This window comes from Erigeron canadensis, chromosome 4 (genome assembly GCF_010389155.1).
Source record: "Erigeron canadensis isolate Cc75 chromosome 4, C_canadensis_v1, whole genome shotgun sequence".
Classification (NCBI taxonomy): Eukaryota; Viridiplantae; Streptophyta; class Magnoliopsida; order Asterales; family Asteraceae; genus Erigeron; species Erigeron canadensis.
In genome coordinates, this window is record NC_057764.1 from 33045799 (window position 1) to 33106804 (window position 61006).

At 32.5% G+C, this 61006-nt stretch overlaps 6 protein-coding genes, 1 long non-coding RNA gene and 1 other non-coding gene across 8 annotated transcripts; 3 read left to right on the forward strand and 5 right to left on the reverse strand.

Moving 5' to 3' along the window:
* Positions 1-17287: 17287 nt before the first annotated feature.
* Positions 17288-18778, forward strand: LOC122594944. The gene is made up of 3 exons (XR_006323159.1): positions 17288-17491; positions 17846-17904; positions 18418-18778. It is a non-coding gene; the product is annotated as an uncharacterized LOC122594944 (long non-coding RNA).
* Positions 18779-21982: 3204 nt separating this feature from the next.
* TRNAI-AAU lies at positions 21983-22056 on the reverse strand. The gene has a single exon. It is a non-coding gene; the product is annotated as a tRNA-Ile (tRNA).
* Positions 22057-23099: 1043 nt separating this feature from the next.
* On the reverse strand, positions 23100-27469 carry LOC122596039 (ankyrin repeat domain-containing protein 2B-like). Its single transcript, XM_043768541.1, has 9 exons — positions 27335-27469; positions 27126-27180; positions 25841-25983; positions 25298-25504; positions 25059-25207; positions 24705-24879; positions 24128-24220; positions 23657-23796; positions 23100-23321 (listed from the first exon to the last, which is right to left on the reverse strand). The coding sequence occupies exons 1-9, from the start codon at positions 27341-27343 to the stop codon at positions 23222-23224; spliced, it is 1071 nt and encodes a 356-aa protein (XP_043624476.1). The 5' UTR covers positions 27344-27469; the 3' UTR covers positions 23100-23221.
* Positions 27470-29427: 1958 nt separating this feature from the next.
* LOC122597833 lies at positions 29428-30255 on the reverse strand. The gene has a single exon (XM_043770406.1). It carries the CDS (start codon positions 30160-30162, stop codon positions 29713-29715), a length of 450 nt encoding a protein of 149 aa, XP_043626341.1. The 5' UTR covers positions 30163-30255; the 3' UTR covers positions 29428-29712.
* Positions 30256-31540: 1285 nt separating this feature from the next.
* LOC122598561 (transmembrane emp24 domain-containing protein p24delta3-like) lies at positions 31541-33794 on the forward strand. The gene is made up of 4 exons (XM_043771154.1): positions 31541-31750; positions 32373-32582; positions 33328-33404; positions 33593-33794. Exons 1-4 carry the CDS (start codon positions 31541-31543, stop codon positions 33735-33737), a joined length of 642 nt encoding a protein of 213 aa, XP_043627089.1. The 3' UTR covers positions 33738-33794.
* A 711-nt stretch (positions 33795-34505) lies between these two features.
* LOC122596456 (RHOMBOID-like protein 10, chloroplastic) lies at positions 34506-42107 on the reverse strand. Its single transcript, XM_043769036.1, has 9 exons — positions 41833-42107; positions 36767-37017; positions 36213-36267; positions 36044-36124; positions 35857-35953; positions 35692-35759; positions 35473-35571; positions 35063-35104; positions 34506-34943 (listed from the first exon to the last, which is right to left on the reverse strand). The coding sequence occupies exons 1-9, from the start codon at positions 42001-42003 to the stop codon at positions 34797-34799; spliced, it is 1011 nt and encodes a 336-aa protein (XP_043624971.1). The 5' UTR covers positions 42004-42107; the 3' UTR covers positions 34506-34796.
* A 3172-nt stretch (positions 42108-45279) lies between these two features.
* LOC122595714 (elongation of fatty acids protein 3-like) lies at positions 45280-46509 on the forward strand. The gene has a single exon (XM_043768140.1). The coding sequence runs from the start codon at positions 45430-45432 to the stop codon at positions 46231-46233; it is 804 nt and encodes a 267-aa protein (XP_043624075.1). The 5' UTR covers positions 45280-45429; the 3' UTR covers positions 46234-46509.
* A 38-nt stretch (positions 46510-46547) lies between these two features.
* LOC122595713 lies at positions 46548-55006 on the reverse strand. Its single transcript, XM_043768139.1, has 11 exons — positions 54805-55006; positions 53020-53248; positions 52529-52676; positions 52031-52138; positions 51329-51486; positions 50613-50778; positions 49701-49837; positions 48920-49592; positions 48103-48215; positions 47178-47433; positions 46548-47004 (listed from the first exon to the last, which is right to left on the reverse strand). The coding sequence occupies exons 1-11, from the start codon at positions 54989-54991 to the stop codon at positions 46717-46719; spliced, it is 2463 nt and encodes an 820-aa protein (XP_043624074.1). The 5' UTR covers positions 54992-55006; the 3' UTR covers positions 46548-46716.
* Positions 55007-61006: the final 6000 nt, after the last annotated feature.

Consider the following 61006-nt stretch of genomic DNA (forward strand, 5'->3'; position numbering starts at 1 on the left):
AAACTTTCATACTTTTTGATAATCTTTTATTTTAATCACAACATTTTAGCCTCTTACACTTTAGCAACAAACTATTTAACATATATATTAAAAAGAAATGTACGAAAAAACGTGTAAAGAATAATAAACTTTTTATTCATTTTATTTTCACCACAATATTTGAACTATTTACACTTTTAACACTAAAATTTTGTACTTTTTGATTTTTTTTTATAATTTAACCACAACATTTTAGCCTCTTATACTTTTAACACTAAACTTTTATGTGAACTACTTTCTTTAACACAAAAAATTTACTGTTTGTTTTTTAACTGTCGCGTGCAAAGAATAATACTTTTTTTATTCTTTTTATTTTGACAACAACATTTTAATCCCTTACACTTTTAGCACTAAACTTTTATACTTTTTTATTTTGTTTTATATTCACCAGAACATTTTAGCCTCTTACGCTTTTAGCACTCAACTTTTATGCGAATTACTTTTACTTTCACACAAAACTTTTACTGTTTTTTTAACTGTAAGTGCAAAGAAGGGTAACCTTTTTATTCTTTTTTTTTCACCACAACATTTTAACCCCTTACACTTTTAGCACTGAATTTTTATACTTTTTGATTTTCTTTTAATTTTACCACAACATTTAAGCCTCTTACACTTTTAGACTAAACTTTTATGTGTACTACTTTTACTCGCACAAAACTTTTACTGATCATTTTCTAACTAACAAATGTCCATTTTTTTTTATTTTTAATTATTTGAATAATACATGTTTTCTTCAAAAAGTTTGTGGTTTTTTAACCTCGGTCCATGAACGCATACCTATTTGTAACGCATTATCTTTTGAATAATTCTTTTCTATTACGAGTAAATCGTTAACAAATGTAATGTCTTCCGAGACAACGCCCAGGTGACATATCTCGTTATAATATAATTTAATGCCGTTCAAAAATTATTATTTTTTTAACAGTCTATGTTTCAACTAGTTTTTTAATAGTAATTTTCAACTTTTATACAATATAACTTAATGAGTTAATGCAGTTCAAAAATAAATTTTTTTTGTCATTTTTTTTTATGGTAAGCTGAATCAATAACACTCACACAAAGATTGAAATCTAAGAAAACGTTTTGATCCAACATAGATTATATCACATGTAACTATGCTAATACGTTGCGGTTCCAGAAAAGAAAAGAAAAAAAACAAACAAACAAAAACTATGTAAGTATCTCTTTATTATATAGGTTTTAGGTAAAATAAAACAAGTATTAAAGTAAAACAAATAAAACGATAGGTTTTTGTTCACTGAAAATCATCATGCATCATGAAAATCATCGTGCATCAATTGGTTCATGTATCTTTGTACATCAATTTAACCATGATTTAAAGGGTCAAGATTTTATATTACTTGTTTTACTTTAATACTTGTTTTATAATACCCAAACCCTATATATAAACCATAGTATACTATTTAGGAGTTTTTTTCCAAATAGGTGTAATGGGAAAACTTATTTACCAAATTAGTATGGTTTTGAAAATATTTACCATTTTAGTATAAAACCTAATTATTAAACATTATATCTCCCAATAACTATTAAACAACCGCTCAAATTTATTTCTAAAAAAGTTACAACCTTTGGATGAAAAGGAAAATTAAATTGTGATCATTGGATCACTTTGCTGACCTATATTTTCTTTTTAGATAACATTTACGTTCCTTTTTTCAATTTAATATTTAAAACTTAATAAAACTTCTCATATCCATCATATGATTTCAAGTACGGAGTATATTGAAACACATCAGATCAAAGTACTAATATATCTCAACATTGAATGAGGACTATCATTTTTAATCAAATAAAAAATATTTTTAAACTAACTTCCCTAAGCTGTCATAGTTTTGATTCTTGGTATGTATTGTTATTACAAATTAATTATTTTTCTCTATATATTTATATGGAATTTATTTTTTCTTAATTTTCATCTTGAATCTGCTCAATATAATCAAACTAACCTTTAATACTTTTTGCATGATCAGATTTTTTCATCACTTTGTGGTACAAGTACTATGCTTAGCAAGTACATTTATTATTTAAATTCATCCTTATATGACATTATATAAACGAAAAACGAGTTAATATGCTTAAGTTGAAAATCCATAAATTTGATTTGATTTTTCTGCTATATTTTAGGTTTATGTGTCATCAACCCATCATCATATTTAACGTCTTATATTAGATTTAGAGATTAACTATATCGTTATCATTGTCCGCTCAATACAGGAACATGATAATGGTAAAACACATGATAACTAATTTTTTTCTTGTTTTTATATATTATAAATATAATGTTTAATTAGGTTTTATACTAAAATGGTAAATATTTTTAAAACCATACCAATTTGGTAAATAAGTTTTTTTACTACACCAATTTGAAAAAAACCTCTACTATTTAGCTTTAAAAATCGTGTTGTGGTCTAATTCAGGGCTCATAAATGCCATTCTCATTCCCACCATTTATGTTTTCACAGTGAAAACGAAAAAACACTGAATTTGTAACCATTATTTTCTCTTTTGCATTAACTATTTACTTTTCAATTTCTTTTATTAGTTTCATATAACATTCTCTCTTTTTGAATGGTAATTAAAATACTTCTATGTTCTATGTCAAGGACTGAAGACATGAAACCGTGAACTTTTGTCAAGTGATCGAGCTAACCTGATATTGAATTCCATATAATATTCATATACATTTTTAAGCTAGCTAATTAAAACTGATTAATAATGTAGATGTAGATGTATTTACGAGAAGGTACGTTGATGAATAAGGTTTATATATGTATTGTTTGTACAATGGATTGGGTTAAGAGATTTGGGGGTGTTTGGTGGATTGGACGGCGATTCCCTGCTGGTAAGGTGTAAGAACCTTATGTACGCCGGTTTAGATGTGTTTTAGATCTCTTAGGGTTTTGCCCATGGATCTTGTATGTGTTTTAGGGTTTTGGCCGTAGTAGGCATAATGATAATGATTAGGGTTGTCCCCCTTTTATAGCTGCTTTTTCGTGGAGAATAAGTCTCTCACGCGTTTGTATCTTTGGTAACGATCTCCTTTATTTAAGGAAGTGATATGATCGTATCTTTTCATGTTTATCTTCTTTTTCCCAGGCTATGTGATACTCTGAGTGATCTTTTTAGCCTACCTAGGGTGAGGCTTTATCCTGGTTGACGGTGGGTACACCATCAAGCCCCCCAGACTAATAATATGATATGCCAAGATCGTGTTGTTAGTCTTAGCCGAATAGTTAATTCTAGCCATCCTTCCCCCTGTGTGCAGGGGGTTCGTGACTTATTCCCTAAGTAGGGTTTTTCGGGCCGTGTATATCACTTCTAAGGATAAGGGATTTGATTTGATCTTTTTTCCCTAGATATGAGATTCTTGATAAATGCAAATTTGTTCCTTGTTTATCGAGAGTGAAACGTACCCTTTGATCGTACCCTACGTGATTGCGTCTGGGTGGGTACGTCATCTTCTCGGATTCTTCATCCGATTTTTAGGTTTTGTACTCGGATTCTTCATCCGGTTTTTGGTTTGGTTTTTTTTGTACCCGGATTCTTCATCCGATGTTTAGTGGTATACTCGAATTCTTCATCCGGTTTTTATCGGGTGTTTTATTACCCGTTTCGTAATATTACCTGTTGGAGCTGTCATCTTTTGCCTTTATTGCTTCTGGTAATTGCAGGAAGCAATGTTCATAAATAATGTCGCATTCGCTTCCATTATTGATATATACTCTTCGTACTGAGATACCGAATATTTGTGCTTGTATTATTAACGGATCTTTGCTGGCTTTTTTGTCTCCCAAAGCTGGAAAACATAGATCTCTTGACTGGATTTGCGAGTCTTCTGGATCTTTTCGTTTCATGCTTGCTTTATTAGGATCATTGCCGGCATACATTATTTGGATCTGAGCGTTAAATCAGGGAATCTGACCGTTTTTGTGAGAAAAATTTTCCGAATTTTAACCTTTTTTGGTGTAAAATTTTTCGGATTTGAACCTTTTTTTTTATGAAGGTTGTGAGTAGCGATTGTCTCGAGGATGGCGCCAATTGTTTGTACAATGGATTGGGTTAAGAGATTTTGGGGTGTTTGGTGGATTGGACGGCGATTCCCTGTTGGTAAGGTGTGAGAACCTTTTGTACGCCGGTTTAGATGTGTTTTAGATCTCTTAGGGTTTTGCCCGTGGATCTTGTATGTGTTTTAGGGTTTTGGCCGTAGTAGGCATAATGATAATGATTAGGGTTTTCCCCCTTTTATAGCTGCTTTTTCGTGAAGAGTAAGTCTCTCACGCGTTTTGTATCTTTGGTAACGATCTCCTTTATTTAAGGAAGTGATATGATCGTATCTTTTTATGTTTATCTTCTTTTCCCCAGGCTATGTGATACCCTGGGTGATCTTTTTAGCCTACCTAGGGTGAGGCTTTATCCTGGGTGACGGTGGATACACCATCATGTATCACTAAAACTTTGAATGTTAAAATAAAATAATAATAAAAATGAAATGGGTTGGAAATGAATATATGAAGAAATTATGTTGTTGACCGTAACAAATAATAATAATAATAATCATAATAATAATAATAATAATAATAATAATAATAGGGCAATGATCAATCCTGCTAATTAAGTTATTAGCTTAAAAATCCTCTTAATTAATATGATTGTGACATGTAAAAAATTAGGGGGTGAGATTAGAAAAGTGAATTAATGGTATCCATATGTCACCATCTAAAGTTATTAGGAGGATTTTTAAACTAATCAGTTTCGATAATAATATGGGTTGATAATGAGTCAAGTTACATAATGAATTAATCTTGTAATATGTTGTGGCAACTAGTACATGAACTAAATTTATGTTCGTGTAAAATATACGAATCTTTTATAATATTTTTTAAATAAAATAAAGTATTAGATATAAAATAAATTTGAATGTATAAAATGTAAGAAAAAATATATTTAATAGTATATACTTTTTGAACATTAAAGACATATATATTGTATTTAATCTTTTGAAAAAAAATTTTTATACAATATTTCATATGTTAAATTTTTTTTAATTAATTAAATGATAAAAAATCAAAAAAATTTTATCAAGTTGATGGCTAAAAATTAATTGTAATAAATATAAATTAAATATTTAGGGTTATAAAACTTAAGTTATCAATGAAAAATAAAAAAAAAATGAAAACTAGTGAGACTCTTTTTACAAAAATTAATATAAATATGAAAATAATAATATTTGGATATTGATTATTAGTAATTTTAATTTATAAATAAACTAAATGATGACATAAGCAAGAGTTAATTTAATGAAATTGAGCGATGCCATTGATCAATAAAATATTTGTTCAGCTGTCTTTTTGTATATAATAAAATAATGTTTATTATCAATCTCCCATTTAATAACAAATATATTTTGACGCTACCTTTGAAACATAATTAATTCAAATCGTTCCAAGAAAAAACCCTTAAGTTGGAATTGAAATCGATAAATATACCTTTTCGATATATTTCTCCATTTTTAAATAAGTTCATCTCCAATGATATTACTAGTTGCCCAAACAAACTGGTCACTTCAAGTCCTGAACAACATGTCAGCAAACTGTTCAAGCACGCTGAACCAACATAATAAACTCATTTCTCTTTCAACCCATTATACCGGAACATCATCAATATAAAATTATGAAAATACACTATATTTTATACATAAATATGCTTAAGAAAAAAAAAAATAATCCATCAATCTCAATTTCCCTTTAATTTGTTTCAGAGCAAATTAACAAGGGAAACAAACTCACTACCAAAGTGAGATTGCAATAGAAACAAACTCATATTTATCCATTGGAGATGATCTTATATTCATCAATTTCGATATAATCAAGAGTGTTCTTCTGGAACTATAATAGTTTATCTCAACTAGGGCTATAAATGAACTGAACAATTCATGAACCGTTCGGCGGGAAGTTCGTTCGTTTAGTTAAACGAACATGAACACAACTCTCGTTCATTCACTTATGTTCGTGAACATCCGTTCATTTATGTTCATGAACATCCATTCGTTATATATATATATATATATATATATATTAATGTTAATTAATATTAACTTTAATATCTACTTATCTATATACTTTAAAAGAAAATTAAATATAAGATGTAAAGATAAATACTCATTTTATATCAAACCGTAAGATATTTTCATTTTCTAAAGTTTGAAAGTTTCGTAAAACTTTTAGCCGATCAACTATCTATAATTGATCTATAATCTATTCTCCTTTATAAAACAGACTCAATCCCTCCCTTAAATCTAAGAACATGATATGTCTAATTTACCCTCCAATTTAATACATTTTTATTTCTATTTTATAGACTGTGACTAAAATGCCCTTTTAAAAAATTCAACCCCTATCTCACCCTCACGTAGAAAGAAATAAAAAAGTATTCTAATTCACAATTCGTCCCTCCCCCTTCATATCTCACGCAAAAATTAATCACATCGCCCACCGCAATGAAATTGTTTTTACGTAACTAACCACACTGTAACCGTCTCACCACCGCTGCATTGCGAGGACACTAATCTAAGTTGTTTATAAAACAAATTGGCTTTTTTTTTAACTTAAAATTCAAGATTGGAAATGATTTATATATCCAAGAAAAACCAACTTTTTAAATTGTTCAGATATCGCATTAGAATACTCAAAATTATCAAAAGTTTGATAACCATGTTTGAAAAATACTATTTAGCTCATAACATGTATTTGAAAGTCGTTCATCAATAGCAATAAATAAATAAAAAGGTATAAAATACATACGTGAACAAGTTCGATTAGCTTCTTGATCGATAAATAAAGATTACGTTGTGCAACTACATACATTTATAACGTACGTATATGACATTATAAAGCTAATCCTTTTTAAATATTACTAGAATAAAAGTTAATTTTATGTTGGTAGACGTTTTATATATATATATATAGCACATCCATTTTTGGAGTGTATATGCCATAAAAAAATATGTATTTAAGTCATCAAATTGGTTAAATTTTCAATTTTTTGAATTTAACTGCCACTCGAGTTATCATTTATTTAACATGTTACACGAAAATATCTACAAATTATTACTTTTTTGAAAGAAAAAATTTAAGATTGTTTGATGTTTTTTCTTTTGACCAGGTTTTATGCAGACACTTCTTTTCAAGCAATCAAAAAACTGAAGCGCCTGTGACGTTGGTGGTAATTATTACTAATCTATATGCAGTCAGAGAAATAATTAAGAATGTAAGTCTCATTGATTGATTTATCATTTTAATAAATTAAAATAAACAAAATTTATTATAGAATTGAACGAATGATAAATAAAATATATATTTTTTTATTATACAATAATAATGATAAGTGACATATCGTCAAGAGTCATCATATGCATGCGTAAAGATTATACATTTATACAATGGTAATGATCATATGTAGTTGGAAAAAAATGAATATATATATATATACAATGTTAATGATTAGTTAATGACATATATACGGGTATGCATATATAACACACATACACATTAAACATATTTTAAGTTTCAATAATAATAATCATATATATTTGTAATTAGATTGTACTAATTAAATGCTTTTCCAATTTGTAGTAAATAAAACTTTATGCAATTGTCAAACACAAATCCTTACAAAAGTCAACACATCTTTGCAAGTTTCATAAAAGACACCAAAAAGTGTTTGACTTGGCTTCTTATGTCTCCATATGAGATAGAAAATCAAGGCTGTTTTCTGTTCATATCCACCTAAAAGTTTGATTATATATTTCTGTAAAGAATTAAATATAAATACAATTAAATCTTGATCGAAAACCCATGATAAAAGTCTTTAAATTTGTTCAAAATTCACTGACATTACATGATGATAATTTAACTTGAAGTTGTTTGGAAAGAAATCTTGAAACTCCTAAGAAAAATCAATATTGCCACATGCCAAATTGGTATAAATGCAGTTGTGATAAAATAATTTCCAGTTGAGTAAAAGATCGATGTTGATTTTTGGATGATGAAAAGTAAGCATTATTAATTAAGCCATTTGTAGATAACTTAATATTAAAAACCCTCATTCTCTGGATACTAGCTAGTTATAAACACTCAAATATATATAACAAGAAAGGGGGGTTTGAGAGGAATGAAGCCTGGTCCGATATCGTCATCTTTAAACGAAGAAAGCGTACGTAATGAGAGAATTAGACCGGATTTGTGTTTATGTACAGTCTATGTAGCTCTCAAAACAGCTTAACTCCATTATTCGATGGATCGAAAAAGATGAATGCATCGAGCCAGCCAACATCCCCCACAAACCACCACTTATTTCTTCTTCTTGTTCTTCTAACTAACTTATCTAAGGATTATGATTTACACAATGTGTGTGTGTGTATACATATATATATAGAGAGAGAGAGAGGGAGAGAGAGGGTACATGTGTGTGGTGTGGTGTGATGTGATGAGAGATCGAAGAGAGTATGAAAACCCTAAGGCATTGTGAAAGAGGAATATATAGAAGAGGGAGAGGGGTGGGTATCGATCCCTTGACTTAATTTGTTTCAACTTCATACCTATATTTTGACGACATCCACCTTTTTAATTAATTAATTATTTTCAGTTTTCTCTCCCTATCCCTCCAACCTGTATCCTCGAGGCCCATATTTCTACAAACAAACCTTCTCTCATATTTTTTACTTTTTTGCTTCTTTTTTTTTTATTATTGAAAATGATTCCGAGAAACGAACCTTTAAGAGATAAAAAACATTAATAGGTCTGAAAAACATATTGACCATTTCACATCATATCTTAAATATGTAACCTTTTAATATTGGGTATATATATAACTTTTATACAATAATTAGCACGGTACCCGTGCAATGCGGCGACGGTATGGTGAGAGAGACGACTGTAGGTGGTGGAGGCGGTGTCGAGTGATATAGAGAAGTAATATAAAAGTAATTGATGTAAATTAAAAGTTAACGGGGATATATTTTAAAAAATAAATGATTAATATTATAATTTAAGCATTAAGGATATTTTAAACAATTCCCTTCCCGCGCAGTTAAGAGAGAAATTGTTCCCAAATTGTGTCTTTCTTGGATATGCTCAGCCGGGGTATAGACGTTATGACGTGAAATCCAAGAGACTCGATGTATCCTTGAATGTTCTCCTTCATATTCTCCTTAACCTAACTAATAAGCCCCGGGGGAGAAGGATGATGCAGATGTATTGCGACTTTCTCCTGTGATCATCAACTCTAACCGCATTCTTCTGTTGTTTGGATCATAAGTGTTCTTTTTTTATATAATATAGTATAAATATACTTCTTATTGATAACATATACGGTATATAAGAAACTAGATTATATAATCATATATATATGATCTAGATATGTTTCGATACATTATTAATCTTATTACCTTATAAAGTATTTGACCTTTCTATTTTCTCAACAACAAAAAACTTGCATCTATCCAAACTACTCATCTCATTTATTTACTAATTTAAATATCTTCAGCTAATATACCTATAATACCCTTAATTGAATTATTTACAACGCATCCCTTAACTCTTAAAATAATTACGCCACTACCGCCACTACTTTTAACTCTTGTGTATCAATTATTTTTATATAAATAACTACGCCACTACCGCCGCCGCTGCCAGAACTCGTCCCCGCCCCACCACCACCGCACCGCCGCATCACGTAAACATATGACTATTTATTTGATAGTTCTTCTCGTTATATATTAATCTGTCATTACTTAGCAAAACCGGTACCCTTTAACAAACCATGCTTATTAAAATTTGGATATTGAGAAACATACCATTCTTCAGATATCGATCACAACCTTACGACTAACTGACTAAGATTGATTTTTATTTTTAACAATTTGCTGCTTTATGAAGCCTGATTTATGTAGCAAGATTTGTTTTACAACTAAATTGATGAAATATAGGTATTGGGTTTTTCATTAATCAATAACTTTTGTAAGTTTCCTGGATATTGATTTTATGGAAAATTGTCTCTTTCAATTGATATGTATTTGAGGTGATTGAAACATCTTTATGTATTTTCTGATTTTCAGTTTCTGTTGCTTGTTGTATGTTTAATTTGCATTCTATGGGGGGTCAGATGTAACATCAGAACTCAGCTAATGACGTCTTTCAATTTACAATTATTACTTTTCTCTTTTTGGAATATTGAAGATACACCCTTCACTTTGCTTGGCTTCTCATCTTGATCCATAAACTGGCACATCAGAGAAAATATATATACAAAGCTGATTATAGTACTTTTTGAATTTAATCAACTTCAAATTTATGCCCACTTTTCTATTTTTGTTGGATATCATTCAAATACATGCCCATTTTGTTAAGATATCTTGTTGATGTTGAGCATTTACAAGTTAACCTTCATCTCTTTTTCATTTATATCATACAATATACCACATATATATAACAGGATATATGAATATAAGAGCTATATATTGTTCATCATAAAAACCCAAAAATCAATTATATTATTTCTTGCATTCATAACTACTTAATAGCTAAGCGGAAGTTCTTTTGTGAGGACTTGGATTTGGCCATTTGGGTATACTCGAGTTCGAATCTAAAAGTGCAAAGTTTTTTTTTCTAATATACAATGGCGGTACCACATGGAGGATTAGCTCCCTCAAAATTTAGATTTTGTCATGTATTTTTAAATTTTTCATTGTTTTTTAATTATTTTTATAGGTTTTTAACATATTTTTAAACCTTAAGGGGGGGGGGGGGGGGGGAATAAACTAATACCCATTAAGGTTGTATTAAAGCTTTGTATCGCTCGTGAATAAATTTAGTTTATGCTCTTGTCCATTTAATGTTGTATTTGCTTGTACGTAGTAAACTCGGAGTTAGTTGTTCTAAAACTTTTTGATCCACGAGGTATACTTTATTTCGTTCGTTCTCATTAAAAGTAGCAATACTTTCTACACGAATCTATCTCAGGTTAAACAATATGCTTTCTAACCTTTAAACTTTAATTAATGTACTCTTTTTATTCTGGCTAAGTTATAAATTATATGACCATACATAACATGCCAATGTAAAATAAGGTATTTGAACTAGTAGCATGCATATATTATAAACCAGTAGAAGTTGCGGATGAGTAATCATTTGAAAGGAAAAATGAACCAGTCGGAGAATTTGAGGTGTACGTAACGTATAAATCTATACTATATATATTATAAAATGAATAGCATTTTTATTTTTGAAAATATATAATACTTTCATTATTTTTTTTTTAATAGTCAGTCGGTATTCGACATCAAGGGACACATCACTGTATAATGGTGAAGCCTTACACATACTCTAGACTACAAGATGTAGACCATAAGCCGTTACAGGTGATTCAAAGTAAAAACCCCCAGGACATGTCACTCTAGAGAGTCGAACTCATGACCTGAGGTAAAACCAGGGATGACTCCAGCCAGTTGATCTAGCCTTCATTGTCTAATACTTTCATTTAGCACTCTTAAAATATTTTTACCTACACTACCCCTTAACATTAATTATTAAGTTACACTATCAATCTTTTATCCTTTAAAATATCTCAACTAACGATTTATATCAATTACTTTTACATCAGTTATCAACACCATTCGACATCTTATCTACCACCAACAGTCATCCCACCACCACATCGTCGCCGCTATAACCACCGCCGCATTGTGCGGGTAACATGCTATTCTATCTTTATTGAGTATTATATATAAACAATTTTCACCCTTCCAATGTTATAATTAATTTATAAATAGTTTTTAAAAAAATTGTGAATTGACTAATATACTTGTATTGAACATTTACCCTCTTTAGACAAAAAGGAGTGACATTGCTCCAGGTGATATCATGTGTCATTTTTGGGTTACCTTCGATAGCCTGTAAACTAAAAAAAACAAAAAATAGAATTGGATAACCTCATGATGGGTTAGTTCTAACTAGATTTTAGACCCGTGTTCAAGACTGGACACGAGACTTACGACATTATTAATATTAGATATTAATACATGTAAATCATAAAAACTTATAAGTTCAAAGTTGAAGATATAAGTGGATATCAAGTGTTCAATTCAAATGCCAAGAATGTTAAGCTAATAGAAAGAAAACTAATGTAATACGAGTAAAAGAACATTGGAAGGATATACCCTCCTTCATCATTTGAAAGACTTCTTTATGGACGAAATTTGTTGTAGTGTTTTTTTTTTGTCTTTTCATCTTTGTCACATATTAACACCTTAAGGCCCCTTCTCGACTTAACTTGAGATAACGCAATGTACAATTGTTCGTGTGTGAAAACCGGACTTTGTAGATAGAACCTAATTTTAATAAAATTGTAAAATTAATTATTTTAGTTTTTTGTTTTTTATTAATTAAATAAAACTATGTAATTAACTAAATGATGACATCAGCGAGAGTCAATTTGATAAAATCGAGCGATATGATTGGTTAATAATTCATTAGTTCAACTGTTATTTAGTATATATTAAAATAAAATTAAAATAGTACAATTACTATTAAAATCTTAATATATTACATTAAATTTAATTTATTTTTAATTAGTTAATTATATATATATGATAGAACATATTATATATTGGATATATATTAGTTATTATTATATTTGTTTATTATATTAAAATTATCGGGTAAAAATAATAAATTGGATATATATTAGTTATTATTTTATTAGATAAATATTACCTATTATTTTATCAGATATATATTAGCTATTATTATATTTGTTTATTATATTAAAATTATCGGGTAAAAAGTGTAAATTTGTGATGGAAAACAAAAAAGTGTAAATTAAAGTCAAAATTGAAAACAAAAGTCAACATTAAGAAATCGAGAGATGTGATTGGTCGATAAGTTATTAGAGCAACTGTGCTTTAGTATAATAAAAGATGATTGAATTATTTTTATTTTTTATACATTAATGTTAAATAAATATAAAATACATTTTAATCATAAAACATAATATTATATAAATACATTTCAATCAATAGCGGAGCAAGGATTTCCATTTAAATAAATATAAAATTTATCACTTTCTTTTCACAAGTGGTTAGATTACAACTTCGTAAAGGGATACAAAGAGTTCCATTGATTTCTTTTCTTTAATCCTTCACATACATATATCTTTATATCATATTTCTATATATTTAGTAGAAAAAATAAAAGAAAGAAAAGAAAAATATCTTGATTTTAAAAACTGGGCAAGTCAAAGACTGAGCCGGTGAGCATATTTATCGGCTAAAAGGGGAATCACCGGTGTAACCGGCAATCTGGCAGCAATCAAGGCGTGGATCGCTGGGTTAACCACCCTTCTCTTAACCTTAAAAAGAAGTTGATGCAAAATGACTATTCTATCTTTAATGAATAAATTTACATTACAATTTCTAATCTTCTAACATATCTCCACTACCCAGTTTACATCAATTACTTTTACATTGATTGTCACCACAATACTAGCACTGCATTGCATGAGTACTATGTTATATATCTTTATTACATTATAAAAATAATTTGTTCCTTCTGTTTTTTTAAACTAAGTCATTAGTAACCTTAAAATTTCTCTCCTTTTTATTTATTATTTTAAACAACTCTAATTGAAATACATGCAACCTTAATGAAATAAATTTACAATATATATTCCTCAACTTTCAAAATAACTATATTATTATTATTATTAAAATGAATTGCTTTTAGATTAATAACCACACTGCTAATGCCTTCAGCGTCGTTATTACCACCTGTACCGTCACTACCACCACCACACACGAATATATGACTAGATTTATATCTATCAATGTTAACATAGTACCAACTAGATTAAACTCACACGTTGTGTGGAACTAACTGATAACATAAGTAAAAAAATACAATTACAGATAGTTACATTATTATTCATAATATTAAAATATGTGCGATTACGACTGATTCAAATAATAAAATTATAGTTTATGAATATATGATATACGTCAAATATGTTTATTTTTTTTGAACGACAAATATAATACACTACTAAATTACATCATTGTCAAACATTGAACCTTGATCTATATTCCAAGAGTCAAGACTCTCTACCACCCCACCTAAATGGTAATAACTACGTCAAATATGTAGTATAACTACATCAACAAACAAATTACAAACAAAACTATACAAACTTAGGTGTCACTAATAAAACATGAAGAGAGAAACATAAAAAAGAAAAAAAAATTAATTTAATTGGTGCATCTCATATGACAAGTAAGTTTGTATAATTTTGTTTGTAATTTGTTTGTCAATTTAGAATTTCCCATTTATAAATCATAAAATGTATATCTTTGTGAAAAAGAAATCTATCCATAATTAAGTTTTAAGAGATATACGTGAAATAAAATTAAAATTAAAATTAAATTAGGAAAACAATGTTTAGCCAATTCTGAATATATATACTTAGTATAACTTTAATATAATATAATCATTATAAACATAAATAAAAAATCTAGAAGAATTCCATTCATGACTTTAGCCGATATACATTAATATAACATAAGAAATCTATCCATCCATTCCATTTAGATATACTTTGCTTTTATTAAGATATAATTTGCTGTCTTATTTTATTTTTAACTTTTTTTTATTATTACTTAATTAATGATGATGATTAGGCTAAAGTATAATTTTTAAATTGTGCTTTAATGATGATTAAGCTAAAGTGTAATTTTTTTAAAGTATGTTTAAAATTAGGAATTTAATGTAAGTATGACACCTAGAAAAAAATCCTACATGACATAATTTCATAATTGTCACATAATCAAAAACCTATCCTCTTTTAATTATATAGAGAGATGGGCTACAAAGTTAGAGAAATTACATATTTATAGTTAATTATTAGATATTAGATAGACAAGTTAATGAGTTATAAAAGAACTCGTGGAGTCAAGCTAATGTTTTTATTTTATTTTAAAATTAATAAAACACAGCAGTAGCATTAACTGTCACTGTTATCACGAAAAACAAGTACAAAAATTTTTAAAAACAAACCATATACATATGTGTAGTGTTTTGAAAATTGAGAGGAATTTATTTAAGAAAAGGGTAGAGAAAAACAAGAAAAAAGGAGGTTATTGGACAGAGTAAGTTTTGACCCGATTAAACCGGGTAATGTCAGCGGAACAAAAGGATCCGGGAATCGTGTCTTCCCATTTTATTTTAGTATTTTACTACTAATAATTTTGCCCGCTTAACAAGAATAGCAAATCCCCGTTTTAATCGCCGACCTTTTGGACTCTTCCTTTCATCCTTTTATTCTTATTATTCATATCATACCCACGCCTACCTTAAGCTCAACCTCCTTGAAAACTTTATTCTATGTTTTCGGTTTTAATTTTATCTTTAATTAATCGGGTAGAGTAACATTTTTGAATCCAATCTAGAGTTACTTTCGCAAATGGCATCTCGCTCGTAGTCACATAAAACACGGTACGCTTTGGTACGGGTACGCGGTTCGGATACATAATTCGATAGGCGTGATGAATTTGGTACATAGGGGATAGACTTATTTCAGTACGAGGCGGTACGGTGTACCATGTATTCGGTACAATGTACCAAAAACATAAGTAAACAAAACCTATAAATGTCATAAGATAAAGATAAGATATATAACATGATAAAATCCGACAAAATAACAAAACAACCATAAAGTTTCTATTCTACTCGTTTCCTTTTTCCTTTGTCATTGAGGATAATTGATAGTGAATGGAGAAATCGTAGTAGAAGATTAGAAGTTGGTGTCTTGCTGATATAAAACTCTGTAAAGGTTAGTATATATAGAAGAAACATATACATGTAAATTTAATTTTATAATTAATATTAAATAAGTTATGAGTATTTTGTTAGCAACATACGTATTAATTACAAAATATATTGGAAACTTAAAAGATACACTCTTTTTGCCGCTCAAATAATTAAATTCTTGAATCTTACTTTGAAAGTTGGGAAGTCAAAACGGTAATAGTACGTGCACCATTATGTTTAAATTTATGGTTTTTTACATATAAGATACATAAATTATTACTTCTATAAATAAGTGATTTAATTTGAATTTTTCCCAATTTCTCAATAAACCTAGCTTTTTATCTCGATAATTCGATCTCGAGTTTGGAGTTCCAAAACCATGCATGGTAAAGAATTTTGGGGTTCGTTTTAAAAATTTACGAGTATGGTAGGGCCGTGGTGGAATAGAGAACACGTGATGGGAAGTAAATGCTGCGAGAGAGAGAGGATATACGAAGGGGAGCATTTATGATGTCGTGTACGTGTAAAGATGTCAGTGGTTGAAATGACAGTGGGACCCACGACATAGAAAGGGCAATGATGCGTTAATGATAGATTATCAGTGAAAAGCATTTGTCAGCAACACCCCCCACCCCCCACATTTAATTCCACCCTTATACCAATCCTACTACCACTACTACACCAGTGTGTTCTTTTGTAGAAAAAGAAAAAAACAAAAAAAGATTAAATGTAAAAAAAAAAATTTGGCTCACTCCCTCGAACACTAACCAACAATCAATAACTAGATTAATATTTCATTCACTTTTAAGATTTTGAGTTTAACTATATGTGTGAACAAAACGTATTTCACTTTCAAAACTATAATTTTCTTAAAAATACCTTACATTTTTTAAAAATTGTACTTAATTATATTAAAAGATAATGCTGTTGATATCAGAATTTGCAGTTAAAAAAAAAACTTACTCCCTTTAAGCAAATTTAACTATTTACTTTAAGGAGAATATTTGATGCTACTCGGTACGGAGCACGAAACCCTCGAGTTACAATACCAAAATGAAAATACAAACTAAACCTCAATATATTATGGCTAAGGTTTCTATAATAAACTCGTTGTAATATGTAACACTCCAATATTTTAAGGTAATATAAAATTTATCTTTATCATAGTTTTGACATTAAATTAGTTTCCTGGTATTTTGTTTTGAGAAAAAGGGGTTAAATTAGTTGGAATTTTAGTGACTAACGGGTATTAAACACACTAAAAATGACTATGGGACGTGGCCACCTAAGAAGAAAGCCAGCCACATAGAGTTTGTGACTCATGTTTTCCCACTTCAAGTTCCACTTCACTTCTAACTAACTCATCTCTCAAATTCTTCTTAATATCATGCAATTGAATCTTCAAATCATAAATTAAAGAATCTCAAACCTTGAACAATACATATAATCATCACCATTTATCTTAGAAATTGAAATTGAAGGTTTGATTGGAGGTGGTGGGGGCTGAAAAATTCTAGGAAGTAAAAAGGATGAATTGTGATTTTGAGAACCCTAAATTGTTGTCTTTCACTCTTGAGGTATTTATCTCTTTAACCTTAGTTTTAATTGTTAAATTAAGAAATTAGGGTTCTTGATGATTGAAATTGGGGTTTTTGTTATTTTTGGATTTTTAGAAAAGAACCCTAATGGAATTAAAAGGGAGAAATTTGGGGTAAATGCAAATGAGCTTTATGATGAAACCCCAAAGTGATAAACCTTATGTTTTTAGGGTGTTTGGCTAGAATTGTGATATGAAAGTTTTTATGAAAATTGTGTTGAAATGTTTAGTTTAGCCAAACACCATAAGAAATGAATTCATGGGGAATTAATTTAGTTGATTATGAAAGAGTTGAGTTTATAGAACTCATAGATATATATTACATAATGTGTAGGTGATGAAGATCTTCTTGTTGAGCCTAGCAGCCATATAGTGCCAAATAGCCAAGTTAAGGTGAGTGTATATGCATATGATCATGTTCTTGTTAATAGAGGTCATAGGTGGGTAAATTCCTATGACCCATATGTTTGTTGAATGAATAAGCTAGTAGGTGGGTAAATTCCTACTAGCAAAATTTTGATTGTTGAATGAATAAGCTAGTAGGTGGGTAAATTCCTACTAGCAAGACTTGAATTATGAATATGTGAGCTAGTAGGTGGGTAAATTCATACTAGCCAAATTATATGTATAAGAAATAGCAGGTGGGTAAATTCCTACTAGTCATGTTGTATGTAAGAGCTAGTAGGTGGGTAAATTTCTACTAGCTACTAGCCAAAATATCCATGGCCATGTTGAAAATGATTTGTGATGATTTTTGTGTTTATGATTGATATGAATGAAATGGCTATCAAAAGATAGGCTATGAATGATGCTTGATGCACTAATGTTTTGGTAACTTGATTATGATCATATGTATATGCATTCACTAAGCGTTGCTTACGTTTTAGTTGTTTAATCCTTATATAGGAATTGGTAGTAGCAAGGGAAAGGATTTGGCCAAGTGATGGATTTGAAGTGAAAGTTGTTATTGAAGGTATTTTGCCATCTTGTAAGGTTGGCAACTTGGATAAAGGCATAGTAGAGAATCCCTTGGTATATTATGACTCTTGATACAAACCTTTCTCTTGGATTGAACAAGTCTAATTTTGGTATAAAAACTGTGGTTATGTCAAGATATTGGTCATTTGGTTTGTATGTGTCACAACATTGTTAATTAGGTCGTTCATTAGGTTAAATGACCCGTAAAGTTGTAGAACTTTCTCTTCAACATTTGAAACCTTTTGTAATGTTAAGTAATGTGTTTATGATTTATTTGTATCAGGGAATGATAAGGAAAAGTTTGATTGTGAGTCGAAATGTTGAAAAACGTCAAAAATAGGGTTTTTGGTGTACAACAGAGAGCACGGCCTCTGTGTCACAGAGCACGGCTCTTGCCCTGTGCAAAGGCCGTGCTCCACTGTCCTCGAACCTTATTTTTTTTTCCGAGCCTTCGTTTGACCTTTTTGGGTCCTGAAACTTGTATAGTAGTCTATTTACATCATTTTAAGAACACTACAATTGTCTTTTCTTGAATTGCAATATTTTGATTTTTCGCGAAAAATGACCGTATTTTTCTAAGTATAAAGTCTAAAGTTTTGGCTTCTAATAATTAAGCTTTCATTTGGGTTGAGACGTTACATAATACTTATACGATGTACGAATTGACTATATATACTCTGTGATTATAATTACATCGTAGACAACAATTTTTTGACTTGATAATAACTTTAATCTAATAATAACAGTTAAGTTAGTAATTTATAAATTGTATCTTTATACGTACTTGTAGTAAACTTACTTAGAATAACGGAGCTTAATTGATAAAGAAATTAATGAATCAACCTAAAATATATCCAAGCTTCATAATAAAAGCTTCATAATAAAAGGGAAAAGATCAAGTGAAGATTAGTAAATTACAATTATCATGTATCAAAAACTTTAAATTGATTTTTAACCTATTGTTTTAAGTTGATTTATCATTAATCTCTAGATAATATAACATCTCAAAGTGTGTCATAGCTTTTAGAACCTATTTCAAGACTTTCAATGAATTAGGGGAAAAAAAATCATATCTATACTACTTAAATAAATTGCATAACCCGTATTGAGAATAAGATATTTTGAGGTATGCGATTTTATTAAAGTATACTTAATGATTAAATTACACCATCAATCTTTCATCTATACTATATTAATAAATAAATTACTCTCTTCTTTTTTCAGCTTTATACCTTTAAAATACCCAAAACACCCTTAATTTTTAACACATTTATAACTCACACATTAAATCTACCCAATGTATCCCTAAAATATTTTTCACCCATATTTATCCAAACTATCTATCTTCTTTATTAATTAATTTAAATATTTCCACCTAATATCTCTATAATATTCTTAATAAAGTTATTTACAAAAAATTTATCCCTTAACCATAAAATAACTACACTACCATTTACGTCAATTTATTTTAGATTAATAACCACATCGTTATCACCGCCGCCATTATCACAACGCGTTGCCACCACATTGCGCGGGTACCCATCTCGTTATATAATATCTTGACCACCACCATTTTTATATCATTTTTATAAATCTCTCATTTTTATATCATTTATCTTTACAATAATAATCTACACGGTTACATTACTCGATGCCGCGACCACCACCAACGTCACCAATTGTCGTCACCACTAAACCGTTGTCGTCACATTATGCAGACAATGTGTTAGTATATATTTATACTTTTATACTATATAATAAAAGAATAACACTTTATTTTTGCAAGTGTTGAAATAATATAATGTTTTCATCTAATACCCCTTAAAATATTTTTATATACACTTTTTTTTTAACATTAATGATTAAATTAAACTATCAATCTTTTTTCTTTTAAAATTTATTCATTAACTCTTTACATCAATTACTTTTATATTAACTATTTACACCACTCGATGCATCTACCACCAATAATTGCTACAACCACCACACCGTTACTGCTACAACCACCATTGCATTTGCACGAGTACCGTGCTATTTATATTAAATATATATATATATATATATATTGAAAAGTTATTTTGAGAACCTTTTGTTTTTTATAAGAACCTTTGAGAACTTTTCAAATCAAGCCCAACCGATGATTATTCTTTACATGAAAATTGTTTTTTGATTGTTTTTGAATAACTTATGTATAATTTTGAAGTTTATAATTGTGTGGATGCATGAACTATCATCAGTTATACAATTATGTGGAGATTTAGATTCTTGATTACATGTGCACGAATATTGCTATGATTACATGTGATCTACTTGCATACATGTGATTATAGCAATATTCGTGCACATGTGATCAAGAATCCAAATCTCCACATAATTGTATAACGGATGATAATCCATGCTCCACACAATTATAACTCTAAAATTACACATAAGTTATTCAGAAAACAATCAAAAAATAATTTTCATGTAAAGAACAATCATCGGTTGGATTTGATTTGAAAAATTTTTAAAGACTTTTGCAAAAAAATTTCTTAAAATAACTTTATATATGAGATGAGATGCTAGAGTACAGCTAAGAAGGGCATGTCGACTTACATCACTGCATTGACTGGAAACACCAGTCAGGCCCAATTCACCACACCTACCCTACCTATCCCAATTATTATCATCCAAACTATTTTTTGATTAGGAATACCATGCCATTCACATCCTACGATACACTTTACAAAATTGTGGTTAATTTAGCTATTATCCAAGGTTATCTCTAATTTACATTTGACTTTGATTAAGGTATCGTAATATAATTTTCTAAAGTCTACATAAAGTTACGAACTTTATATACTACTATTGAATAAAAGAAAGTGTAAATTGTGATTCACAATATGTGCAAGAATCCAAAATTGCTAGTATTTTATATACATTTGAGAAAACTAGATTATTGTACAAATGTAACAAAAAATATTTTCTTATATCGATTTTAACTTAATTAGAAAACATATTATTGTCTCATACTAAAAGTTTAGAACAATCCTTTAAGCGATATTTTTTTATGTAAATATGTTAATCTCTTTTTTTTTCCCCTGTAATTTTTCCTTGAAAATAAAAGAACGTGTTATTCATATTCACTTGCATAAATTCTATTATCATTTATACGTTTATCTCATTTATAGTTTTTCATATATCATTTATAGCTGTACGTACCAAAAGCATTTTTAGGGTGATCAATGAATATAAAACTTGCAGATTCAACATTCAAGTCTCACTTTAGAAGTGAATAATTTGAAGATATATAATACGTAAGAATTAAAAGTAACATCAATTTTATGCAAACTAGCATTATAACATTGATATGAAAACAAACAAACTTAAGCTACTACATAACTATAGAAAGAGTAAGAATAATACAAATTATTACTATATTATTAAAAAAATACCAAAGTCCACAGATGTACGTGAATAAGTTTGATAATGATAAAAAAAAAAAACAATCTTCTGGCCCATGCAGGTCTCGAACCTGCGACCTTCGCGTTATTAGCACGACGCTCTAACCAGCTGAGCTAATAGGCCTTGATATGTTATTTTGTTTGTAATAGCAATTGAAATACTTCTTTTATAGTTACAAATGAAAATCATATACCTTACAAGCACGACTCCATCTTCCATTTTACATTTTACAATTCAGCACCCAGTTAACGAAAATGTGTAACAACAACTCATCACACATAGGTGATCCAGATACCGACCACATCACCATATCTAGCTCGAAAGGATGCACTCAGACTTTCCAAAAAACATCAACCAAGAAATAACTAGAATATATCTAATTATATACAACAAAGTTACAAATATCAAAGATACCTTTTTCTAACAATAAAATACAAATAAGTAAAAAATACATGCAGAAAGATTAGGAATCAGTTCAGTGAGGCACATCTTCAAGAACATAACACACATTCATGTGTTTCTACTTTCATTCGACAACTTTGTGTTAGTTTTCATCTTTCTAGCTTCTCTTTTTCCCCTTATTTTTAGATGCGGATTAGTTGATGGGTTTTACTTGAATATATGTTTGCCTAACCAATATAATGTGGTGTGATTCTTATATGATACAAAAAGAAACACTTGAAGGCAGTTTTCAGAGAACTTCAACTATATGAAAAGTTCTTGGTAAATGATGCCGCAGGTTATGTACAGTTAACATATGTTGTGCACATTGGGTTAGTTTGTCGGATTGGTGCAACACAATTGAACTAAATGAGTGAAGAAACCATCATTGTTCTCACGCAGCTGTACTTTTCTTATCTAACCCCTATTAATGAAGAATGAAAATTCTTATTTACAAAGAAATATTCTGGTGAGAATAGAAAACGTATCCTGATACTTAAGAGATCAGTAGACTTTACACTACCTGGTCAAAGAACTGTATATTCAACTCACTTCTAAGATGTAGCTTTCAGTTTAACATAACATCCGTAATAATAACTGTGATCCACACAAAAGTTTACTAAAAGGACCACGGCAAGGCCAATTATGTAATTTTAATAGAGCACAAGGAAATAGAGCACAAGGCCAATTATGTAATTTTAATAGAGCACAAGGAAATACGAGTATGATAAAATCAACCAACGTATAGCACTCCTGAAAAATCAGTGGGTTCAACACAAACATTAAAACTCTTAATTTTTTGTAAAAAAAGACATTGCAAGTGTACATTCACCAACAGATGGTCAACTTATAGAAAAGCATCCTTCTCGAGCAGCTTCAATACGTCATTTTGGTTGTTGAGTTTCGCAACATCGATAGGTGTTTTTCCATCCATGTTTTGCAAGGTTCTGAAGCAAGAAAACCAAACTTAAAATCACCACAAAAAAAACTAAAACTAGAGACAATTTTGCGATATAAGATAAACAACTTTGTGGTTATAGCTTGGTTTTAATGAGTGAAATAGGTTCAAATTAGAGAACAGTTACACTGCAAACGAGTGACTCATTTGTAAAGCTTAAGAAATGACAGAAGCGTGCAGATTAGCCTGACCCAACCCTACTTATTTTGTACCATTCTAAATAGTACTCATTTGAACCACTTATCCAACGTACGTGAAACACCAATTTTGTCACGTCTAAGTTAGCCAAAGAGTTTATATGGGTTAGCCATGATATAAACTTACACTGCTGCGCCATTATCAAGCAAGAGAGCTACACATTCTTTTCTTCCATAACCAGCTGCATAATGAAGAGCTGTGTTCTTGTTCTTATCTAATGCATCCACCTTTGCTCCAGCCTCAAGAAGTACTTGAGCACATTTCATCTACAAATGCATGACATCGGTACCATTAACTAGGATTCACAAAAGTCCTAATATATCATTGCTAACGAATGATATTCAACAAACAAATTAAACATTACTAAGTGCGAAGTCAAACATTATAGGTGCAACAAGCATAAAACTGAAGAATGTCTTATGCTATTGGGAAAGGAAAGCCAGGACCACCCGAACTCGCTCACAATAATCATACTCAACAATATAAAAGGTCTAAACCAGCACATGCAAAATAATAATAATGATAATAGAAAATAAAAGAATAGGCAAAAACTGAAACAAACACGAAGCAAATCACAAAATACAATCATATAAGTACCTCCCCATATCCACAAGCAAAATGTAATGCTGTCCTTCCCTCTGCATCTTCTTCATCTTTATCAGCGCCAGACTCTAACGCCTTCTTCAGTCCCTAGTTACAGAAACAAACCAAGAATATAAATAAACTCTTTTCTGCAATTAGCTTGAGTATCATCATCAACATTAATAAAGTTGACACGTATTTTCAGTTAAAAATATATACAAAACGGAAGTTTTTGACAGACAACCCATGAAGGAAAATCTTTTGTTCGCCCAAGCCTGATGCAACATGGAATAAAGATAAATAACACTTTGAAAAGGTGTTACAGTAAGTCCTCACTATGTTGAAATCTTTAGCCAAATAATACTTTTTCTTAAACAACAGAAGCTAAAGAAACGCTTATTAGAAGAGACAACCAATTCTGTGCCCCCTATGGTTTAGATTTGGAATCAGATTAGCCAACATACTGAAACCAACAAGGAATGAATTTCAATGTCACACATTGACACCTACCACCTGGAAGAGGTGGTTGGAATCTAATGGTATGATGATCACAAAATCATAGTAATAAGTATATACTAAAAGCTCTGAATACCTCAACATCACCAACACTAGCTGTCTGATGTACAATAGACTCGTCCTCATTTCCTTCCTCTTCAGCTTCATCTGCTACTGGATTTCCAGCCGAAGCTGTTCCAGTACCATCTTCAGTGACTGCAAGACCCATTGCTTCACCCAGTTTCTTTAGAACATCTTGATCATTCCAGTACCTGTTTTGTCATAGAGAAGGGTAATCAGGACAATTGAAGACCCATGAAAATATATATATAAAGACATTGCAAAAATACTACAATATAAAAATCATTATTCAACTGTTCTCCACAAATTATCATAGAGATTATAATAAAAGAAGTTAACTCTATATTAATCAAGATATCAAGATTACAACCTCATCATAGCTGTTGGACCTCCAGATTCTATCTCTTCTAAAATAGGTTTCAGGGCTGGATCCTCTTTGATACGGGCCATCCTTTCTTCAAGCTGATCCTTTTGAGCTGGATTCGATAAACTCTCAAGCATCTGAGACATCGATGGATCCTGCAAGGTATTGACAAACAAACTGTCAATTCTACTGTGCGGCATGACGATCAACAGCATATACAAAGATTACAAAACCCATAGTAATACCTGCATCATGGCACTACCAAGGCGCTCAGCCATGTTCATGAATTGAGGATTTTGCATCACTTGCTGCATGGTGGAATAATACTGTTGTGTATCGAACTGGGGAATTCCTTCATCAGCACCGTGAAAAGTTTGCTGAAGTTGCTCAGCCATTTGATTGAACGAGGGATCTTTTGCTATTTGCTCAGCTAACTCCTTAATGCTTGGATCCTGCAATCAACCCAAAAATACAATATGTAAATTACCTTTGAACAAAAGTGGTACACATATTCTATTTGTAGTGGTTTGAAATTACCGATACCCCATGGCTGATATAAGATACACTGGATTCTTTCATTTTGACTTGTTTGTTAATAAATGAACATGATCAAACTAAGGTATGAATCAACTGATTGTACATTCTGGATTAAAACTTGTACTAAAGCCAAATTATTATTTTATAGTTCATAGAACAGACATAAGTGCCCAGTATGTGTATGTGAGTGTATGAAGAGAGATTTAATGTTACTAGTAATCCATGTTCGGGAAAGGAGGAAGGCACTATACATTAAGTAGACCAGCCATAGATGAAAAGTCAAAAGGATTTCCAGGGAATCCGGCGCCAGCTCCAGGCATGGTCGGCATAGCAGGTATATCTGAGGAGCTTGATTCTGAGGAAGTTTTCTTTGTGACAGAATCAGCCTTTTCGTCTACATGGAAAAACACATAAATAAGACATTCTAAAAAACAAACATATTTGATAATAATATAAATTTGACTCTAATCAACTTGCTGAATCTAACTCATAGCATGCATCATCGCACCCTCTTGAAGCCGAGCACATTTTTCTTGAATAAAGTAACCCTCGAAAGTTCCCACTATGTATACTCTACTTTAAAGTAATCTTTCGTAATCTTAAAAGTTCTAAAAGGTAAATTTTGAAGCAGATCAATAAGGTTGCCAGGAAAAATACAGTTTAAGCTAATTAAGAACAGTGACTAACATGTTAACACATACTAAAAATGTGGTCATGGACTAATGTTTAAATGGTTATAAACTCTCAATGATATCTTACGAAATGAAAGCCTCATTGAATATAATTTTCATAGTGATTTACTACTCTTAATGAAAGCAGAGAAGTTGTAAATCGATGGTACTTGATGTAATAGGCACGGCGACACTACCACGGAATAAACAACAAATGGAAGAAATTTTCCTCTGTTTACCCTTTGTCGTGGTATTTTTTTTTTAAAAAAAGAAACTTTAACATGAAATATTATAAATAAACACGGTAAAACATATTTGAACTCTAACAGCAAAGGAAAAACAAAAACAATACACACACAGTTGAAAGAAGTTTACTAACAAAAGGGGCACATGAGGTATAAACTAATGAACCTTGATTATCTTGATCCGAATTCATTAGTTATTCCAACTAATATAGCATTAAAAAATAAAATAAATTTAAGCCGATAAGAGGGAAACCGACTTATGTTATTTGTATCTTTTAAGATGTGGTGATGAAGAAGCCAGGGGAGAATATGCTATATGATACTTTGTAACACTAACAACATTTGCCCAATTCCAGGAATTATGATGGACTAATATAATAATTATCTATATAATCTTTTATTCCTCAAATACACTCCAAGTATCAAAACGAAATATTCCGTAGCAAAACATCAATCTAATATTAATTCATTCAACGAAACACACAAGTTATTAATTTCCACAAGCTAAACATACACATCAATCAATTAATTCAATCAAAATCTGAACAAACTTAACCATTAAGTAACAACTCACATCATTCATTTACAGAATTATATATATATATATTAAGAATACATACCAGTAGATTTCTCTTCAGGTTTGACTGCAGCAGCAGCAGCATCTTTCTCATTGACCTGTAATAAAAATATTAGGAATTGAAACTATCAACAAAAATAGATATACAGCTTCCATTATAATTCATTAAGAGTGTTTTATTTTTAAATATATATTATAAAAAATAGATAGAGAAATAAAGAAATCGGAAGGTGGGATGATAAGTTGATATACCTGAGACATGATGATTGGAGCTACTATAAATTATAATAATTGATAAGATTTTAGATCGACAAATTGTGAGAGGATTGATTTTGATGATGATGATGATGAGGTTTTTGATACAAGTTATTATTATAAATATTAAATTAATAATAAAATAAAGAATAGAAATAGAATTCAGTGAAGCTAGACAAGGAACAAGTATAGAAGTGAGTGGGCCACATATCCAATCTTTCCAGCCTGACAAAAGCGAGATTGCACATGGATTGGATTGGATCACTTAAGGTTTTTTTGTATTTTTTTATTTGGGCCTATGAAGCTGCTTAGCCCAACAATAAGTTCTTGTCTTCTAAACTCTATAGTATCGTTGGTTAATTTATGTGAAATCTATAGAAAAACGAAAATTTACAAAACTTTGTTTACTGCATTTGACGATTTGCATGTTTAATACCGTCATTCACCTTATTTACACTGTATTTTTTTTTTTTGTTGTTGTTGAATTTGGTTTGTTTCCATTTTTGTATAATTTTTTAATCCTAAAGTTTTGGGTTAATAAGTTATAACATAGTTTTGGATAAGATAAATGATTAAACGAAGTTAGATAATAACTTTATTATAAACACAGATTGTTGAATGATTTAATCAATTTTTTTGAGAAGTTGAGGTGTCTCCTTTAATGTATTTGATTTTAGAATATTATGGTGATTACTCAAAAAAAAAAAACATTTTTGCCATGTGTTATACAACTTATAAAAACATGTGCCAAGGGGTTGGCGTCGGGTGCTGAACCCCTTACCACCGTCACCCTATCCAGCACCACACAATCACACATTGTTGGTTTGGTTTAGTGGCCAATATTTTGCAGGTTACATTAGTAAATGTTGCAGTTGAACCTTGATTATTTCCAATGGCAACACCACACCTTTGCCAGGTTTCTAAATAAGTATTGATATTAGTAGTTTAGTACCACCACTTTCGATGAATGTATCACAATGCATATATTTTACAGCTGACTGTACAAGTCAGCAATTCATGAGTGTGGTACGTTAATTAATAATGGTGTCCTAGCTATCCAATTTCTTTGTATGTGTACATATGATTGCACTTACCATAAAAATAAGAAAACAATTTAGAAATAATTCCAAAAAAAGAAAAAGAAGAAACAAAACCAGCTATGTAGTTTGGTGTTTTTAAAGCCACTTTTACAAAGAACATGTATATTTGCTTTAGGCATGGCAAAATGGGGGGTCAGGCGGGTTTGGGTAACAGGACTAAACGGGTGCGGGTCAATGGGGTCATTTCAAAAAAGCAAATTTTGCTTCAAGTAACTTTTTGTTTTTTTTTTTAACGGCTTTGCTTCAAGTAACTTGATACAAACTATATGTTAAAAGTAACTTTGAATGGTTGGTGTTCCACATGAATACTATAGAGAATATGTGGGTTAACACTTAAGAGACGGCTTCAGGTCTAATGGGCCGCGTGAGTCGTGAGGAAGAATTGATATGAAGTACGAAGTATGGACATCTCCTAATTTGGGATCCTGGACTAACCCGTATGGATAGGAATGTATATGTATCAAGAGTTTATAATTAGAGTGCTTCAAAAAGAAATGAGCTCATTCCAACCTGCTGATGTAGGTTCTGCACTTGTGCATCGACAGGATTATGTAACGTTGTGCACTTCTAGTGGTTTACATGATCTGCACTTCTGCTTTACTGTATACGGAGTAATTATTATAGCAAAACAGACATTATGGTCTCCTAAGCTGTTTGTTCACCAGGAGGAGAGGCCTTTACTAGATGGACCTTACACAACTATGCTAACCTCAAGTTTAAAAAGAATCATATACAAAAATAACAAAATGTTTGCACTCTGCTTGCACATAGTATCAAATACAACCATCCTATCCATATTTTTGGTAATCGATTCAATCCGGCCCATTCACATAATAAAATCGTGTAACTTGCAATAAAAAATCCGAAAACTTAAATCTGTTTGTTAAAGGAACTAACAGTAATGAATTGAAAAATGGCATGTTAGTTTTGCCCCAAACCATTTGATCAAGAAAGACACTTGCTCCATAGAGTTAGAGTTCAGAAATTCTATTCTATAAAGACTAAATTATATTTATGAATGAATGCATCATAGAGTCCAGCATTCAGCAATTCACATTCTACAACATGAATTTAATAGTAACAAATTCATCATCATAATTCATAAACCAATTCTCCAAAAACAAAAATATCATACATCTGAAAATATAATATACTTCCCATAGATTTTTATTAATCAAAACAAAAGTAAAACAACTTTTCTTATAGCAATTCATCATACCAGCACTAATGCACCAGATCCCATCACAACAACAACAACAGTATCAAAAATTCGCTTTAAGAAGGATGGACTTTTTTCGACTTATTAGAAACACTCTTCATAGCCGATTTCATAGAAGCGGTAGCCGCATTCAACGCAGCCTCAACGTACTTATTCGAAGCATAATTGGCAGCTTTTTCCATGGACTTGCCAAGTCTTCTAGCACTTTCACCAATGGCCAATAGTCCTTGTAGCTGTTTAGTCGCCTCGAGCTCCATTTCCTCTTCAAACTTTCTAAATTCTTCCATTGCATCTTCCATAGCAGAATTCAGATAATCTTCGGCCTCTTGCAGCGAGTTCTCGGCCTCTGCCACTTCTGTTTCGTACTCGAGCTCCATTGCAGCCCATGCGTTGTATGAGTCGAGCTCGAATAGTCTCATGAGCTCTTCAATGGTTGACGGGTCGAAGTTTTTGTCATTCAGAGCTTGATCCGAGAGAAATGTGAACTGGTCGATTAAGGCTTCCATTTGGTGGATTTTGACTTTTTTGAGTATCAATTATTATACTCACTGTATGTGTGTGTTTTTTCTTTTGCGAGTGGAGTGATATGAATGAGTGGATCATCTTATAGGATATACTCGTATAATTATTTTTTCATTTGTGTTTATTAATAAACTAAAAGTGAATGGAATGCTTTTTTCTTTTTTCTGCCATAGTCCGTTAGACACATCTTTTTATCTAAATCTTTATCTTTATATATAATAAAAAAGAATTGTCTTCTATTTATGATGTCATATGTCCATATTTAATATTGTAATATTTTTAAAAATAAATAACTAGTTTATTAAATATTTATATTAAATTCTTACTTTTTGATTATAAATTTCTTTTTTATGGTTTGTTAATGTAATAAATATTCATACATATATATTATGTTAGCTAACTTAATATCTCCAAACCAAGTTATGATATCAATTACAAAAACAACATATATTATTTTAACTTTTTTTATTTTAAAATTTTAGTTAGTGCCCGGGTTAAACCCGGAATTATTAGCTAGTAAACACCATATAACGGGAATTGATAAGGCTAGATAAAAGGGTAAGAGTACGAATAACATCCTCATGTCATCTTATTATGATCTAAAGGATTTTTACGCTAATCTTTCCAAGTAAATATATCATTTTCCTTTATATACTGTTTATAAGCTTATACATGGTAGATAGAACTTTAACTCTAATTAATGCTAGTTTTTGACCGTAATTAGTATATATCATCTAAAAGACTAAAACAATGTTTATATGCATCATATAAAACTATACTCAGTGTATAGGCGATCGATATGTTATAACAGTATTGTTGTCCTTGAATAGTTCTAAAATATTATTTTCCATTGTTATGCAAAACTTTCGGGTTGTTGTAAAAAAACATCGTCACTAATAATCTGTATACCACCATTTTAACTTTACCCCACCAAACATGCTTCATATTATTGTATTGTACAACACCTTAAATCCTTAATGCATGTTGGTGGTGTACGACGGTGACAAATCACCACCCGCTTGAAAAAAAAAAAAGGTACTCATGGAATTGCATTATTCATTGAATGGTATTGTTTTCCCGGGTCTTAAACAAACATCCTTTTCTGAATGGAATGCAATTGGGCTTTTCCATTCGAAGCCTTATTCTTGCTTAACAAACGTACCTTATAATTGATAAATTAATTATGCATAAACAACCTTCATATTATCTGAAGACAGATAACCATAACCAACATTATAATGTTAATTCTCACAAATATACAAACAAATAAATACAAAACGCCTGAAAAATACCTGAGATCCAAACCTCAAAAACTTGCGTGATCTCAACTTGTGACACGAAATTTAGACTGCATAATTAAATATGGCAAAGAAAGCTAGGATATTATTGCTGCAGGGGGTAATCTTGTTAATGTTAATTTTGGTGCAAAAAGGTGATTGCATATGGTTAAATTTACCTAAATCCGGAAAGAAATGTGTTACGGAAGAGATCCATAACAATGTCGTCGTTTTGGCTGATTACGTCGTTATCTCTGATGTTCATATTCATCCAACTCCTTCCATCACCACCAAGGTATATCTTTTTGTGTGTTTCTTGCCTTCTTGTCGGTGCATGCATATATGCAAATATAATTGGCATAGACGTGCAGTGCATGTAAAAAGTTTATGAATCATGCTTATTTATAAAAGCAATGTGAATTCCCTATGACAGAGAAGATCGATTCAAAGGCAGAGTATGTGAGAGACAAGATTTTGATTTGATTATTATTTTGAATAAACTGAATCCTACTATCCATATAGCACGCAATTTCGATAACATGAACATATGTTTAGTTTGAGTAAATGGTTACTGGTATCCGTCATTTAGATTGTCAATTGTTGTTGCAACAGAATAGGCAGTGTTGCACTAGCTTACTATATATGTTCTTTGTTGCTGTTGCCTGTTGGTATACCATGTTCCTACAATTAGTATAGACAGTTATACTAGTTCACAATTTTCTTATTGTTGGTATATATAGTTTTGTGTGTTTCCGCTTTAAAAACAAGCTATGACTATAGATATGTGTAAACTTTTTTTCTTTTTACATCACTTGGATTCCTTCTTTTCTGCTTTTTCCTACTTTTTTGCTTATTTCATCATATAATAATCATCATACAATTAGTGAATATATTGATGGTTTGTACTACATATGTAGGTTACATCACCTTATGGAAACATCCTTCACCATAAGGAGAATGCAACTCACGGTCAATTTGCATTCACTACAACTGAGGCCGGGCAGTATCTCGTGTGTTTCTGGGCAGATGACCCTAATCAAGGTGGAGCTTTAAGTGTTAACATCGACTGGAAAACCGGAATTGCAGCAAAAGATTGGGAGTCGGTTGCAAGAAAAGAAAAAATTGAGGTCAGAAATAGACAGCTACTTAATTCTTGTAGTCTATTGATTTACTGTTATTACTCCTTTCCTTCTCAAATATATGAAAGTAAAAGAGGTTAGACAATCTACAATATTAACACGGCAATGATCTGTAAGCGTATAGCCTTTTCAAAATGCAATGTACCATACAGTCCTGAATCTGTAATCAAAAAGCCTTCAGCAAACTACATTATCAACTTATGGCATTTAGTGTACTTGTAGATTCCTTTTGTTGGTGTTGAAAAGCTATTTACTTGAAGTAAATTTAACTACCATTATTGAATGTCAAGTGTAATAAAATTTGGGTTTCATATTTGGTTAAAAGGCATGTATCAGTTGCATGGTTTCTGGTTTGTCAAGGTCTAGTAAGCAAGCATAGCCTTGATAGCTAGCAAAATGGGTGGGTTAGATAATGGGTCAAAACATATAGTATCATTGAATAGGTTAACCATCCATTTTTTGCATATTGTTGAGATTTGGGAAGGTTTTCTAGTTTAATACATTATAACTATTCGAACTCTGGACGACTTCCATCTGTTTGACCTATTTGACATGTTTTTTATAAGCTAACTTTTTCTTCATTTCAAATATTGACCCCTTGATTATCAATGGGACTACATATGAATCGTATTCGTAAAATTGAGATCTGTCATATTTCTTTTTGTCTAAAGCTTTAAGATGAACATTTTAGTTCTCTTCCATGCCTTGAAAACTTGTCTGAATTGCTTTATAGGGTGTTGAGCTTGAGTTAAGAAAGCTTGAAGCACATGTGGAGGCTATTCACGATAATCTTCTCTACCTCAAGAACAGGTGCTTTCTGCAATCCTTTACAATCGACATTAATCACTCTATATATAAGTATATAACTGATTCTTTTAATAACTTCTCGTACGCGTTTATTTTTGAATACTACTTGCTGCAGGCCATTCATTTTTTTAACTAATCGGCTCTTTTTTTCATTATATTGAAACTTTTGATTTTGTTACGTGGCTATGCAGAGAGGCGGAGATAAGACAAGTGAGTGAAACTACAAATTCCAGAGTTGCCTGGTACAGTTTATTGTCATTAGGTATTTGCATTATGGTTTCTGGTGCACAGCTGTGGTACTTGACGCGGTTCTTCCAAAAGAAGAAACTGATCTAGATTTCACACTTGGTAATGTTACGAGAATAGAATTAAGTTGTAGAGGTATTGTTTCCAATTTTTGGGCTTTTTATTGGTCAATTATGATAAATTTAAGACATTATCATAATCGTATTTTACTGTTTTGAGCTTTGAAGATTAGGGGATATATTGTACGATTGATTGATTAAACTTCATAGCATGTCTTCCCGCTTGTAAGAGTACCGACATCATATGACTCATACGGAGTGAGTTAATGGGTATCCAACTGTTATACCGGGCTAGGGTTCCCCCATCACTTTTTTTTATAATGATATTTATTTCGTTAACTTACGAGTCTCGAACTCACCAGAGTAGTTATTGTTAGCTATTCAAAATCCGAGTACTTTTATGTTTCAAAACATGTATTCTAAATGATATACATTGACTTTGATGTTTCAAAAATGTGATCTTGACAAGTTTATATAACAATAAGATGTGTCCATCTTTATTGGAGATGAAAAAGAATAATAAACAAAAATGTTCACTAGCACATCCAATGATGCGAGCATAATGGACGGATCGTAATGGGTTAAGCCAGGAAGGTAAATTTCTAATAAGAGTAAGGATCGACTCAATTAACATTTTGCTCCTCTTTCACTTTCAACCCGTTGAACTGATATCTAAGTAAAATGTGCCTAAGTTGTCTCTATGGGTTGTAGTTCTCTTCTTCTATATAGCCGGAAATCACTAAAAAAACACGTTAAAGTGCAGAATAATGATGAAACAAAATGTTATAAGTCCGGTCTCTTCCATAAGGATTAATGCATCTTGTTTCAAAGAAAAATGGTGTGATACAAATATCAGAAGCTATACAGCCAGAACAATTCAATACTAATGTCACTAATCACATGCAAGCTTTCAGCGAAGACACTAGAAACCAACAGTAACTAATCTATGAATCTTCGGCAACTTTAATATCACTAACTTCCAACAGGTGCAATAGATACGAACCTTATCATTGTTTAAGTAAAAAATTACACAAATAGAATATGGTTCGTACTTGCAAATAATGAGACTATATGATGGTCATGAGAGGAGTTACTGAGATGCTGGTTTTGTGCCTGGAAGAGAGAATATTGGTGCTTTATCGACAAGTACTCTTCTTCCAAGATAAGATTCTGATTCAAACTTCCATGCAGGACCAATAAGCCATGATGTAGCAATTCCACCAACTAACCCTCCAAGCTGATTCAATGGTAGATTTGTCAGAAGAAGCATAGTAGAAAACCAAATAGTGATGATGTTCAAATGCATACATACAAACCACCAAAAAAAAAAAAAAACAAAGGTGATCAAAGACTCACATGTCCCCAGTTGTCAATACCTTGTGACAACATCCCAATAGCCTGTGTGAAGATATATCACATAAGTCAATGATTATGAATCAAATATAATAAATCAATAAGATTTGTCATGAAGTTTAACCCCATTTAGTTATGGAACCGGTAAGCTGGGTAAAATACTTCTCAAATAGGTCATATAAGAAAGTTACGCTAACCATGGAATGCGTTGAGCAGGTTTAAAGTCACCCTCAATGTATTCTAATTACCAACAAACTCCCAAACACTTTCTTAATCATATCTTAGGCATTAACTCGGGTTAACCAGCCCATATTTACCCATTACTCAACCCTGTCCAACCTGCCCAGTTTGCTACCTCTAGTAAGATCAGATCATTCATGATTTGAACTGTATATGGCGGGAATAATTTGTACCATATTTAAGGCGATCACACGTGCAACATGCTTCAAGTCTCCTACACCACCTTTAACCAGGTTGTTGTGTCTCACTACAAATATGGCAAAGGATCCAACCTGATACAAAAACAATATCATATAACAATTTAGTCTAGGAAAAACAAAAATATCGGTTGCAATAATATATTCATAAAGGTTATAGTCAACATCTATCACAACCACATTAGATGAACTTACTAATCCAAAAATCGCCCCTGATGCCCCAACTGATGGTGCTTTACTGAGCCAATAACTCATGGCTGAACCTGTGTTAATAAAATACCACATTAGATGAACTCTAGTTTGTGCATGTGCATGTACTTTGTTGCAAAAATGTCTTCTATAACAGGTTAATGTTATTACTTGTGATTGCAGAGGTCATATAAATTGCAAGGTATCTTCTGGGGCCACTTAGATGCTCCATGATCGGTCCAATGGAGTTTAGAGAATAACAATTAATCTGGAAAGGGTCAAAACTGCGTTAGTTCATTAATAAAAAAAAAAAAGCATTCGAAATATGATACTTGATACAGAAAAACTCAAACCTGACCATAAGATGTCCAACATTTGCATGTAGAAAGGAAGAGGTTACTAGCCTCCACAGCTCACCTTTGTTGATGAGACTGTTAATCTAACCACAAATATTTAGCTGTAAGTTACCCAAAGCATTTTACCATCTATACACGGTCAAGAAATTATTTTTCTTCAGAAGATCTTACCTTTGCTCCCCACATTATCAACTCCCCTTTTGATGCTACTTGTGCAATGTATACCCTATAAAGAAAAACTACTAATTAGAGAATATTTCTCTAATACTGATAAAATTACAATATAACATGAAGCAGTAAAAGCAAAGAAATATAAAGGTAAAGGCCACAAAATTAATGGCCAAAGAAGCAGTAGAAAAAAATGTGTGGCCAAGCAGGTTAAAACAGGGAGTTTTTGTATCAGCCGGGCCAGGTTAGGTTACATGAAAGGCTGTTTGTCCACTTTAAGAATACTTTCCCTAATGACTTGTTATAGATAATCACAGAATATATGGTATTATATCTAACTAATTTACATAAAATGATTTAGAAGGTTTTATGCTTTGATAACACTTTGGATAAATTTGGGACTTGTTTCACCCATTTCCCTTTTGTTGGTACACTGGCCTGATAGTGACACAACATATCCCAAATCAACTCATTCAAAAATCAATGGACCAAAAATTTTACCTTAAGTTCAAACATACAGTGATTTTCTTTGTACATAAGTGTTAGAATGTACTTACAACACATTAATGGCAAGCAACATATTTGTCAATCTTCTTTTATTAACGGGACCTCTTGTTGGAGCCCGTAAGTATGCCTTTTCTTGGTCTCCATAATTGATATTGTTTCCTTCACCAAATAAATACATGCAGCTTGAGAGTGTGGTTGTCCAGACATCATGAGACCATTGAGGAAAATCAAACCAATTAAATTGGTGTAAGTTTCTACAAGAAACTTCATTTAGCGGAAGAACATGGCCAAAATGAGGGATCTGTTTAAAATCATAGTGTTAATATCTTCCGAGCCATAGGAAATAATTATATGAAGAACGATGAATTTGCTCTTTTCTTGCCAAAACAAGAAACTAGCAATGGTGATATTAGTGAAGAAAGAATCCATAACTAGAAATTTATGACACGTACATTATACAAGCTACAAAAAAGTTAACAACCTACCCACGTGGATAAAAACAGAAATTTGAGTGCCTCATAAAAGACATTGTTTGGGTTAGAATTATATATTATTAGTTGCCATATATTAGATTGATTTAGTTAAGCTAGCATATATGCATACTCTCTTGTAATGATACTGAATAAATATTATTTCTTCATATCAATCTCTATAAAGGTTTATTACCAACAGCTTTGACAACTAAACAAAATCAACATCACAATTCCGTATAAGTAACCTATATCCTTGACTCGCTATACTTTTTTCCCTACATTCCCTTCCAACACTTTGTAGCCAAAATGGTTTGCTAAGACCATTTTAAGCGCCAAAAACGAGCCGCTCTTGCATAGGATTGCGAGATGCCGAGATGTTGATCTGATTCAATCTTTCTTGGCTTAAAAGTTAAAACATTGCCAAAAATTAGGAGCTCTTGCTTGCTAAGAGCATGCGGTATGGTACGAGTGAAAGCAGAGTCAATTGAGCTGCACGTGTGTAAGGAAAGTGTGAGCCACTCTGTCAGTGGTGAGATGGTCAGTTAGTCACACGGGAAGGAGCAAACAAGGCTGCTCACGGGGTGAAGGAAGAAACATAGGCAGGTGATGGGCGAGAGCGAGTGATCCATACTGTTAGGGAGAGTGATAAGCAGTCTGAGAGCTCACTTGATAACGTGGTGATAAGAGGAAAAGAATCATACAATATCCTGACATATAATTAGTTTGTAACCTAGTTAAGTATTATAAATCCCTATGATACATTGCGCAACGTTATCAGATTTAAACTTCAGACTTTTCGTGGTCTTCCAATAAAATTAGCTTTTGATGTAAATCACAAACCATATGAACCTTTAATAATACATTGCGAATTTGCGCTCAAAGGCTAATCTTGCAAATACGAAATGATCCTAAGTAAGATATTGGGTTGAGTGCTCAGAAAATGTTTTCAGCTTTAAATATTACGAGAGCAAGTACCCGCGCGTTGCGGCGGTGAGATGGTCAGGATGATAGGTCATAGAGTGTTATAGGTCATAGGAAGTGATATGTCATAGAGTGTCATAGCTGAATGCCTTAGCCGTACGGGCTTCGTCCTCGGATTTAAAAATTTGTCGAAAGTATATCGAATAACATCTCTAATGAAAGAGCATGAAATTTTAAGAACTCCCATACAATTTTTATAATTTATCGATGTACGGTTTTTGAGATAAAAGATTTTGAAAAAATTAGAGGAATAAAAAGATTTATGAGAGAAAGTTGTAGGCATTGATGTTGTTGGGCGTGAAGTCCTTGTTTGGGCTGGCTTTTATTTAGGCCTTAATAAGGCTGGTTCTAATTAAGGCCCGCAGGGCTGGACCTTTTAGGTTTCTTGAGGACCAAGTTGTTTACCCTAGCTGTTCTCCTATTTATATTCCTCTCTTTATTGTAATCAATTGTCGTACTCAGCATAATAAAAACCCTAGTTGCAGCCGTGGATTAGTTCACACACTTTGTGTGAGATACCACGTTAATTCTCGTGTTCTTCTTTAATTTTCTGTTTTGCCTCCGCTGTGCAACCCTACTGTTCCTAACAAGTGGTAGAGCTTAGGCTGCTTTGATTCTGTTTGTGGCTGCTGAATTCGCGATTAAGGGACTGTTTTCTGCCCCTTTGTTCACTGATCTTGTTCTGCTACTGATCAGATCAGTTTGAATGAAATTCGGTTGTGGCTGCTGCTGTTCGAATTATTTTAATTCGTTTGCTGCTGCTACTGTTCGGTTTTGATCTGTTCTTGCTACTGCTGTTCTGTTCTGCTGTTTGCTGCAAATTAAGCTGCTACTTACTGCTGTTTGCAGCCTTCTGCTGCTGTTTCACAGCTTTTCTGCTGCTGCTGGAACTGCTGTTTTCTTCCTGTCAGATCTGTTCTGAAGCTGGTTTGCAGCTGTTGCTGCTGTTCCGCTGCTGTACATCACCAAAAACAGTCCCTGTTTGCAGCCGACTGCTGCTGTTGGATCTCGGGTTTAGGGTTCCGGTTTTGGTTTTTTTTTTGGTGTTGTTGACTGATCGTTTGGAAGACAAGGTTGCTGTAATTGGTTTTTTTTTGTTTGATTCTTGTTGACGGGTGTTAATCAACTAAGTTGAAGCCGGGTAACTTTTGGTTATTTATTTTTCGTTTGTCATTATGGCTGAAGACGGGAAGTTTGTAATTGAAAAGTTTGACGGTTCGGATTTTAGTTGGTGGAAGATGCAGATTGAAGCTTTACTTGGTCAAAAGGATCTGGACATTGTTCTTGGTAAAAAACCGGAGAAGATGAATGAAGAACAGGCGGCTCTTTGGATACGAAGGATAAGAAAGCCAGAGGGTTTATTACACTGAGTTTGACGAGAAACTTGGCTTACAACATCATGTCTGAACTACTGCCAGTGGTATGATGTCGGCGTTGTCAAATATGTATGAGAAACCGTCTGCTGCTAATAAGGTATTCCTGATGAGAGACTTGTTTACCATGAGAATGAAAGAGGGGAGCTCAGTGACCGAGCACATTAACAAATTGAACTCGATCTTGTCCAGATTGTCTTCTGTTAAGATAGAGTTTGATGATGAGACCAAGGCTAAACTATTGCTATCTTCATTACCCTGATAGTTGGTCTGGGACGGTGACAGCTGTTACTAGCTCGGTGGGAACCGATGATATGACATTTGAAAAGATTCGGGATTTAGTATTGGGTGAAGACATTCTCCGGAGAGGTACTCAGTCGGGATCTTCTTCTGAGATGTTACATGTTGGCAAGAAGGGAAATAGCAGGAATAGTGGCAAGGGTCGAGGCAATAGTCCATCTAGAACTCGGCCAAGTGTGCGTTGTTGGGACTGCAACGAGACAGGGTATCTTAGGAGTTCGTGTCCTAATAAGAAGAACTTCGATGAAGATTTAAATTCTGCTTTTAAGAGTGCTTCTAATTCAGATGATGGTGATGCACTGGTACTTAGTAGTGTGGAACCTTGGGTCATGGATTCTGGTGCATTAGTTCATGCCACCCACAGTGTTGATTGCATGCAGGATGTTAAAAAGGTCAATTTTGGCAAGGTTAGGCTTGGAAATGGTAAGGTTCTTGATGTAACTGGCATAGGTAATGTTGTCTTGGATACTTCTTTCGGTACTACCTGGACTTTGCTTAACGTGAGGGTCGTTCCAGAGCTACAGACAAGTTTAATCTCTGTTGAGCAATTGGATGATCAGGGTTTTGATGTGAAGTTTGGTGGAGGAAAGTGGACGGTGTTCGAGAAACATCGAGTTATTGCTAACGGTTTCAAGAAAAGTTCGTTGTATCTTGTTCTTGTTCCGTCTGGGGAAATAACCACCCCTGTTAAGACGAACGCCAAAGTTGGGCTCGCTGATTCGGTAGTTAAATGATTTCGGTCGACGGTAAAGAACTCCGAGACTCCAGGTAATCTGCTTGAGCGTATTCGGAAGTCTGAACGTGTACAGGAGTTTCATGACAGTGGGAATAGCTCGACACAGTAAGGGAATCTACGTTGGGTTCGAAAGACTAAGGATCCGAATGAAATCTCTCCTGAGATACCGTCATTGGAGAGTGTTCCTCTATGAAGTCCTGAATCTACGTTGGGTTCGAAAGACTAGGGATATTGTTTGCTTGAAAGGCGGGCTGATGTTTTTCGCAAGGTCTTCAAGTGGGAGATTGTTGGGCGTGAAGTCCTTGTTTGGGCTTGTTTTAATTCAGGTCGGCTGGCTTTTATTTAGGCCTTAATAAGGCTGGTTCTAATTAAGGCCCGCAGGGCTGGACCTTTTAGGTTTCTTGAGGACCAAGTTGTTTACTCTAGCTGTTCTCCTATTTATATTCCTCTCTTTATTGTAATTCAATTGTCGTACTGAGCATAATAAAAACCCTAGTTGCAGCCGTGGATTAGTTCACACACTTTGTGTGTGAGATACCACGTTAATTCTCGTGTTCTTCTTTAATTTTCTGTTTTGCTTCCGCTGTGCAACCCTACTGTTCCTAACAGATGTATAGTACATCATGCATTATCATGTATACATTGTTGAAATTGAATGTTGAAAGTTGAAAAGTGGATTTGCTTTATAATATAGTATAGATACATTGTTGAAATTGAATGTTGAAAGTTGAAAAGTGGATTTGCTTTATAATATAGTATACATTGTTGAAATTGAATTTTGAAAGTTGAAAAGTGAATTTGCTTTATAATATAGTATATATATACATTGTTGAAATTGAATGTTGAAAGTTGAAAAGTGGATTTGCTTTATAATATAGTATAGATATAGATATAGATATACATTGTTGAGATTGAATGTTAAAAGTTGAAAAGTGGATTTGCTTTATAATATAAGGATAGATATAGATTATTGAATGTATCTGTCTTTCATATATCGCAATCGTATGTATCTTTTAATGACGTGACAACTTATATAGCATACACGTAAAAGTACCACAGGATACACAATTATAATAGTTACAAGCTACTCAACTTAATGGATTCTATGTCTAACGAATTGTAACTAAAATAGCATAACACAATGAACTTGATCAAAAAAACGTATACATACATATATACATACATAATATTATATATAGTATATATATATCTATATTAAGGTGAGTAATTGAGAGTTGGGTTCGGTAAGTTACCTTCAAAGGTGAGTGCAGGATTGACCCAAATAAGTGGTGGCGATGGGTGGCGAAGCTGTGACGGAGAAAGTGACCAAGGCGGAGAGCGGCGGCGTTTGTGATGAGATGGAAAGGCTTGGCGCCGGAAAATGAGAATTCCGGTGGTGGCTGTGGTGCAAATGACTCAACCATATCTATCAATCTAAATATCAAATCAATAATAATTTTATCATTTTAGTCATTCAAGTCAATGTAAAAATAAGACTATATAAATTGATCTTTTATTATTTTCATTTTGTATAATGAGAAAGAAACCGCATAAGGGTTGTGAGAGGCAAGTTAAGATATATAGCTAGACTTTTCCTATATTGTTTTTATTTTCTACATAAATGTTAGAATAAACCTCTATATTTTTATATGGAAGAAGGATCGAAAACATGATCTCTATTTCCAAAGGCTATGGTGTAAAACTAGCATGATGTCGCGCAATGTGACGGTGGAGATGCGGTGGTTACGGGTGATGGCGATGACTGATGGTATGACGACGAATAGTGTAGGCTATTGATGTAAATGTAATTATTAATATAATAGTTAATGTAGTTATTTTAAGAGTTGAGAAATTGATGATGTAATATACTTCAATAAAGGTATTTAAAGTATGTTAAAAGAGATGATCATTCAACCATTGAGCCAAAACTCAATGACTTGTTTTTTTCATAAATAAGTATAGCGTATATAAATGATCAAATCTTAACTTGTCAAACGAAAAATTTACAAATTTGTCATAACTTTTAAAGTTGACCAATCATATTAAATTTTGTTTTCTTTTTTTCTTTTATATCATTGATGAATCATGAACTTGTAATAGAGAAACATGATGTTATTAGACACCTAAATTTAACGTCGTCTATAGCCATCACGTATTTACCATCACCGCTGCATTATGTAAGTATCATGTTAGTAATAAAATAACAATTGTTGGTGTTTAGAAATATAATACATAATTAATAATAGGACTTAGTTTGAATGTAGTTAACTATATATATGTTTATGAAGTTAACTAAAAAATTCAGGGACATTTTCTTAATATATCAATCATTTATCTATACTCTTTATATAAACTGAAAGAATCCGACTCGATAAACCGAAAATATAAGATTTTTTTTTTTTACCCCCACTGCGACTCAGTGGGGTTAGGACACCTCCCACTGCGACTCAGTGGGAAATCTCTGATCTGCGAGCGAAAAACCTCCCACTACGACTCAGTGGGGTTAGGACACTTCCCACTGCGACTCAGTGGGAACTTTCTGACCTGCGCCTGATGCAAAAACCAGCCATTTGACATACCAAACAACTCCAAACTATAATATTCATTTGCCCAACTTCCACAAACTAAATTTCAAATATTCCAACAACTATAAAGACACATTTCAAACACATTTACAACATCAACGAGTACACAAATCAAGATTTCCATCAAACGGGTCATTTACCCACTTTGACACCTTTTTGACCAAAATTATGAATTCACAACTATCCAAAAACTTTACAACTGGAACATTTACAGAAATTTACCCAAAAGCATGACCCCAAACTAAAATGTACCATGAGCCAAGAAATGAGGGACAACTAAGCTTCTATACCAAAAGATTGTCATTCGCCCGGGAATGACCTAATTACCTTCAAGACGTCCAAAATCGCTTCAAACTCTAAATCAACTATTTTCAATCAACAATCAATAGTTCCTTCCTCCAGAACTACCTATAAGAGGGTAAACATCTAAAATATAAGCAAAGGCTTAGTGAATATACTTACATACAATTATACATACGAAGGAGGGCAAAAATACAAAAGACTATCGCATGTAGCCAATGATACCATCATATCATCACTTGCATACTCACTTTTGCGCTAACAAAACATACATGGATCCATATACGCTAAACAATAATCTCAAGAGGTTCTTAGGCCTCAAAGGTTCTTAGGCCTTTATCTCATATCAACTATGGGGTTCTTAGGCCTCATAAACAATGCCCACATGGGCTTAACGCCGAACCAATTACCATGCTTGAAACATTCACATCTCATGGTAATTGGCCCAACGTAAACATAAAGGTATGCAAATATATTCACCTCCTCCGCAACAAGGACAATTAAGCTATAACAATAATGCTCAACAAGCTCAACCTATAATCATATCATAAAAAAAATGCATTAAGCTTACATTCATAACTTGACTAGCTTAACCTAGTCTTACTCAATCACTAGCCTTTCTAAACCCAAAACCCAACCCATTTGTCATTGAGTTACTTTCATTCTTACAATAACATTAGGTAGCTTATTCTACCTCTTTTCCTCATCATTTCAATAACTAACAAAATCCATCTTTTCTCACAAATTGACATTATCACATGCACTTATCAACTTCATAATCAAACACATTATATAACTCAATGACAATTAGGTTAACTAAGGAATTGGGGAAAAATTACCCATAATTCATTCTCTAGCAAAAACCCCCAAATTGGTTCACTCATGAACCCTAATTTCATGAGAAATGATAAAGTTAAATTGGGGAAATTCATTACCTCAACAATGGAAGACAATTACTTAAGGTTTTCAATTAACAAATCTTTCCCCTTTTCTTCTAAATTTTCGGCCACCACCCTTCACCACTCAAACCCTAACTTTTAAATTTGCTTGATAGAAAATGATGATGATGATGATTAATATTATGATTTCTATCTCTGGATTGAAGGAATTAAACTTTGATCTTTGATGAAGGAATGAAGAAGATGCATGAAGAGGTGAAGAGCAAGTTTAGTGGAAGTGTGAGTAAAGAGAAAATGCAAGTGTCTGACACTCTCTATGGGTGCCACGACCTACCTCAACCTTTGTGGGTATTTTACCCGTTATCCACTAAAATTCCAACTAAATTAACCCCCGGTACAAAAATAAAATACTAGGAATTTATTTTAATGTCAAAACTACAAAAAGGGGTTAATTTATTTATCTTTAAAACCTTGGGGTGTTACATAAACAAACTACCCATTTCCAAATTAAACACTCTACCTTTAAATTCCCTATTTTACCCTTTTAATTTACACTACCACCAAACACTTTAATTTTGAAATATCGAAAATACCTTAGGAAAACCTTAATTTGTCTTCCTTCCCTTCCCGGAAGCTGCTCACTATTATACCAAAAAACATACTCATACATCCCCCGGAACAAAACACACACATATATCCCTTGAGAACCGCCTCCCTCTAGAACACACATAGCCACCACCCCAAAAACCGCCGTTCCCGTCGTCTAAAACACACATAGCCATAGATACGACGATCCAGATATCGCATAGGTACCGCTACTTAACCAACATTTTTTTCTTATGTCCGGCAGCATCGCGCAAGACTAGTATAATATACGTAACTCATCTATCAACTTTGCAATTAATTGGATATTCAATACCAATATTTTTTATTACATTGTTGATGATGGCCAACAAACAATGAAACAATATCGAAATTCCAACTTATCATTCCAGAACAAAACAATCATCTTATCCTCTCCATTCTCCCATTTCACCCACTTTGCCCCCTCCACGGCGGCGCGTGCATGGACACCCTCCACTACTACCTAGTCAACCACCCAACCATCACCAAGTTCCAATGGACACCAAACAAAACATGGGGTGCATCACCTCTTTTCCTCACCACCACCATTCTAACTTACCTCACCCTCACTCTCACTCTCCCACGCGCCGCCCTCCCCACCGTCCACCCCACTTTCCTCCGCCTCATCTCCACCGTCCATAACCTCATCCTTTTATCTCTTTCCCTTGTCATGGCCTTTGGTTGCTTTTTATCCTCATTATCCACAATGCCTAATTTACAGTGGATCGTTTGTTTCCCACCCAATCACACCCCTCCACGTGGCCCACTCTTTTTTTGGGCTTACATTTTTTACTTTTCTAAAATTCTTGAATTTTTTGACACTTTTTTAATTATCATTAGTAGTAGTAAAAGTAATAATCGAAGGCTTTCGTTTCTTCATGTATACCATCATTCGGTAGTGGTTGTTATGTGTTACTTGTGGCTTTCGACGTCGCAGTCGTTGTTCCCGATTGCTCTCGTTACTAATGCGTCTGTGCACGTTTTGATGTACGCGTATTATATGTTATGCGCGCTTGGCTGGAGGCCGTGGTGGAAGGTTTTGGTTACTAATTGCCAAATTGTTCAGTTTGTGTTTAGTTTCTTGGTGTCGGGTTTGATGTTGTATTATCATTTTAACACGGCCGATGGTTGTTCTGGGTTCTACGGTTGGTGTTTTAATGCTGTTTTTAACGCCTCTCTTTTGGCGTTGTTTGTTAACTTTCATTTCAAGAACTACGATAAAAAGAAGGCGGCGAAAAGATCGTGATGTACCTTACACAAACATGGTTGAGCAATGTGCGTTTGCCAAATGCGCGCTAATGCAAAAACCGAGCCAAGTTAAGTTGTCAAGAAGTTTAACAGTGATTTCAGTGAAATGACTTGCTATTTGTAGCTTATCAATATATTGATTTGGGTTGTATTCTGTTGTGACATTTCCATTTTATTGCAACTCCATCAGTTTGAACTGTTTCATGGTTTTGCTATATTTAGAAAGATTAATGTATCATCAGATTTTGTTACTCAAATCCGTACATATATGAAACATGTCAACTCTAGATGATGAAATATATACTCTGTAGATTACTCATAATGACTAATGAGCCTGTATTATGTAATATATAATATGTCAATCGTAACTCTGTTTCGAAACTAGCCTACCTAGGACACTTTCTACAACCAGAACTGTACAAAATGCTCAATAGAATGTTCAAACGATTTACTTGTTACAACACAAAAAGATTATACAACATTACTGTTTTCTTCGAGTTCTTTCTAAATTTAGCAACTTGTTTCTTTCATTCTTTTGATTGACGTCATTGGTATCATTAGACTTGAATGGCAAAACAGAAACAGGGGTAGCAGGCACAGTATCCCAACGTTCTCTTAAGAACCTCATGAACTTCATAACCGTTGCCTTTCTGAACTCGAGTTCTCTCGTGAAGATATCAAGTATAAAAAATGAAAGAATATACTTGAAAGGGATTATGAGGAGAACAGCAGAGCCAAACAATAGCACCATAGCCACTTCTGTTGTAATCTGGAAATGTAACAAACAGTACATGAGAAGCAGAATATACAGCTGGTAATGAAACGGATTATCCAGAACTGGTTGACCCTTAGATAATCAGAGGCAAAATTTGATTATATAATAACTGGAAAATGAAAAATCAGTTAATCAGTTCCAATTATTATATTTGAAGACACTCGTACCTGTGGTTGGCCTGCAAGAAGAATTGTACGGATTTTTAATAGCGAGACGTTAATGGTCTGCATATACTTCTCTAGATCTCGCATGGCCTCTTTTACAGCAATAATCTTCTCAATTGTATTAGACGGCGGCTGATCATGTATGGTAACTTTACCAAAAGATCTTCCAAGACGGCCTTGTTCTTTCAATCCTTTTACTACTAACATGAAAGTTGCAGACAGCATCAATGTTGTAGGGAACACATAAGATATCAAATTTCTGAACCAAGAAAGAAACATTATAAGAAAACCATACTAAATTGTACATAGATATTAGATATACAGATAACACTACTTTTCCTTTTCTAGAATTACCACCTTCCCCTTCGTAAACATTACAATTTATCGATAACACTCATTTCCATTCAAAAGTTTTTGCAAGGTTGTTCGGCACTCAGATATTTGACTATAACATCAAATGCTTTATCACGTGTCCAAAGCAGTTTAGGAATTTAACAAAGTGCAAATTTAATTTAATTGTGGATTGTAGTACATGAAATTAGAGCCTCTAGGAACTTGTGATAGAGGTGACAATTTCGATTGATTTACTTTTGGATGGGTCAATTTCAGATAATGCTTTAATATAAAGGGTCATGAAAAAAGCAGATCTTAAAAGGAAATGGGTCAAAACACTAGACTATTATCTAAAATATACTATGAATTTTGTAACCGTTTTTACTAGTGATTTAAACTTCAACTTTGTTTACCAGTGATTTGGGCCAACTTAACTGTTTAAACCCGTCTAGACCCATTAGTAGCCTGCCGAACACATTTACTTTGCCACCTCAGAGCTGTGGCAACTAGCAACTTGACAGACACAACATTGTTGAAGGTTTAAACAAGGGTCGCATGCTATAAACTACATAAAGCGGAATTTTGAAGTGCCTACCTGTAGATGAGTGCATACATAATTGTAAGAAAAGATGCAGTCAAGTGCGGTTCTTCCCATCTTCTAAGTTTCTCAAAGCTCTTGACAGTCATTGTCAAAGGAAGCAGAAGCTCCTATAAGCAATAGAAAGAAGCTATATAAATCTCAGCAAAATGTTTATCTAAGACATAATGGCAACTTACTGAAAGCGGTAGCAATTTCAATCCATTTATATATTGACGAGTCACTTTGGATTTGTTCCATCTCTAACAGCTCAAACGGGTTAAATGAAATAATAATTGAAGGGGTTTTCTAACTTGTGCCATAAAGGTGCATGTTAATGGGCCAAGATTCTTCTCGAAAATTAAAAGGTACCAACATTCTTCTTGAAAAATGCATTTTTCATTATTAGAGAAGAATCTTGGCCTCCTAACACGTGCCCTTAGAGGACTCATTAGAAAATTAGCTTTAACAGAAATGGGTCAATCGGGTGAAAGTGACACAAGTATCGCTTTTTCCGCATGAAAATTTTCAAAACATTTAACTCAATAATTAGATCATTCCTATATTAATATCTTTTTTCTAATCATATATGAAACACAGAAACAGTAGGTATTATGACCAAAAAAAAAGGGACAAAAAGTGTCCTGGCTCAATCCAGCCAGTTAATGATGCGTTCTATCATCTACCCAACCCAAGCACCCACCATTTGCAACCAATAGTTAGGGGCATATGATATGAGATAAAACTGAGCTTTTGTAAACTTCAAAGTTCAATATATATATATATATATATGTATGTATGTATATATATATAGAAACAATGAGATGAGTTCAACCTTGAAAAGATCGATATTACTAGGAATCCCTTCTATCATGGCAGCATCAATAGTAGCTTGTGTACTTTCAACCACCTTGTATTTATCCCTACATGTAAGTGCCGCCTTTTCTACCAGATTCTTATCCCCAACAACATGGATTTTACTCAACACGAGATCTTGGTTCACCAAAGAGCTCTTCCAAAAAGCAATAGAACTATTAGAAGTCCATGATGGATGTCGCATCCATCTCCTTAAAAAAACGTTTCCATCAATATCATAGACATGATTGCTGTAAACATCCGAATGCTCACCAGAAGATGCAGAGTTGACATCCTTGAATCTTGTGGTCAATGGTCCACCCCACAAGTTGACTGCTAACGTTTGGTGGACGATCTCTCCATAGGGTGCATTTTGTAAATATGAGAACTGGACAAGTTTAGTAGGCTCATCCAAGAGTTTTTTCATGGATTGTAGAGCTTGAAGTCTTGCAATGCCATTAACGGCAGAATTTGTTGCCTTTGTCTTGCCCTTTTTAGCACCATAAACATTATGTACTAGTTCGTCATTATCCTTGGGTCCGAAGTCATTTATGAACTGGTGTACGGAAATGACTTCTTTTACAAAAGCATGCCATACATCTCGCCTCATTTCACTTCCAAAATCAACAAATTCAAGTATCCATGTCTCTGAGCTGGGAAGATAGGTATATATGAGTTCTGTTATATGTACACACACAGATATATATATATATACAAGAATTTTGATTGGTGAAGAAGATACAAATATGAGGCTTACTCACTCTGACCCAGAAGTAACAGAAACAGCCGAATCGAAAAGATCGGAACCAAATGGGCCAACCCTGGTTTTCTCTACCCGTGAACCAGTGCCAGTAAGATCCAGTCTAATAGCATCTCGTTGGCCCCTCAAGCCAATTTCCTGCAAGGTACAAGTTTACAGTGTTACAGAGTGAAATTGGAGAGGCAATTTGAACCCATTTACCTAAACAAAGAAAGGTCAAGCTGGATAATGTTTTATTGGTTGCAGGTCAAATTAATATTAAAAAGTTAGCTAAAAAGAAAATGGGTCAAACAGTTTCAAAGTGACCCAAGATAGATTCAAGTATTTAGTATTTACACCTAAATTAGCTTCATGTTACATTAGCTATTTGTGAAACTTAAAAAAACTGACCTACTACCCAACAAGTTTGGCCACTCATAAGTAAATACCCTATACAAGTTACAAAATATAGGTACTGACTTGAAATGTTGTTTGGATCATATACCTTTCCAAAGCCTTGATGGCTTAATTTAAAGACATTTTACAATTCACTTATTCTAAATCTTTAACAAAGTAAATTATCACTGGATATGAATCCATGGAAAAAGAGTTCAAGAATCCTTTGATGTGTAGGCTCAACCAGCCAACCAACCCCCCTCCCTCCCTCTCTCCTCCCAGGAAAAAAAAGGCCAATGGAAGCACACTTGATTAGATTAATAAATAGATACGTCTTCCGTCCATAACAAATGTTGTCCCAAAATAAGTCTCTACTTTCAGATTTTATAGTCATTTGACTATATCATCCCCTAATACTTTTTCCATACTGCTAGAATCCTATAATATTAATAATAATCTCATGCAATGATTATGCCCTCATAAAACTCTGTGCCCATTTCATTGTGGACATGTATGATGGAACGGAAGGAGTACTTACTTCAAAGTATAGTGCCTTGTCGGTCAGAGTTAGTTTTCCGGGCCATGCCATGTTATTATCCCATTTGAGAACAGGTCTTTTTCTGCTAGAACCAAGGCATAAGATTATTTCTCCAGAAATATGAGGACTCCCCTCGGTAAGAGATGATTTCCGTCCTTCATGTACTCTGCAACATAGAAGAAAACTGACATCAGGGGATGAACAGTACTTAATAGTAGAGGTGGCAAGAGGGGGGGGCTAAGTAATGCGCTTGATTCGAAAATGTCATCTTCAGTTCAAGTTGAAACAGGTCGAGTTGACTCACAAACACTTATTAGTGCATTTTTAGATGAGCTTTTAAATGATTAGAATGTTAGTTATGATGTTCTTACAATAATAATTTCATAATTTAAATATTTGGATCAACTATTTAGGAGGTTGTATGCACTAAAAAATCATTTCCATCTACTTTCAACCCACTTGACCCATTCCCTTGTTAGCTGAAGTATTTCATTTGAACCATTTTAGATGAAACAAGGCCAAAGTCGGCATATTCATATTGAGTTGAAATTGCAACATCTATTAAATTGTAAAAGCACCAGACTTTTCTGTTTATTCTTGTAGGAGTATCAAAATTGGATAGAAAATTGTCATGTAATGGAAGATAACAGGAAAAAGAAAAAGAAGAAGGAAACTTTACGTAACTAAGGTTGAGATGCAAAACATAGCATGCTCACCTTAGAAGTTCATCAATATACGTTAACCATGTACGCAACGAAATGCCTTTCTGAGCACCAGCAAGAGCCTTGAAAAGATTATGTGCTGTTGGCCAATCTGCTAAACCAGATATAGCTGGAGCAATGCGAACAAATGCCTCTTCTCCTACAAGCTTCGTCTTTAATATTACAATGATGAAAAATTAAATTCTAGATTTATGATACTGTCAATGCGTAACAATCAATATGCAGAAGCTGCTTCCCAACATTCAGGAAAATGTATGTGCATATATATATATATAAACTTTGTTTCTAAAACTTGAACATAACATAATAGGCGGCTCAGGTAACGACTTTAAGTCCGTTTAAAGGTCAAAATGGGTCAGGTCTAGGCGGACTTCTGACCCACATCATTTGTTTCCAATTTTAAAAGTTTTTGTAGATAAATAATATGAGCATTCGATCACGTTTTAGACAGTTCCTGCTAAAGTCAACTTGATCCATTTGAACCCATTTAATTTTTTAATCCTGTATATAGGTATATATGATACCCAAAATCTAATGTTTCCATACAAATAGGTAGAAATTGACACCTCTATTTTAAAATATGCCACGGTCGCTTGGCACATAGAAAAGGAAACATATTTTCTTGGACGCACAAAACTGCCACATCTCTGATGCTGACATAATCTAGGCTAAAAAACATGCAAATGACAAACTAACCTGTAATGAAACTTTTCTTGCAATGTTACTAGATGAATCTCCCCCATTGCTGTAAGGATGATCCCATGCAAGCATGGTTATAAAAATGAGTCTTTGAAAGGCTAGATCCTGTCATTCGAAATCCATAGTTATAAGCACACTAACAAAGATAAATTCACAAATACTTCAAAACTTAAAGTCACGTTTTAAACTTTCTTATCAATGAAACAAGCTTTACTATAATAGAAATGTCTACATCTTTGTTAAAAATATCGAAGCTTATTCTATAACTTTCAAGATCACTTTCTTTTGTAGTTTTGTTACAGATTAAGCCAAATGGTTCTCTTTCCCTTTCAAAGTTCATGTGAAAAGGTTTTATTTTAGCTAACTATCAAATTCTCTCAAAGTAACTAAACTTAAAATAATCATCAAGATAAAATCAATTTGTGAAGGCAGCAGCAAAGCAAAGACAAAGCCTTTTAAGCTCAAATTATAAACAGAAGTAATGTTATTACAAACCTTCAGGCAAGGATGAATTTCAGAAATATCTCTAGTCAAAAACTTAAAGCAGCAATACTCCACTAAATTACGGGTACTATAAGACACATTTGCAGGGACAAGTGCTTTATATATCATCTGCATTTTCTTCCCGGTCAATCCATTCATCCTGCATTTTCATTTATGTGACAAGGTTATGTTCACTTTCAATAAGATCCACATATGAAACGGATAGATTTCGTGACGTAATAAGTGATTTATACTTCTATACTGATACATTAGGTATTTAGCCCACCCACATTTTTCAACTAAGGAGCCCCAACGAATAGTGCCACGTCACCATCTCTTCCCCACCCAATAAGAATGTGACACATCCCCCTCACACCACCATCACAGCAACCACCGAAGACAATACAAAAACTACCAGAAACCGAAAAGAGACGGAGAGGCGGACAGAAAACTATTCACCGTCACATATGCATGGGTAACGTACTAGTTAAGTTTGTGCTCACCTGCTAAACTGCTCAATGGAAATAATAGCAGCTAATGAAAGATTTCCCATTGGTGTTGTTATGTCAATAGTGTGCTCAGCCATGAAGAGCTCATCCATGTCATCAATCTCATATGAATTTCCAATTGTGGGGTTTTTATCTTGAACATTTTTTACAAGTGGTGAAGTCAATTCATTCAGATAGTTTGTTGTTTTTGATAACCAGATGTTTAACTTGTTTTGCATCGAACCTGTCACAAAATGAAACAGGATTTGATAGCTTTATTCAATATAAAAGATTGGTGAATATGATCGCTGATCTAATACAAAATTACTGATAAAGTTCCTTGAAATGCATATCTGAAGTTCCTGGCATTCTAAGATGGCAACTAAAGCATAAAAGTATCACTAACATTGCAAGTTCTAATAATCTTAGACAAACTGTGCAAATGTAATTGTGAAAACAGATGGTACTGATGATACAGTACAAAGTGCTCACATTTGCATTTTTTCATGACTAATACTGTAGTTTTATGATTTTTTTCCCTAAATTAACAAACTACTTTTTCAGTTGTCATAATTGGGAGAACCTACTACTTCTTTTGCCAGAGGGACATTAAAACTGGCTACGAGCAAACTTTTGGACATCTTTTTAACAGTATTACCGTAATTAAAGTTAAAGCTTAGGTGGAACTTTAATGCTGACCATGTGAATCTGAGATACGTGGCACATACTTGTGTTGACGAGTCTCAAAATGATTAGATGAGTTGACTGAAAACGGCAATGTTTATAGAAAAATTCCATATATGTTTGTGTTATCTAACAGAATGTGGCTACGTCAACAAGATACTGCCACATGAGTTTTACTTATGGTCATTAAGTTAAACTGATGCCCAAAAGTTAAAACGGATCCGGCTTTCAATGGCCTCCTGCTCAGAAGAATAGCAGGTTCCCTAATTTGGACAGCTGAAAAGGTATATTTTTATGCAATAAGTACATGAGGGTGTTAGGGCCTGCACATAGAAAATTTAAAAATGAATGTGATACTTTATAAACAGGGCCACCAAAAATGTTTCGTTATGTTAGTGCTGCTTAAAGTTGTTGATAAGAATTTTTTAAAATATAATCTCGGATACTTTAAGGAACTGATAGATCAATGACCGAAAGAAAAGGGAAGATATTTAGCGAAATGGGAGTAAACATCACTCACTATGAGTTAAGGGAAAAGGAAAATAAGACAATAAGTAAACTTTAGTTTATGCTCTAAACATTAGAATCATCCAGAAGTCATAATTTGACCCGCAAAATGATAAGATAACCAAACACTAATTTATTTACCCAAACATTAACTAATTATTAGTTTTATAGCAGGACCCAAATATCAACCCCCTCTTCCAGATGGTTAACGGTTTATTATTCACTTCAGGGATGTTTGATTAGCTTATTTTATGGGCTTATCGGCTTTTGTATATTCAATCATTTCGGTTTACGACCTTATCATATAAGCAATAAGCTCAAGTTGGTAAGCTCATCAGCCGAGAAAGAAAAGCTTATTGTCTTATTGAAATATAAATAAGCCATAAAATAAGCTACTAACCTAACTTGAGGGTTAATTTATACCCAAATTATCTACCCAAACACAGCAGAAGCTAATTTATTGGTCATCAAGCCAGTCTGGTCAAGTTCACATTTTTAACTGATAAGTCAACACAAACACAAAAACCCATATCGAATAAAACATAAGTTTAGCAAATGGCAACAGAAAGCAAGTAACTTTATACACAAAACATATATATATATACTCACTTTTATCCAAGTCATTTAGGTTAATTTTGTAATCAGCCAAAGGTTTACCCAGAAGCTTGAACCCATTTTTCTTCTCTGATGATGAAGAGGAGTTTTTGGAACATGCAACAATCTTAATGAAAGATTGATGATTGTGTTGTGAGACTAATGGAAATTGTAAAGGAGATTTTAGGAATTTTGATTGCATTTTTTATGTGGTTTTTTTTTTGTTAACTTCAAAAAAGGGGGAAGAAGTAGTTGTTTGTTAAAGATTTGTTGTGAGTGAAACTGAGTGCTATGCCTTATGGGAAGCGGAGATATTTGGTTTTGATAGACATATACAATTTTTTTGAAAAGGGAATTTTGCTTGAAGATTCGACAGCAGGAGGTGTAGGATATATTATTTTAATCAGGTCCACGTTAGAGAGCTCTATTAAAGTAGAAATGCCTATTTCAAATAGGCAATGGAGAAAAATCAAGTCAAACTCTCATAGAAGGACTACCTTATATTTCAAAGTTGGTTGAGTAGAGATTCGAACCTGGGACCTAAAGGTCAACAGGGGATCCCCAAACCACTACACCAACTCACATAGTGGACCTTTGACCAATAGACTCGTAATATATAATGATATATAGGAAAATGTTAGATGATGTTAACATTATTTTGGTTAGATGATGTTGTTCTCACAAACTTATTTAAATCAATTTTTACACATGTCAAAAAGCCCCTTATGAATTTTATAGTTTGTGAGAGCAACATCATCTAACCAAGATGATGTTAACATCATCTAAGTCATCCCTATGATATATACCCTGCATTGTTTTTTTTTTTTTTTTTAACGACCAACAAGTTTTCATTATAAATAAACATGTCCAACAAAACGTTATGACATGTAAACAAGTACATCCAACTAAATAAAACATATCAAAGTTATACTGAAGTTTACACAAACAATCTGGTCACCAAAGTTTACCCGAAAAATTGAATTCGGTCCACTTTCCTCACTGGATCTCTTTGTGTTTTAGTCTCGCCTTCAGCCAATGGAATCCAATATTTTTGATCTCCTGGATGATGAGATCAGGACTCATACGCCTCTATTGAAGACTATGTTGTTTTGGGCTTTCCACAAGCACCATAAGGAAACAATAATGATAGCATTTACCCCTTTCCTCCAGTTGGCAGAGCCACGCTGTTGTAAATGGAGACCCAATAGGTCTTTTATCGAAACAGGATAAAAAGAAGAAAGTCGACACCATTCTGCAATTTCCTTCCATATTGTAAGAGCCATCAGGCAATAGCCAAATAGGTGTTCACTGTCTTCAAACTCAGTATTGCAAAAATCACAGCCAAGGTTACTTGCAATAATTCCTCTCTTTGCAAGTTCCATTTTGAGGGGAGTCTGTTCAGCCATAGTCTCCAAACAAACATATTCACCTTTAAAGGCAACCAATTATTCCAGAAGTAGCAATCACCATCATTATATACCCTGCAATGTGACTGCAGAAATTGACGGTGATTGACTGATTGTGGTGACTAGTAGTGCGCGGAGTAGTTGTCATAAAATTTAATATTTTAAAATTTATTTAATGGTAAAATAATACGTACGACATAATTGTACTTATACTACGTACTTGATTTTAGAACCGTATCAAATACACGGGTTTTATACCATTATCAATATAAGAATTAATATATTGGAAAAAAAAATAATTACGTTGAATGTAAAAATATACTTAACAAATAATTTAGGTATTCAAATCTTAATTTTGAATGTTAAATCATATCAAGGTTGAATGGTGTAGCATGGTCTTTTATACAAATTCTTCCAGATAAACAATATCTTAACTTTGATTACACAATTAACCGATTTCTCATTGATGTTTTGCTTAAAACTAATTTTATTTTTGTTAGTCATGGTTTTTAAGAACAATAAAGGTAGCAACTTGTTCGTGGGTTTTTCAATGATTTCGTGTGTTGTAATTTTATTTATAGGGTTCAGTGTATATAAGACAACTCTGTATTTTAAATATAGTTTGATTTCAATTACTAAAAAAATAATGATTATCTTATTTATAGTCTGATTACAATTACTAATAACAACAATATTATAATTAGTTTGATTACAATTAATAATATAAAATAAAATATTGATATAAATATTAATTTATATTAGTCCAAATGTGCTATATTTTGTTATTAGATAGACATTATGCAATAAAGTATTAATTATTTTTAAATTGAGTTAAAGTGTAAATTGTTGATGAAAAACCAAAAAGTGTAAATTAATTTAGACATGTATTAATTTAACTAATTTGGAGAAATTGAAAGGTGTGATTGGTCAATTGAGGTTAGGTCAGTTGTCAAGATTGCATTTGCAAAAATTATACAAAAACTTACAAAATCAACTTTCATTTTTTATAAATATACATATATACCCCTGAATTAACCCTACAGTACCCAAAATTTATACGTTGCATATATGATTCCCCCTTATTTATTTACGATTATATATAGTAAGATTGGATAAAAATATGATTTTATTTCATGTATTAAGTTAAACTTTACATTCTTATAAGGGAAAATCCTATGATGTTGATAGCAGTAGTGCTTACCCTCGTACCATTTTTTTCTTCAAATTGAAACAAGTAAAATAAATGCTCAGACCCTTGATGTGAGATACAACAGTCAAATTAAATGATGTTAGTATTTAAACTAATTTTTTTATAATTGTTACAACCTATTATATATGTATATTGTTGTCGGTTAGTGTTATTATAATTTAATCTGGACCATTCAATTGAATTGTCTTTTAATCTCAGCCGTATTAATACTCCAATTTAAACGGGGTTGTTGTTAAAGGGATAATTCAAACGTGGGTTTAAAAGTTTTAAAATAAACAAAGATAGAACAAGAAGCGTTCCTCATTTTCAACAACCCAAACGTTGACCCCATAATACTCGGTCAACATTGGACTAAATCTCTACAATTTTTTATTTAACAATTTAACTATTTAACTAAATCCCAATTTTTCAACACAAGGTTCATTGTATAATTGGATAGATTATAGCAGTACTTTTGTTGTAACACTAAGGGGTGTTTGTTATTGTGATTACAAAACAAATTTTGCGTTTTCAAAATATATTATGCGTTTTCAAGCATGTAGGTACATGCTTCTTCAAAACTGTGTTTTCATAGCAGATAGTCACTTTTTCATATAAACACTTTTTTAGATTATTTGCGTTTTACGAACATAATAATAAGATAATCACTTCAAAACGCATTCCCAAACACCCTCTAAGAAACTCAGGAGGATATGGATTTGCATATCTTCCGAGTGTGGGAGGAACTGATAGATTTTGACACTTGGGTTTCGGGTTATTTATTTTGTTTGTTGATATTTGGGTATGTAGTCTTCAGGTATAGTCCAATGCATAGTGTTGCATAGCTAAGCAGTGACAAGGAATACAAGATGGTGGGATCTGCTCTACAAATTCTATCCATGATAGCTACAGTCAGTGAAGTTGACTACAAACAATATCTATCCGTGATAGATATTGTTCATGTCTTGATCGGTTTTCTGGTTTAAAGACTTGGACCGTAACCGAGTTATGAATGAGAAGTAGGATACGATAGAGTTATGATATCAAATATGGATCGAGTAGTGATCTTTATGGAATACTTTTACATATAAATATATTTAGTTTCTTTAATTAATAACTGAAAGAGTTAAAAAAATTTTTTTTTTTTGAAATAGATATATTCATGTGTTGCAACTTGCGAAGTTACCTTCATAACTCAGTTAAAAGGATATATTAGTGCTGCATGTTAACTTTGAACTTTAAAAGCTTCAAGAAGATTATATCCCCAATGTGGAATTCAAAAAATATATATTTCATGCCGAGTGTCGACTGTCCATCAGTCCATGACTCATGTATCAACATGACAACATCGTATTGGATGATGGTAATATGTGGAAGATCATGATGAAAACGAACATATTGTTGGATAATTTTGATGGATTCGGGTCAAGTATGAATCAATAACGGGTGCGGGTCAGCTTCATGGGTGATTGATAAGGGTAAGTTGATTAAGACGTAGTCTTAGTTTAATAATCCGTGGTAACACACAAGTATAAATGTACTTAATTGGTAGTTAAGTGTAACTCGGGCAACGCACGAGTATTGTTCTAGTTTAAATAGATTTGAGGTGAATGGTTGTTATCTATACTATTATATAAAAATTATACCTCATATGTTGAGAAATTTACAATTTTTGGACATGCGAAATTACCATTTTACCGTTAATTAATTGACTTACACAATCATTCCATAAACTTCTAAAAGATATATCTACCACTCTTTCAAATCAAATATCTTTATATCAAATACCTACACCACTTAACCCATCTACCGCCAACAACGGTTGTCGCCATCGTCACCGTTTGTCGATGCCACCACATCACTGTCACAGTTATCGTCGTCGCATTACGCAGATACCATGCTCGTATCTCATTGGTTAAATAATAGGGAACTTGTGAACAAAGTGTTGATAGATGTTAGAACTTAGAACCTCCCATTTACATATCCTTTTCATTTTTATTTGCATTAAAAAAATTTAAAGTTGTTTTTAACTTTATTAGTAAATTTTGAGATGTTTTAATCATTGAATTAACATCAAAAATTACTAATGAAATTAAAATTAACTTTAAAGTTTAAAGGGTCTCAATCTTTTTTATTTATTTAGTAGTTAGCTTTGAAACTATTTAACAAACTTAATCATAAATGCACAATGATATCTATTTTTATTATGTCAAAATTTATTTATTTTATTTATCTTGGACTTTGGATAATTATTTGGAAAACTTATAGTTTAGACTTTAGATAGATAATTTGTTGTTTACCGCTCGTAATTAGAATCGGCTCAACGTTTTTTTGGCTTTAAACGAAATCGATTTTAGAGGCCTTCTTTATAAAATCTCTAGCAAAGTTCTCCCCTTCTATTCGGGCATTAGATACAAGCTTGAAGTTCAAACTAAATAATGATGGTGATGTATAAACACATGAATAAACTTGAGATAAATTATTACTAATCATAATAAAATCAATACATAAAAAGATAATGTCTTTAAATCATAGACTACAAGAAACTATACAGTTATAAGAAGTTGGAATAATATGATCTCATTGAAGATATATTGACCTACGATTGGAACAGTTGTTTCTTAATTCACTACACATACACATATTTGTGGTGTCTTAATGACTAATACCTTGTATTATATATATATATATGTATAGAAGTCTAAATCTAAGTTAAAATTTGAGGCATTTTAAATTTGGAGGCCTAAAGCACTTGCTTAACCCAATTTAATTATTGAGCCGGCAGTGCTCGTAATACTTACAAGTTAAACAGACATGTGTGAAAAAATATTATTAATTAACTACAATTTGATAAAAACTTTAATCAAACTCGCTTGTATGATAAAATACATGATAGTAGCCGTTAAAATAGTCATATTCGAGTATGTCTTGTAGTTGTTCCTAGTCATAGGTGGGATCTAACATTAGTTGACTTATTAACTTATTTTAATTAGCTTACTATGCTTTTAATAATTATAAAAATCACAAATATGCGTGAAAAAAAATATATATCGTAATTATTAACTTCAATAAAAATCATCAACCTATTATACTGTTCAAGTTTAATTTTGAAAAGATACAAGATATGTGATATTTGAAAAATTTGTATGCCTAAGAGGGTAGCCAATGGGCTCGTTCTTGCGCTCGTCCGACATCCCCAGACGAGTCCACACCGTTGGATGGGACTCGTCCCACGCTCGTTTGCTTGTCTCGTCCGGTGGATTAGTCCCTGCAGTGACGAGTTGTTACTCGCGTTTTCTTTTTCTTTTTCCCTTTTTTCTTTCCCATATATATAGATATATAGATATATAAATACATATATGTGTGTGGCATCTGCAAAAAAAAAGAAGAATTTTGTAACCATTTTTTCCGGCGGCCTCAAATCTCACGAAGAAGATGACTGATAAAGGTGGTGTTTGGATGATAAGGGTGGGGAGAATGGGTGGATGGAATAAAGGTGGTGTTTTTTTACTAACTTTTTTTTTTGTCTTTTGTAAATTTTTAAGTTTTTACCCTAAACTTTTATGTTACTTAAAAATAACCCTAAAATAAATAAATTTCTTTTTTTCTAAATAAATATACT

Coding starts and splice junctions, on each gene's coding strand:
- LOC122596456 (XM_043769036.1), bottom strand. CDS start 42,003: ATGGTTGAGTCATTTGCACCACAGCCACCACCGGAATTCTCATTTTCC. Junction 35,572..35,691: donor CAGGGGCGATTTTTGGATTA/GTAAGTTCATCT, acceptor TTTTTGTATCAG/GTTGGATCCTTTGCCATATT. Junction 35,105..35,472: donor GTGTGATCGCCTTAAATATG/GTACAAATTATT, acceptor ATCTTCACACAG/GCTATTGGGATGTTGTCACA.
- LOC122595714 (XM_043768140.1), top strand. CDS start 45,430: ATGGACACCCTCCACTACTACCTAGTCAACCACCCAACCATCACCAAG.
- LOC122597833 (XM_043770406.1), bottom strand. CDS start 30,162: ATGGAAGCCTTAATCGACCAGTTCACATTTCTCTCGGATCAAGCTCTG.
- LOC122598561 (XM_043771154.1), top strand. CDS start 31,541: ATGGCAAAGAAAGCTAGGATATTATTGCTGCAGGGGGTAATCTTGTTA. Junction 32,583..33,327: donor CAAGAAAAGAAAAAATTGAG/GTCAGAAATAGA, acceptor ATTGCTTTATAG/GGTGTTGAGCTTGAGTTAAG. Junction 33,405..33,592: donor CTTCTCTACCTCAAGAACAG/GTGCTTTCTGCA, acceptor GTGGCTATGCAG/AGAGGCGGAGATAAGACAAG.
- LOC122596039 (XM_043768541.1), bottom strand. Junction 25,984..27,125: donor ACCTGAAGAGAAATCTACTG/GTATGTATTCTT, acceptor TTTTCCATGTAG/ACGAAAAGGCTGATTCTGTC. Junction 24,880..25,058: donor GGTCCAACAGCTATGATGAG/GTTGTAATCTTG, acceptor ATGACAAAACAG/GTACTGGAATGATCAAGATG.
- LOC122595713 (XM_043768139.1), bottom strand. CDS start 54,991: ATGCAATCAAAATTCCTAAAATCTCCTTTACAATTTCCATTAGTCTCA. Junction 52,677..53,019: donor TCCATTGAGCAGTTTAGCAG/GTGAGCACAAAC, acceptor ATGAAAATGCAG/GATGAATGGATTGACCGGGA. Junction 51,487..52,030: donor CAAGAAAAGTTTCATTACAG/GTTAGTTTGTCA, acceptor GTAATATTAAAG/ACGAAGCTTGTAGGAGAAGA.